Source organism: Vigna umbellata, chromosome 6 (genome assembly GCF_029865625.1).
Source record: "Vigna umbellata cultivar VRB3 chromosome 6, Vumbellata_1.0, whole genome shotgun sequence".
Classification (NCBI taxonomy): domain Eukaryota; kingdom Viridiplantae; phylum Streptophyta; class Magnoliopsida; order Fabales; family Fabaceae; genus Vigna; species Vigna umbellata.
Genome location: NC_142170.1, coordinates 31,234,055 through 31,306,143, shown reverse-complemented (window position 1 = coordinate 31,306,143; position 72,089 = coordinate 31,234,055). Strand labels below are relative to the sequence as shown.

Genomic DNA, 72,089 nt, shown 5'->3' with positions numbered 1-72,089 from the left:
TGTCAAACTATAAGTGTTAATGAAGTGAAGGAAAAATCTACAACTTAGACAAACTCCAGAAATCAAGAGAAAAATGTAAAATTTATTGCAAACAAAACACACTAAAAACAACTTAAAACAGAAAAAATTTAACACTCAAAAACAAAAAATTTAACACGCAAAACACACAGAACAAAGAAAATACAGAATCTCTCCCAATAGACCACACTTAAACTACACATTGTCCTCAATGTGTTCTAGGCATGTCATCAGCAATCAAAACAGTAAACATATCATGGACAAGTGCAATGTGGTTCCAAAGTATTGACATGCAGAGGTATAACACCCAAATTATCATACTGAACATCAGATATATCCTTAGAACATGAATCAATTTCAAAATTACATGCAATACCAATAACAGACTCAGATTCATGTTCAGTGCATGGAGAATAAACATTGAAATGTGATATCAAAAAGTGGTTCTCATCATACACAGAGGGAAAATTAAAAGCATGCTCATCAATATTATGATTATCAACATACCTCTTAACAACATAATTATCAATACAATCAAATTGAGGTATGTTGGTGGAAATTGAAAATGGTCTACCTAGCTCAAAAGTGTTTCTCATATCTGCCTGTCCCTCATGATTTTTATCACTCTCCTCAGGTGCGAGAGTAGGGACATCTGAAGGTGGGAAAGTAGGTTGCACAGTAGTAAGCTCATAACTCTGCTCCTTATCCCCTATATCGATGGCACTGTCATCATCATCTGGAATCTGGACAGTCTGAAATGGTCTCTCTGAATTTTGAGACTGTTCCTCAGTTAGTTGAGTAGCCATCTGCCCTATCTGATTATTCGAACTCTCAATGATAGCTTGTGTCTTTTGTTGCAGCTCCATAATTTCTCGCTTAAACTGAATGCTATGCATGGTTCTCTGCTCCAATAACTCCTTCATTGCAGGTTCAGAAGTAGAAGGCTGAGGAGCTATTTGAGTAGGAGCATCATACTGCTGACTCTCGTATTGCGGGATTGACGGAGGGATAAAAGTATCCTGAGATGGTGCTGCCTGATATTTCTGTGGAGCATCGTACCATCCCAAACTCGTGTCATTCCATCCAGGATTGTTGTTGTAACCATACTGCACAAGGGAGAAGTTGCTCAGAAATTGATGCTCAAGATATCCCCAATCGGTAACGGATCCTAGAGGAAGAGAGTTTTTCCAATCCTTAGCTGCTCCTTGTAATGAATGCGGAAATGCTTTCAAGAAAATGTGATCATCTGGAACATTTGGAGGTTTCATAAAACAGCAAATTTCATAGAAGTTCTCCAAATGCGTATGTGGGCATTCATTCGCAAGTCCACGAAAATGGGGCAGCAAATTTATCAGTTCAGTGGTGAGGACTAAATGATCACCATCCTCAGTAAGTGGAACCGGCTCCCAAAGGGAGCTCTGAGAAGTTTGAGGATGAGACATATTGTTCTCATCATAGAAATCAGCAGAATAATAATCATTGTACCAAGCAGTAGCAGAATCATAATTAGAGACATTGGCAGAATAAGCAGTATTCACATAGCCAGAATAGGTAGACATGGAAAAATAAAAATAAAAAATAAAAATAAAACAAATAAAAAGTAAATACTAAAAATCACAACACATTTATACATGCAACACACACACAAAAGACAGATCAATTTTTTTCTTTTTTTAATTAGCAGACAAAACACATACGACACGCATACAGAGAATAGAACATCACAACACAAGAATAAACACAACACAATTAAACATGCTACACTCACAAACAAGATTGAATTTTTTTTTAATAACAACTAAATACAGAACACAGCACAATTAAACACATATAAACACAACATATATTAACACAGTAAAATTTAAAACAAAAAAAACCTGACAACGCCGCCAAAATTTGCTGAAGGTGTCGTTGCCGCCTACAAAAAATTAAAAGACAAAACACACAAAATACACATATTAGCAGAACAAAAATTTACATAACGAAATCTGAAACCAAACCTCCATTGATCCCCAGCAACGGCGCCAAAATTTGATGCGGGCATCGCGACCCGTCAAATTTGATTGCACGAAAATAATGCAGTATAAGCTAGGAAGTGACTCCTAGGTCGTCTCTCAAGGACCAATTTTGAGTTGGTTCAGTCTCAGATTTTTAATGAAGGGGGGGTGTTTTTGTGATTTTTGGTTGCGGTAAAATTAAAATGGACTAGAAATTAAATAACACAAAATTAAAAACACTGAAGTAAATTTTAAAGACTGTAAAAACTGAACGGTAAAAGATGGTAAAAATGGAACAGTAAATATTCAGAAACGGTAGAATTGAACAGTGTAGAAAACAATAAACGATAAAATAAAAGAGACGGTAAAATTAAAAGCACTGAAAATGAATGAACACTTGAAAATAAAATTCTTGAATAGGTAAAAATTCCACGAGCAAAACAAACTTATACTGCTTGAGAAATAAGAACTACATTTTTGCACTGTTTGAAATGGAAACTGAGAACCCCTGGAAGATTTGATTAGATTTGAGAGTAGTTTAGGAGTAGTGTAAGAAACACTCTCAGTTCCTCTCTTCCAGGGGTTCTCAGTTTCCATTTCAAACAGTGCAAAAATGTAGTTCTTATTTCTCAAGCAGTATAAGTTTGTTTTGCTCGTTGAATTTTTACCTATTCAAGAATTTTATTTTCAAGTGTTCATTCATTTTCAGTGCTTTTAATTTTACTGTCTCTTTTATTTTATCGTTTATTGTTTTCTACACCGTTCAATTCTACCGTTTCTGAATATTTACTTTTCCATTTTTACCATCTTTTACCGTTCAGTTTTTACAGTCTTTAAAATTTACTTCAGTGTTTTTAATTTTGTGTTATTTAATTTCTAGTCCATTTTAATTTTACCGCAACCAAAAATCACAAAAACACCCCCCCTTCATTAAAAATCTGAGACTGAACCAACTCAAAATTGGTCCTTGAGAGACGACCTAGGAGTCACTTCCTAGTTATACTGCATATTTTCGTGCAATCAAATTTGACGGGTCGCGACGCCCGTATCAATGTGAAGTGTGTGAAGAGAGAAACCTAAGACTACTTAAAATCACACATACAAAACAATCAAAAACATCTCAGTCATATATAACATGTCTTCTACCTAGGGTTCAATATTCAACAATTATAAAAAAAATACACTCATGCAAAAAATAAAATACACACATGCAGTTATTTACAATAGCAAGACACATATAGAATTATTCCAAACATTACAAAACACAATAATATACATGCTCAATGAGAAAAGGGGAAAGAAAAACATAAAGAAAACCACATAAATTTTTCATATTTAATTAAATGGATTGACTCTCTTAAAATTGGTCCCTAGTGGAGTCGCCATCTATCGCAACCGGGATCGCGATGGGGGATTGGCAAAACTCTAACAAAAAAATGTCATTTAGTGGAGGTTTTTTTTTCAATTTGCATGGGTTTTTACCCTCCGCAAAGTAATTTCTGGGAGTTTTTCAAATCTCCGCAGTTTGAGTCGCCACAACCTATTTGCGGGGGTTTTACGCACCCCTGGTATCACATTCAATTTACGGAGGTTTTTCTACTAAGGGTAAAAACCTCCTCTATTACTGGATGTATCTTGTGGGAGTTTTTAACCTCCTTTATATTCAACTATTTAATTACAAAAAAATACTTGTATTTTTTACACTATTTTTTAAGATTAATATATGTTATTCAATGAGCTTGCTGAAAAAATAATAATGAAAAACAATAAATATATAAAATTGTAAAATACTGAAAAATAATTCAAAATTAATGTATTGATGATTTAAAATAATATACATTCATTGACAATTACAATGTAAATATAAAAAAATACATAATGTTTAAATAACATTACAAGATTGACCAAAAAATCTAACATGGTAGAAAACTACCAAACCAATTAAAAACATATAGACTAATATTGATGAACTAAACAAAATCCCTAACACATAAAAGTTAAACATGAGACCAATAACTCTGCATTTGCTTCCTACTACTGAAGTAAAACAGCTTCACTTCATCAACTACTTCCCTTCATCAACTATTATTGCATGCCCATTTGCATATCAAGAACACACCATTCATATTGCATAATAATAACAGCCTCTAATAAAAATAATATTTCAGCTACATCATATTTACAAGCACACAACCCTTTTCCCTTCACATAGCCTATATAAATACCTTATTTCCCATAATCCAAAGATTCAACAGGGTAACAAATATTCAAACTCATTTCAAACAAAACACACAAACATGAATAATAGCTTTTACAAACACCTATCATCAATACTAGTATTACTTCACACAGTCACCAATGACACATCAAAACTACACGAACTCAACATGCATATTCAACAAAACCAGTTATTTCCTTACTTCATCACCCGCTCTTGTTGCATCACTAGCTTGCTGAAATAATAAAAAAAATTAATAAAAATAAGCAACAATATATTAATAACCATGAAAATTCAAAATTAAAAGACTGAAGTTTAACGATATAAAATAGGAATGCCCACTAGTGCAGTCAGAGGCAATGGCACCAGTTACTTTTGTCTATAGGCACCGATTCTTGACCCGAGGCATAAGAAGACGAGGTAAAAAGTCTCCACTTTTATGCCTCGACTGTGAACCGAGTCAAAACGATGTAGGATTTAACCTCCGTTTAAAAGTAATCGAGGCATTATGGTCACCACAAGATCGCATATCTCAGCCATAACAATCGAAAGTCATATACAAAACCCATATCTCAACCATCAATCTTAACCAAAATTACCAGATTAAAACTCCATAACAGGAAAAACCCCGAATTAGATCTCAAATCGTAGATTAAAACACAAAAATTACCACATTAAAATACCAAAATTACCATATTGAAACCTAACATCACAAATCCCGAAGAAATCAGATCCTCAATTCATCAAAACAGAAACCCCAAAAATTTAAGAACAACCCAAACCCTAAACGCAGAATCAGCACCACCAAAATCATAGTTCCGTTTTTTACGCTGCCTTAACGGAATACCTAGCCCTTCACCTTTGTCATCGTTGCTGGAGGTCACTCACGACATGTCTTCGTCGACTTCTCTCACTATGCGGTGAAGCAGCAAAGGAAAAGAGAAAGGGAACATCCCCTTTGCGCCGCGAATCAGGACGACCAACGTCCTCACATAGTCACCGCAACCTCGCCGCACCATCGCTCCGTGATCGTCGCACCTCCACGAGCCACCACGAGAATCGTTGCGAGCCACCACGAATGCTGCCTGTCGCGCCTTCTCTCACTGTGTGGCGAAGCAGCAAAGGAAAAGAGAAAGGGAGCCTCCCCTTTGCATCGCGAATCAGGACGACCAACGTCCTCGCACAATCACCGCGACCTCGCCGCACCAGATCGTCGCGCCTCCACGAGCGCCACTACGAGCCACCACGAACGCCTCCTGTCGCCTTCTCTCAGTGTGCGGCGAAGCAGAGGAAAAGAGAAATGGCCTTTTGCGGTGAAGAGAAATGGCAGAAGCTGTGCGGGACGAGGGATAAAGAGAGAAAGAGAAAAGTATTCGAAAATCTTTTTGAAGTATATGCCTCGGGTGCCCATTTAACTGAGGTCATATTGTGCACATGCCTCGGGTCCCCCACTAAACCGAGGCAGTATATCAGAGTTCAAAAAATTGCCAGGCCAAAAGTTAAATATGCTAAGTTTTCAGAATATTAAGCACTGGTTGGTACTTTAACCGAGGTCATATAGTGTATATGTCTCGGTTCCCCTATAACCGAGGCATAAAAGTTTGATTAATCTACGAAAATGCCATCGCGTTTTGATAGGTTTCAGTTGCTCCTAAACCGAAACCTATTGTGCGAGTTTAAATCCTCTTTTTTTACCAGTGGTCGTTGAACACAAAACGCCATTAGAATAAATAAAAGACTGAACTATATATGTGATAGTTGTTAAGGAAAAAACAAACAGATTATAATCTTTTTCCCACTGTTGGAGCTAGCAAAACCTAGTAGCTGCTGATTAAATGCCCTCTCAACTTTTTCTGATCCTTCATCACAGGAAGCCTGTAACCAAGAAATTATCCTAACTTCAACAGTAATATAACACAATAACACAAAATGTAGAGAAAAAAAGTAAAATCTAACTTATTACTTGTATAAAGATGAAATATGATATGATTCCAATTGCTTATCATTAACCTTGCATACTTGTTTCAACTTGGACTTTCACTACAGGTTCCAAATTGGAATTGTCTAAAGAGAAATCTTAACAACATTCAATGTATTTCAACAGGTAAGCTTGGCTATATAAACCAAGTTTTCATCTAATCTAACACTAGTTAGCCATGTTAATATCCAGATTCAATTAACACCATTTTTTAAGGTTTTCCTTTTAATGGTTTATCTTATTGCTCTCTTAGCTCTTCCTCTTAATATTGAAGCAAAATGCTACATTATTGAAATACTTCGACTCCATAAGATCTACAACAAACGTAGCCAGACTAGTGGAATGAACCTGATAGCACCAATCCAAAACCAAAAAAATCATATCGAAACAACAATAACAAAAACATTTATCAACAAAATTGTCATAACGTACAACGCAAAGGAGAAGTTTGTGGTACAAAGCAGAGTGGAAGGCGCAGCCATTGGCCACCTTCACGAACTCCATGAGCGTATCCAACACGAGTTCCTTGAGCGTCTCGTCAGACTGTGCCGAGGCAAGAATGTCGAGGAGTGACTTGAGGAACTCATCGAATTTAGAGCGGAGCCAGGTGAGGTAGATGAACTCGGACTAGTCAGCAGTGGAGGGAGCAACCGCGGAGGTAGCGACAACGGAGGAGAAAGGGAGCTTTGGTAGAAGAGGGAGGAAGAAAGAGTGGAGAGAGAGTAGGGATTCGAGGACGTGGTGAGGAGGAGAAGAAGGGAAAAGGAATGTGAGGAGAAGAGGGAGGTTGTTGATGTGCGAGGCGGAGGAGAGAAGCTGGTTCCCTAGGGTTTTCAACTCTACGACGCTGTATCTTCCTTTCTTCTTCTTCCTTGGAGGATCCACGCACACCATGGTTCGACGCAGAAGAGGAAGTGTGTCAACACTAGGAAAAAGGGAATATGAAATATATTATGAAGTTTGGAAAATTCAAGGAACAGTGGGAAAATTTTGAAAGTAGGAAGGAAGATTTTGGAAATTTGAACGTAAGAGGGAAGGAATAATGCTATAAAAATGTATTTTAATTTATAGAGGCTATATACCTCTTCTAAAAACAATTAAAACTCCCGTTATTATTGACCATCAAACAATTCATCATAATAATTTTAAATAATGTTAATTTGGGGAGAGTTTTTATAACCTCCTCAAACAACTCGTACTAAATGTCTTTTTTTTTAGTGTCTTGTAAATAATGTGGAGTTTGAAAATTAGAGTTTGTAGTCGCCACCATAGTTTATTCTAAAAAACTACGAAAAACCTTAAAATAAAGACATGGCCTACGAAACAAAAAATTATGGATTCGGGAGTTATTTACTTGTAGGGAAGGTATTAGCAACCTACAAGGCATGCCCTAAGGTAGTACATTTAATCAAATATGCAAAGTTTTTTTTTTCCAAAATGGTTATTTTCCCCGAAAATAACATTGCAAGATAATACAAATAAAAGAAATATATTTTTTATTTTTAAGAAGCCCCGACAAGGATTGATCTTGCTTCTACGCATTCTCATGTGAGAAATCAGTGGTACGTAGTTCTTTTGAAAATAAGTCTTGAAAGATATTAAAGAAAATATTTGGAAATTCTTTTGGAATGATTATGGCTAATTTTGGATTTTTAAGGAAGTGAACCTGATAAGGACTAGCCTTGCTCCTACGTATCTCCACTCTTGCTGTAGAATTAAGGATCACATAGTTCTGGTTGTTTATCATTTGAAAAGAGTTTATATTTTTTATTTTTTGAGATTTTATGATATTTTTGGTATTTTTGGATTATCTTGAAGAAAAAGTTGTAATGGTGTAATCAATAAGCTGGATATAAAACAAATAGATGATAAAATTATTTTTCTATTTTTTTTAAAAAAAAGTTTTGTACATTTTATGACTTTTTTTGACATAATTGACATGATTGAGAAAAATTAAGATGAAAACATAATTACACAAAGATTTACACTTACTTGCAAGAAAACAACATTTTTTAATTTTTTTAACTATCAAGAAAATCCGAGACTTTGCATGATAATCAAAATGATTATTAATTTCATCTTATCTACTCTCGTATATTTAAGAATTCATCATTCTTTTCATCAATGTTAATGCTACTCTATAAATTACCTCAAACCCGATGTCTCGGCGAAGAAAGCCTAATCATAATCACTAGTTTACAATGTCTTGTTTCCTCAGCAATTAATCATGCATTATAATGAACAAAAGCTTAAAGGCAACCAACCATCATACTCCTATGTCTAGGTTTATACTACTGTTGGGAGAGTTTCCCCGGATCTACATTTCCCCGTATTTGTCCATATTGACAAAATCAATAATCATGACATCGAATGAGTTAAACAATGCAGGCTTTGAGCAAAGAGGAAAAACCCTAACTATTGATGAAAGAAAGCATGTATCTCAAATAAGATGTTTAAACACTGATGAATCATTATTTTCTACACTTCACTTAGTTTATTGTGCTAGATTGAATTAGGGAATTGTACTTAATTGTCCAGTATTTTCCCGTTTTTACTGATTGTGCTTAATTTGATCAGAAATTCTTATTTTAATTAATTTGAATTATCTGAGCTAATTATTTGCATTAGTAATTGCACGGAAAATTTTGGAAATATAAATTTGGACATTTAAAAAAAAAACATTCACACACTATATTTGAAAGAAGTTGTACTGCATTGATTTATTTTGTGTGTTGATCCTTGTAAATGATGAAATATTTTTCTTGAATTTGTAGAAGCAAAATTTCAATTGGAACTCATACACCACAAGGCTATTGCAATTTGATTTCTTAATAATAGAAAGCATTCACGGATGTTGCAATGGTCCATTGAAGAATTAATTTTGGCAAGGGGAAGTTGAGAAGCTCACGGCCATTCATTAGCATTTGTAGTGGAAACCTAAATTGGAATACAAATGGAGCATCTCACGGCCATTGCTTGGAATATTTTAAGAAGTAAATCAATTGGAATGAAATAAGGGACCACAAGTTGCAAGTGCTCACGGTTTTGGAGAGAATAATGTAAGGTTTCTAGCTTGGAGGGGATCACCACTCATGGTAGTTCACGTACACATATGGGAGGAGTTTTAAAGTGCTGAATTTTATTAAAGGAAGTGGTTTCATGGCCCACATGTGAATAAAAGAAGCAGCACCGTGCACTAAATTGTTTAGGAAGAGAGAGGTTTTATTTTGGAGAAAGAAAATGATTCATTTTGCTGGAAGAAAATACCGTGGCCCACAATTGAGAATAAAGAAAGAATGATAATGCTCAATGGGATGCACGTGAAAGGAAGAACAAATTATTCATTCATTTCTTAAACACAATTGACTTGCAACCAACACCCACAATTGAAGAAGAACACGCTGGCTGGAAGAGGCTTCATTTATCGAATACCAAAAGCAGCTCCACATCCACTTCCACGGCCCCATGCAGCTGCTACCCAAGGAGGAAGCATCTTTCACACATTCCAAATGGTGGCCACGGTTTTCTAATGGTTTGATTGTAAAGAAATGGAGCTAGGAAACAAAAGGGTGCAGCACGGCATTGCTTAATGGAAATCATTCCACATCATATAGAGAAGTGAATGAAGGGATCAACTTGAGCTAACGTCCAAAAGAAAAAAAAAAAAGGGTGGAAGTGGACTTGATAGATTGGCATGCAAAATGCTGAATTTGTAGTGGGAGCCACCACTTAAGCTAAGTCATGGTTTTTTTAGAGAAAGCATATTAAAGGCCCACCTTGTCACTCATTTTACGTAGCATGATTTGAAACACATCCTCCATTATATTTTTGCAGCAAGCACCACATTGAATGAAAAGAGGGGCCACTTTCAAACAGGAGCTGCACGGTATGAGGAACTTGGCTGGAAGAAGAAGTGTTTTATTAAGAGGGGGAGCACGGTGTTGGTTTGGAAACAAGAAGGAGATGTTGAACCATCCAGCAGCAAGAAGTGCAGCCCCACACAAGAACACAGCAGCTGAGGTTGTGTTCATCAATATGAAGAAGCATCCAGCAAGAAGCCAGAGGAGCACACTGTCATGGCTGCTTAGAAGAATGAAGGAGATGGAGCTGGACGTGTGAAAGAAGAGAAACGTATGGAGTGTTGAGGCATGGAGTAAGGTGTCTCGGCAATCAGCAACTGCAGCCACCACTTGTTTCAAGCTTGGCTCTTGAACGTTTTTAAAGGAGGGAAAGGGAGAAGGAGAAGAAAGCTGCAAATGGTATATCAACCTTGGAGATTCACATCTAGCAGCTACAACTTGTGAAGAGAGAAGAGTTGGCTTCACAAGGAAAATGGGCAGCAGCAATAAGCACCATGGTGATTGATGAAGAAGCTCTTGATGCAGCATTGCAACCAGCCACACGCACATCTTGGAGTGTCCAGGGGCAGTTCACGGTCAGTAGGGAGAAGAGGTGGGGATCACGGCCAAAATAGAGAAGGAAAGGACAAATGGTGATTCAGCTGATTGAAATGGAGAAAGGAGGGGACCACGTTGAATCAAAAGAAGGTCACGGTTTTTACATTTGTTCACGGGCTGCCAATCCAAATTGCTGAAGGAGGAGAGTGTTGACACTATAAAATGCAAGCAGCAGCAGAGAATGGAGGAGGAGATTTTAGAGTAGAGTTTTAGGAGTAGTTTAGGACAGCCATGGAAGAGGCTCGCCTCTTCCTCTTTCTCTTCCGTTTTCTGAGTTTCAATGTCAATCAGTGCAAAAATGTAGTTTTATTTCTCAAGCAGTATAAGTTTGTCATGCTCATTTAATTTTTACGTGTTCAAGAATTTTATTTTCAAGTGTTGAAAGTTTGGGTGAATTTCATTTCCAGTTCAGTAATTTTAATTTTATTGTCTCTTTTATTTTTACCGTTTAATATTTTCTAAAACGTTAAAATTCTGTCAATGTATTTTTCTGGTCATCTTATTTTCAGACGTTGTTTTTACCGTTTATTTTTATGGATACTTTTGGTAAATTTTAATTACAATGTTTTTACCGTTTCTGCATAATTACTATTCCATTTTTACTGTCTTTCATTGTTCAGTTTTTATTGTCTTTTAAATTTATTTCAGTGTTTTAAATTCTGTGTTATTTAATTTGCAGTCTAATTTATTTTATTTTCCGCAAAACAAAAATCACAAACAATCCCCCCCTTTCGTGTTAAATCTGAGACTAAACCACCAAAATTGGTCCTTGAGAGACGACCTAGGAGTCACTTCCTAGATATACTGCATTTTTATTTGCACATCAAATTTGTATGACCGCGACAGCCGTATCAAACACAAATTCCATATATGAGAGCTTCAAAATATTACATTGATTCCCTAACAACAATACAAGTTTAGTTCACCATATTCATGGTGAAACTAGATGAAAAATAATGAAAGAGTGAAGGATAGAACCCTAAAAAGTTGAGTAGGTAGCCTTAGCATCCAAAATCTTCCTCCAAGGGGTGGAGAGGTGTGTGTTTGCTTCGTTCTCTGCCAAAGATCCCAACCCTAGGATGTCCTAAAGCTTATATACTATTCTAAAAAAATACAAAAAATTAGGCCCAAGCCCATAAGAATGGCGCTCAGCGGTAAATACCGCTTAGCGGCACCAGCGCGTACTCAATTTTCCCCTCAGCTGCATTTTTACCCCTCAGCGGTGCCAACGAGTCTTCAGAAGTGTCGCTCAGCGATAAATGACGTTGAGCGGTACTCGTGGCTTCTCTTCTTTTGCACTTTTTGAGTTCTTTTCTGATTCCATCTCTGTCCTACTTCACTTCTTTCATCAAAATCATCCTAAAACCTGCATAAAACAAGGAAATCAAGCATAAACCTATCCAACTCTCTTATTTCCAAAATATAAGCAAAAACATGGTTCCAAGCTAGTTTCTAAGTCTTAAAGGTATCTTTTGGTATCACTTTTAAGCATAAAAATAACAGTTTTTTAACTGTTATCACCTACGCACCAATGTAGGACTTTTTGGTTCATCAAAATCGGGCCTACGCACCAACATAGGACTTTTCGGTTCACCAAAACTAGGCCTACGTACCAACGTAGGACTTTCCGATTCACCAAAATCGGGCCTACACAACAACGTAGGACTTTCTCGCGTCATCAACCATTGAGTACGTAAGAAAACAGATGATTCACAGTCACCCACTAACATGACTTCTCAAACAACACTTATGGAAACACAACTCAACATACATATGTTCCCCTCGACACACAATCTAATTAACTTAATTACTACACTCCGCAAGAATAACCATACTAATCATGCATTTGACCACTACAACTCACCATATAATTATCCCTACAACCAACACACATCGTGATACTTAGGCTCACAACATTGCAACCATCATAGATTTCCTAGAATCGCTTCAAAACATACAACAAGTATCTAACACCACCATACATCCGAAAACATCAACAACATATTAGAAAAATACTATAGTTTCTTATAAAGTATCGCGACACCATAAAAATCACTATGACTTCTTATGCAAGTCCAAAATATCAATCAAAATACATAAATCACATAATAAATATCAAACTACTTCAAATGTCATCAATAACTACTTATACAAATACACAATAACTTAATAATTTGAACACCATTCCAAGTGTCAGAGTGGCTCAACAGAATGGTTAACGCGTTCAACAAACCAAGAGGAGGTGAATTGGTTTCTTATCGCAAATCACTCTTTTAATAATTTTCTCAAATAAATATAAATTCCTTAAAATAATTTAAACAAATTAAAATAGTAAGGAAGAGAGAAAATTGCACAAGTAATTTTTATCCTGGTTCGGATCACAGAGATCCTACATCGAGTTGTTAATCTCAACTAAGAATTAACGCTTTACTTGCACAAACCAACAAACCATTACAATCACAAAGAAAGTAAACAAGTTGAAGCTTAATACACCTCTCTTGTTACAAGAGATGAAACTCACTTCCCCTATAACCCACAAGGGATGAACACCACCTCTGAATCTTCACAAAGGATGAACACACTAGTGCAGAAAGGGCTTTAGACGTCCGTTCTTTTGGCCTTTTGACGTCCGACCTACCCCCGACGTCTTTGTGGGTGACGTTACTCAAACGTCGGGGGTAGACATCGGACATCGGACGTGTATATAGACGTCCGATGTGTTAGCCCCGATGCCTATGTAGACGTCCGGCCCCTCCCTCCCCCAACGTCTCCTTAGACGTCCGACACCTCCCTCCCCCCGACGTCTACACAGAAGTCCAGGTGTATCACCCGACGACCATATGCCTGAATGGTTTTTTGCTAGGGTTGGCGTTGGACGTCGGGTTGTGCACTGTCGGACGTTTATAGACGTCGGACAATGCACTAACAGACGTCTACTGGACGTTTTTTTTAGGGTTAAATATGTTTTTAGTCCCTAAACTATTGGCCATTTCTGGTTTTAGTCCCTCTTTCAAAATAAGGTACAATTTGTTCCTCATTCTTTTCGAAACTTTGGTTTTAGTCCTCTAAAACTAACACCGTTAAAAGTTAGCTGACGTGGCTAACGGTAGACTGACACACGGTTTTTTTTCAAATGTTTCTCACCTTTTCTTCCCTTCTCTCTCTTCCTTCCATCTTCCACCCAATTTCATCTTTCACAGCATCCCGGGTTACGCAGCAAGCATGGGGAGCCACGTGGTGGATGGCTGTGGAGAGTTCATGGCAAGTGGCGAAGAAGGTACGCTGGAATCACTAAGATGCGCCGCGTGTGAGTGTCACCGCAACTTCCACAGGAAAGAGGTTGACGGAGAGTTACAGCCACAACAACCACCGCCACTGTTACTGGTACAGCAACAACAACAACAACAACAACATGTTCCCAATTATCACAGCTACTACCCCAACAAGCACAATGGGCACCTTCACTACCCTACACCCTCTCCTTCTTCCCTCCATCATCACAGATTAGTTGGTAGCAGTGGTACACCGAGTCTGGTTCCCCTAGTGATGATGGCCTTTGGAGGCCTAGCTGAGTCCTCAAGCGAAGATCTGAACATGTTTCAGTCCAACACCGGAGGAGCACAGTTATCAGTGCAGGCGCCACTTTCTTCCAAGAAGAGGTTTAGGACTAAATTCTCTCAGCACCAGAAGGATAGGATGATGGAGTTTGCTGAAAAGATTGGTTGGAAGATTCAGAAACATAATGAGCAGGAGGTACAGCAATTTTGTTCTCAAGCAGGCGTAAAGAGACAAGTTTTCAAGGTTTGGATGCACAATAACAAGAAGCACCCAATGTAAGCCTAGCCTACACTCTTCTTCTTTTCTACATCCCTTGTCTTCCATCTTGTTTGGAAAGAAATAATAACAAAAAGAGACACCGAATTAATTTTTAAGTCAATAATATTATAGATTTCGATGTGCATATATATATATATATATATATATATATATATATATATATATATATATATATATATATATATTATTCAAGCAGAGGAAGCTAGAGCTAGCTAGCTATAGCTACATGGACACATTAAATTGACAGTAGCTGTGTAACTTCCCATTATAATTACTCATTTTCCCATTATACGTTGTTGTTTGTGATGGGGTACTTGGTCTAACTAGCTGTAAAAATATTTCATGCATAATAATTTGAAGAACTTTTGTATTTTAATCATGGAAGTGTTGGTTCGTGAACCTGTTCACTTCCTTGCTCATCAATGTAGAAGGCTTTGGAGAGAAAATAGATCCCACACTCACGAGTCATGACCCAACCACAATTTTGTCCTCTCCTACTCATTCCATACATAGACACCGGCCGACACATGAATTAGCAGACAATATCCGTTTTTTTTCTCAAATTGCCCTTTTCATAATAATATGCATAATGTCTGTATTATACTGTCTCTACACGAACAAACCAGGAAGATGTAGTCAAATGATCACCCATTCTGCTTCACCTTCAAATTCCACTTCCAATCAAAATTTGCAACCGCACACCACAATAACAACAATCATCATCACAATTGAAGTAACCGAGATAGATCGAGTTGCGAAATTATCATCATCGTCATCGAGATTCACTGATTCATTACCTTGGCAGTGTTCATCTAGAATACGAAATGGTGAAGAGGCGAATTCAATTAGGCGCTTATCTCTCCAAGATTCACTCTTTCTCTCTCTCCAACAAGAGCAACAACGAGAAGAAAAAAAATCTCTGTTTCTCTCTATGATTTCTCTCGCTACATCCACGACGATGACTACTACACGGATTTCATGACTCCTTCGCGTGAATTTAATTTAATAAGCATTTCATTTCGCCCCAATTTGCATGAGAAAGATGTAACCAGGGATGCTGTGAAAGATGAAATTGGGTGGAAGATAGAAGGAAGAGAGAGAAGGGGAAAAAAGGTGAGAAACATTTGAAAAAAAAACCGTGTGTGTCAGTCTACCGTTAGGCACGTCAGCTAATTTTTAACGGTGTTAGTTTTAGAGGACTAAAACCAAAGTTTCGAAAAGAATGAGGACTAAATTGTACCTTATTTTGAAAGAGGGACTAAAACCAGAAACGGCCAATAGTTTATGGACTAAAAACATATTTAACCCTTTTTTTAAAAAAAGTTAATTTATTTTTGCAATAAAACCACACCTGAAAAGCATAAAATTGTCCCAGAACAATTTTGCAATAATATATATATGCGTTTCATATAAACAAAGTTCTACTTAATGTAAAATATAATCCACTACCAAAACTATCAAGATAAAACTTAAACTAAAACTAAGCAATGTTCAACAACAAATAAAACTATTCCCAACTTCATCTTTGCAGAAGATAAGCGGTCCACTCCTGCCTTATCTGCCTAATTGTGTCCTCTAGTATAGGAGATGTACTCTTGAAGCGTTGCAAAATCTTATCCATAAACTCCAATTGACATGTTATTGCAAATTATGAAAATTAATTTTCTCAAACTGTCCAATCGGACAATTCAAAATTTAACACAAACGATTAAAAGATTAATCGTTTGTGTTAAATTTCAAACAGGAACTAAGTGTCACTCAATGATTTGATACTTATATACTAACATATCACAATCATAATAACACAACTAATATATGCATATTCAAAAGCCAATAACACATGCATACCGTAGCATAAAAAACATGCATACACAAAACCCAATAACATGGATACACAAATTTATCAATGAACAAGCTAACCTGAAAAGTAGATTCCAAATGAAAGGGAGGGAAATCAAGGAGGGAACGGCCTAAAACGTAGCCCAAAAACAGTCAAAGAAGCCGCCCAAGAACACGCAAGAGACTGCACCAAAACGCACCGAAAACGATTTTTAATCGGTTCAAATCAAAGATATTTCATCACAGGGCAATATAATCAGAATGAAAGTAAATTTAAACGGTCCAAAAGAGAGAAAACGCACTTGGAAAAGCAATGCCGCAAAGAGAGTTCGCGGGGAAGGCGATGAATAGTAAGTGCAACTGCTCGCGGGTTCGCGTTTTAGTATTTAATACTACTAGACATCCGGTACTCTAGGGTCCTGTTATAGACGTCGGGGCCATCACTAATATGACGTCTTTGGGGATTTAAAATTGATATTCGCGGGGGGTTTTAGACGTCCGTGGAAGGGGCCCGGACGTGTATAATATTATAGACGTCCGTCCCCCCCAGGACGGACGTCTAAGAGTCTGAACAAATGAACGCTTCAACTCCCCCTATCAGCCCTTAAACGTCCGTGGTGGAGGGGGCCGGACGTCTATAATATTATAGACGTCCGGCCCCCTCCCCAACGGACGTTTAAGGGGATGAAGACAATTAATTCTTCAACCACCCTGTCAGCACCCTAAACGTCCGTTGGTTAGGGGTCCGGACGTCTATAATATTATAGACGTCCGGGCCCCTCCCCAACGGACGTTTAAGGGCTGACAGGGGAGTTGAAGAGTTGCAGCCTCTTAGACGTCCGGGCCCCTCCCACGGACGTCTATAATATTATAGACGTCCGGCCCCCTCCACCACGGACGTTTAAGGAGCTGACTATAACACCCAAATATTTTAAAGGGTATTACTGATAGTAGAGACTAAATTAATTTGATATCTCATATAAACAATCAAACTTTATTTCAATTACTCCAAAGTACAATACCAAACTTACAAACTTTAAACAATATAGTCTTCACCATTGAAATTTCAACTTATAAATTTTACACAACATAATCTTCCCAATACAAATTTATTCTTTTTACAAAAATCCCTGAAAGTTTTTCCCCGCATCTCTCTCATCTCTAAGCTTTTTCAACCGCATCTGCAACATTATCTAATCACATATAACATGAGTTATATGATCATAGTACAAACAAATAAGGGTAAGCAACCATATCATAAAATCATTAAACTTGTAACAAAAATATTAAAATCATGTATTTCTGCAATTGATAAAATATCATTATTCCGATGTCATTAATTCATCATTATCAAAATCATCTTTCTCATTTCCATAAATCTTACAAGTGTACCATGCTTACTCATGAAGCCTTATGGTCAGACCGCTCTCTGGCTGCTTCCTTAAGCCTCACTTATATACTATGTCTTACTTTCTGAAGCCTTATGGTCAGACCCCCTCTCTGCCTGCTTCTATAAAACTTACGAATCATATGTTTATGTCAAAGCCTTATGGTCAGACCACTTTCTGCCTGCTTTCATAAACCTCAGGTGTTACTTTGCTCATACCAAACTCTCATGGTATAACTCGAACATACTACTCCCGGTAGTAAACATCATTTCATAAGTAATGATTTCTCATATCCACTCTAACATTTCATAAAAACCAACAATTCATACCCTCTTATCCACCTAACTCAATCATGTTCATTCTTTAATCATGAATTCATAATAACCCGTTTTGGTATCGATAAATTAAACATATTGCCAGATATTATGCTTCATATTATAAACTCATTTTGCCCAAAACGAGTATAACTCAACAAATTTTCACCAAACAAAGATCATGGATCAACCAAAATACATCAACATATCTTAGGAACTACATATTAAAGTCTGGGCTCAATGTAATGATAAATAAAATATATATGAAATTTTTACCATGATAATATTATGCATCTACAATCAACTTGTTTTATTTTATTTTCATCCTAGTAGAGATTTTTCTTTACCCCAATTGGTCACCGGAGAGGACCCAGATGTCTGAACGGATCAAACTCACCTTCGACGCCAGCACATATGACTAGTCACAACTGACTGGACCAGGCCAGGGCTGCTCTATGATCAGGGATGTGCCAACTCAGGTTTTTAAGGTTCCTCTATCCTACCAACAAAGGGAGGTCTTCAATAATTAACAATTTATTTATTTAATTTATCTACCTTGTTTTCTTATGCCCTAAATCTTAAAATGCCTAATTTTACTTCCTCTCACAACAACCTCAAACACTGTATATATATTTAATACCCATATACAAGCTATTACATAACCCTTATTCCAAACCTTCCAACAAGATTAATTTCAGCCAACAAACTCATTCAATAAAATCATCACAATAAACATCCATAATAGAATTCATACAAGATAATTATAAACAATTAACAATAATAAAACATTACTATAAATGGTCATAGAAGAATACAATATTTGACAATCATAAAAATAATCTTAATATAAAAATTCATGGGGAAACAAGAAGTTGAATCTGGCAGAGCCGGTTAGACAACTTCTAATCCAACCATCAATACAATATAATTAAATAACAAGAACAATACATGTCTGGGGAAATAAGAAGTTGAATCTGGCAGAGCCGGTTAGACAACTTCTAATCCTTCCAAAAATGCAATAAAATAAATAAGTAAAGAAATAAATAGTTTGGGGAAACAAGAAGTTGAATCTGGCAGAGCTGGTTAGACAACTTCTAATCCTTCCAAAAATGTAATAAAATAAATACGGAAGGAAATAAAAAGTTTGGGGAATCAAGAAATTGAATCTGGCAGAGCCGGTTAGACAATTTCTAATCCTTCCAAAATACAATAAAAATAAATAAGGAAAACAATAAAATGTTTGGGGAAACAAGAAATTGAATCTGGCAGAGCCGGTTAGACAATTTCTAATCCTTCCAAAATACAAAAATAAACCACTAATAACATACAATTGGCATAACATAATCAATATCACATTTTACAACTATCACACTTGGATATTAACACAAAAAACATATTCTCATTTAAAATTCAAAATCATACAGAAACAAAATACTCCATATTTAAGATTTAAAATCAGACAAAAGAAAAATATAGCATATTCAAGACTCAAGATAATACAAAAAGAAATACTCAAAGTTAGCTTCCCTTACCTCCATTCCAGACTTAGTTTCCTCTTCTCAAACCGTTCTCCGGAAACTTCCAGAATTTTGGTGCCCCTCTTTAACTAGAATTTCCTCTAACTCTCTTCTCTCACAATTTCTCTAGAATTTTGGTGCAAATCTTCAGCCTCCCCCCCTTGGCTATTTATAGCCAAAAATTTTACTATTCATTTTTACTATTCATTTTTACTATTCACTTTTACTATTCACTTTTACTATTCACTTTTACTATTCATTTTTACTATTCAAAAATTATTTTTTATTCACCATTCTTATCTCTGAATGATTAATTCTACGTGGAGTGTTCTCTTCCACAATTTATTTTAATATTTTTTTTTAACTATTCACTATTCACTATTCACTATTCACTATTTACTATTTACTATTTACTATTCACTATTCACATTTCTAAAAAAATCCTAAATAAGTTATCAAAAATTTGAAGCTCTCCCTCTAGAATTACTATAACTTTATATCCAAAAATTTACATTTTTCTATCCATTAAAATTATTATTACTAATAAAATGTTAAATTTTACTATTATAAATATTTTTTTTTCATGGATCTTACATTTTAACTTACAAATATTTTCAAGGATCTTACAATCTCCCCAAAACAAATTATTTTCGCCCTCGAAAATTATTTATTTAAACAAAGACTATTTAACAAAAAACAAAATTACTTACAAAAGAGATATGGATATTCCTTTATCATAAATTCTTCCAATTCCCAAGTCATTTCCTGTGTGTCTTCATTCCAAAGTACCTTTACCGTGCGAATATCCTTCCCTCTTAACTTTTTCATTTGAACATCTAGTATACGCACTGGGCCAACTTCCATTGTTAAATTTTCCTTGACCTGAATTTCATCAACTTCTAACACATGTTTTGGATTTGGAATATACTTCCTCAGTTGGGATACATGAAAAACGTTATGCAAATATGTCAATCGAGGTGGTAGTGCTATCTCATAAGCCACTGGCCCAATCTTTTTGAGAATTTGATACGGTCCGAGAAATTTTGGTGTCAGTTTCTTCATCTTGATAGCTCTCCCGACTCCTGTAGTTGGCGTTACTCGTAAGAATACATGATCTCCTTCTTCAAATTCTAACGGTCTTCTTCTTTTGTCGGCGTATGACTTTTGTCTACTTTGAGTTGCTTTCATCCGATCTTGGACTAATTTTATTTTTTCTGTGGTTTGTTGTAATAGCTCGGGTCCCACTGTCAGTGCTTCCCCATCTTGAAACCAACACAACGGTGTTCTACATCTTCTTCCATATAAAGCTTCATATGGTGGCATACCAATACTGGAATGATAACTGTTGTTGTAAGTAAATTCTACTAATGGTAGTATCTCATTCCAACTTCCAAGATGATCTAATACACAAGTTCTCAGCAAATCCTCCAAAGATTGAATAGTCCTTTCTGTTTGACCATGAGTCTGAGGGTGATAAGCCGAACTCATCTTCAACTGTGTTCCCAGAGCCTTCTGTAGCGTCTGCCAAAACCTTGAAGTAAACCTTGGATCTCTGTCTGACACAATGCTTGTAGGTATGCCATGCAACCTCACTACTTCCCCGATGTATAACTCCGTCAGCTTTTCTAGTGACATACGTTGATTAATAGGCAAAAAGTTAGCGCTCTTGGTTAGTCTATCAACGATAACCCAGATAGAATCGTGACCTTTTGATGATTTTGGTAAATGTGTTACAAAGTCCATCGAGATACTGTCCCACTTCCATTGAGGAATGTCTAACTGTCGTAACATCCCTCCTGGTTTTTTATGCTCCACTTTTGCCTTTTGACACACCAAGCAGGCTGCTACAAACTCGGCCACATCCCTCTTCATTCCATTCCACCAAAATGACTCTTTCAAGTCCTTATACATCTTAGTCATACCTGGATGTATGCTAAGACGACTTTTATGGCCTTCGTCTAAAATTAAATGTTTTAATTCACTCTTTGCAGGGATACACACTCTGTTTTTAAATCGAAGTATGCCATCTTTACTTAGAACGAACTCCTTAGCTTGATCGGTGTCCAACAACCTGATCTTTTGCTGCAACTCTTGATCCATCGACTGCTCAACCTTCACTTGTTCTAAGAAGTCACTAGTGATTACTAAATGACTACACCATATGTGATCTGGGTTTAACTGCAACCCCAAGTTCATATCACGTAACTTTTCTAACAGTTCTAATTCCTTCACCATCATCGTTGTTATCTGAGCTTGTCTCCTACTCAATGCATCTGCCACCACATTGGCTTTTCCTGGGTGATATAAAAGCTCGAAGTCATAGTCCTTCATATATTCCATCCATCTTCTTTGTCGCATGTTCAATTCCTTTTGATCGAACAAATACTTTAGACTCTTATGGTCACTAAAAACTTGGAAACTTGCCCCATAGAGGTAGTGTCTCCATGTCTTTAATGCAAATACTACTGCTGCAAGTTCGATGTCATGCGTTGGGTAGTTCTTCTCATGCGCTTTTAGCTGCCTAGATGCATAAGCTACAGGTCTCCTTCCTTGCATTAGAACGCACCCCAATCCTTGATATGACGCATCGTAGTACACCTCAAAAGATTTGCTAGAGTCTGGAATGATTAATACTGGTGCTGACGTTAGTCGTTGCTTCATATTTTCAAAACTGGCTTCGCACTTGTCAGTCCACAGAAATGGTTGATCTTACGAGTTAACTGAGTTAGAGGACCTACAATCCTGGAAAACCCTTCGACAAAACGTCGGTAATAACCGGCTAATCCTACAAAACTTCGTACTTCAGTTACAGTTTTCGGCCGCTCCCACTTTAGCACAGCTTCCACTTTTGCTGGATCCACTGAGATTCCTTGAGCAGAAATCACATGACCCAAAAATTGTACTTTCTCTATCCAGAACTCACACTTTGACAGTTTCCCATACAGTTGATGTTTTCTTAAAATTTCCAACGCCACCCTCAAGTGTTCTGCATGTTTTTCCTTATTCTCCGAATAGATAAGAATATCGTCTATAAATACTACCACGAACTTATCTAAACATGACCGAAATATTCTGTTCATGTAGTCCATAAAAATCGCTGGGGCATTCGTCACACCAAACGACATTACCACGTACTCAAAGTGTCCATAGCGAGATCTGAAAGCCGTCTTTTGTACATCTTCCGTCTTGACAAGAATCTGATGGTACCCAGATCTGAGATCAATTTTTGAAAACACCTCTGCTCCTCTCAACTGATCTAATAGATCATCGATTCTTGGCAAAGGATATTTGTTCTTTATTGTAACCTTGTTCAACTGTCGATAATCCACGCACAACCTTGAACTTCCATCCTTCTTCTTCACCAGCAATACAGGAGCTCCCCATGGAGACACACTTGGACGGATAAACTTCTTCTCCAACAGATCTTCGATTTGCTTTTTCAACTCTGCTAGTTCGGCAGGAGCCATTCTGTATGGAGCCATAGAAACCAGGCCAGCTCCGGGCACTAGATCTATTGTGAAATCGATCTCTCGACTAGGTGGTAAACCTGGCACTTCTTCTGGAAAAACATCAACATATTCTTCTACCACAGGTATTCCGATGATTTGTTCTTCAGTATTCTCTCTTTTCTCCTGAGCTAACACTACATAGCAGGTAGCTCCATCTTTGATATCCTTCGCAGCGACTCGAGTTGAGCTTAGTTCTAAATTGTTCAAATTTAGAAGCTCTATCTTTTGTTTCCCACAATCAATAAGAACGTGATTGGCAGTCAACCAATCCATTCCTAAAATAATGTCTAGATTTTGAAGGGGTAAGCAGATCAAGTTCACTTTGAACTTGCGTCCTGCAATTTGGATCGGGCATCCGACACAGACTGAACTGGTCGTAACTGGTCCCGATGCTGGTGTAGAAACTACTAATTCACACCCTAGATCAAGCATCGGTAATCCGAGTCTTTCTAAACATGCTAGGGATATAAAGGAGTGTGTGGCTCCAGAGTCAAACAAAACATATACGCATTCTCCTAACAGCATACAGGTGTTTAAGATTAATGTACCTGGCTTAGTAGCCTCTTCTGCAGACATTGCGAATACTCTTCCTGTTGCCCGGGGCTTTACTTCAGCAGAATCTTGTTGTTGTGGTTCTCCCACCTTCTTTTTCTTTGGACAGACATTAGCAAAGTGTCCCGGATCATTGCAGATGAAACATCTCTTCCCTTCAACTCTTTCCCCAATAAGTTTAGGGCAGTCACGTCTGAAATGTGCCCCTCCACACTCAAAACACTTCACTGTTCCTCGATATGATAATTGTGGTTTTTCATAAGGTTTCTTGTTGAATTTCATTGAAGATTCTTGAAAAACAGGAAAATACCGGACATTTAAGTACGATTCCTCAACTAATTCTAGCACAATAAGCTAAGTATAGTAAGTAAAATATTGACTCATCAAAATAGACCACACTTAGCCTTTTGCACTCCTGGGCAAAATTAAAACACAAATAAGGGAATATTTTCAAAGGACACCAAGAAAGTGAAATTCAGTAGACAGAAAGACTTGTAAGGAAAATAAACAGATTTACACAGTTCTCAAAAATTCTGGACAAACAAAAAGATATAGATAAAATCAAAGTATTGAGATACTTATGAAATTATTCAAGTAATTCTAAGCATGGTAAAATAGATCAATTAGTTTAAAAGATGAATCAAAAGTGACAGACCTCACAGATGCACTTATCAGTGTTTCTCTCAAGTGTATGGAGTAAGCAATGTCAACTTGATGACATCAAGAAAGCAAACACAAATAGATTTGGCAAGCCTCTAAAATTAATTCTTAACAACATGCATGTTTAAATGAAAAGGTCTTTTCAAGGTTGTAATGGGGCCAAGGATAGGGGAAGATAAATATGGATAAGTAGTTCAAAAGAAATAGAGGAGTGGGGAACAAGTGTAAACACAGTCAAATCTCACCCAAAACTCTATTTCAATCCTCTTCTTGGCTCCCTTATTTATAGCCATTTTTTTTTCTTTTGTTTCTCTTTTTTTTTATATATATTGCTGTAAGAGACAATTGTAGAACTAATTAGCCAATTCTTTAGAATTCCCAGGGGAGACCACACTTGTTCGAAAAATATTTCTTTAGCTCCAGAATTCCCTAAGGTTAAAGTAATCATCGTTTTTCACTTAGGGACAGTGTATGGGCTTGAAAAGAATTTTAAGAAATTGTAGGCTCAAAAGTGGGTATCAAAGGATTAACACAAGGTAAGTTTATTTGGCTAAAGAGGTTTAAGAACAAAAATAATGCCTTTATCATTTTCAAATATGCATATTAATCAAGAATTATTAAGAGTCAAGCCAAATCATATGTGCAAACGATCAAGAGTCATATCACACAAGAAAGAACAATAAAGTGGCTCAATTCTCACACAGGGTATTTTTGTCATCATTAATTTAATCTCTCAATCATCAAAATCATTTTACCATGCAAAGAAAAACAAGAATTTCAAATCATAAGTATCAATGAAATGAAAGATATATCTACAATTTTAAAAATGTCCAGAAATTAAGAGAAACATGTAAAATTTATTACACACGAAACAAAAACTACCTAGAAAAAGAAAAATTTTAACACACAAAATACAAACAAACAGAAAAATTTCAGAATTTTCCCCCAGTAGACCACACTTAAACTACACAATGTCCTCATTGTGTTACAGTCATCAGATTAACAATTTATAGTAGTCAAATAATATAGACATGTGCAGTAAAAGTAGAGAAAGGGAAAGAAATTTTTAGTGACATCCATCAGTAGATGTCATCAGTTAACATCCATCCGTAAATGTTTTAATCACATAGCACCCATCAGTAGATGCTCATATTATTATTTTTTTATTTTTTATTTTTATTGTCATTGATATCCTTCAGTAGACATCAATGTTTGTCATCTTCGTTAGCATCCATCAGTAGATGCTATCGTTACTGCCATCAGTAGCAGTATTGAACCTGAAAACTGAAACTTAAACACACAAAGAAAGAGAAAATTAAATCCAAAGCAAACCAAACAAAAAAAATAAAAAATTCAGAAAAAAAATTGTGCTATCATCCATTGTAACACATCCATCAGTAGATGTTGTCATCTGAAGCCTTTTAGCATCCCTCAGTAGATGTTGTCCAGGATTCATCAGCAGATGTTGTAGAAACATCTTTCAGTAGATGCTGCAAAACAACATTAAATCCACACACACAACTAGGTCCAGAATTTTACCTAGTCATGCACTCAGTAATAACATCCGTTAACAATGAAATGATAGTAAAAATTTCAAATCACACAAAATATCAAAATAAACAAAACACAAAAAAAAAATAGAAGACCAAACATATATTTACAAAACAAAAAATCTAAAACCAAACTTACAATACTGGTCCCCGGCAGCGGCGCCATTTTTGACAAGAGGGTCGCGCCTCTCGCAAAAAAGTTGATTGCACAAATTAATGCAGTATAGTTACTAGGAAGTGACTCCTAGGTCGTCTCTCAAGGACCAATTTTTCACGGTTCAGTTTTAGAATTTTAACACGCAGTAGGGGTTTTTGATTGTTTTTGCAGAAAAATAAATTTAAATTAAAATTGATAATTAAAAGCAGCAAACAGAATTTAAAAGTTTAAGAAAATAAAAAAACGAACTGAGAAACTTAAATTGTAGTAGAAAATGTAAATTGAAAGTGAAAATTGATAGAATCAAAGTTCGCATTTGGAAACTGGAGGAAACAATTTTAGCAGAAATTGAACAGAACAATACTTGCAGTGAACCAGAAAATGATAGAAAATTGATTTCAGACAGTAAACATGAAATTGGGTTGTAGATGAGAAATAATGCAGATGAAAATAAAATTCAACACTGAAAATCACAGATTGTAAATTACATTCAAAACTGAAACAAACAACAGCATTAACTGAAAAACGCAAACTGGAAAATGAAGATTCAATACATGAACTGAAAAATAAAAACAAACCCAAAACCATTTTTGACAAGAGGGTCGCGCCTCTCGCAAAAAAGTTGATTGCACAAATTAATGCAGTATAGTTACTAGGAAGTGACTCCTAGGTCGTCTCTCAAGGACCAATTTTTCGCGGTTCTGTTTTAGAATTTTAACACGCAGTAGGGGGTTTTGATTGTTTTTGTTTTTGCAGAAAAATAAATTTAAATTAAAATTGAAAATTAAAAGCAGCAAACAGAATTTAAAAGTTTAAGAAAATAAAAAAACGAACTGAGAAACTTAAATTGTAGTAGAAAATGTAAATTGAAAGTGAAAATTGACAGAATCAAAGTTCGCATTTGGAAACTGGAGGAAACAATTTTAGCAGAAATTGAACAGAACAATACTTGTAGTGAACCGGAAAATGATAGAAAATTGATTTCAGACAGTAAACATGAAATTGGGTTGTAGATGAGAAATAATGCAGATGAAAATAAAATTCAACACTGAAAATCACAGATTGTAAATTACATTCAAAACTGAAACAAACAACAACATTAACTGAAAAACGCAAACTGGAAAATGAAGATTCAATACATGAACTGAAAAATAAAAACAAACCCAAAACCTCCCCAAGGGGGAGGGGGAAAAATGAACTCCAGAAGAAGACGTCCTACACTACTCCTACGCTACTGGAATCTGCCTACTACCTACTGTCTGCTCTTCTGTCCAAAGCTCTCCTTTTATTGTGGTTAGAGCCGTGTCTATGTGCTCTTTGACAGTCCAAAACAAAATGTAAGGCCCCTCCACTTCTTGTTGTGTCCATGTGACGATGTCATGAAGTTTTGTCCACAAGCATATTCTTGGCTTCTTTCAATTAATCACCACAACCATTTCAGCTTCTGGACATGCTAATAAGGGAGCAATGGGTCCTCCATTTCCGTGAGAGATTTTTAAGTGAGGGGCCTCCATGAATGTGTCCATACGTTCTCCTCACTTCCTCCATGTTTGTTGTTGTCCAAGAGCTCCAACATGGTGGACCATCATTCTCCTATGAGTGCCGTGGGGTCTTTATTTCTTGCTGGAAATCCATGCCTTGATGCTCCTCTCTTCTTTGGACTTGTGATGTTTGCTGGAACGGAAGGATGAATACCATGAGCTCTTGGACGTTTCTTCAAATGGAGAATCTGTGTGTTCAAAAGTAGTGGACAGTGTGGGGGAGGCTGCCCACTTTCATGGACTTTCTAGATGGAAATCTTTGCTGTATATTGGATGTTTCTGGACGGTGGGGAGCTGGTGAAGAATGGATCCGTGAGCTGCTTCCAAAGACCCCGTGACTTCCTCCATGCATGTTGTCTCTCATGAATTAGGTGGCGATCCCTCTTGCTAGAAACCGTGTGGAGTGTTCTTTCAAGCCAATAATTCTGAAAGCTTTAGCTCCCCTTTTTTACGTGAAGTGTTTCCTCCCCATACTTTGAGTGCATGCATATCTTTAGAAGAAAGAATATTCTCACATTGTGGGCCGTGACACCACTTCACTTTTTCTCTTTTATTTTATCTTTTTAAATCATGTGTAGAGAAATAAATGGTAGATGCCGTGGCATGCCTACCAAAGAAATAAAACTTCTCCATACCGTGACAGCCCTTCCTATATGTTGTTAATGAATTTCTTCTTCCTTTATCCGTGCACACCACTATCTTTTCCAACAAAATATTCCTCTCAAGCTGCTGCCCATACCTTGTCTGCAAGTGGTTTTCCATGTCATCATAGCACCATTTTATTCTCCATGCTTTTCCACTTTCTCGTGTAGAGGTTTCAGAATTTTGACATTACTTTCTTTTCCTTTCAAATAGAAAAATGTATTTCTCTACCAATTATTCCTGACCAAGAATCCACTTACACCTATGTGCTGCCAATTTCTTTGTGGGTGAGATTCCTTTCTCAACTTTAATGTTGTCCATCACGTGCACATCTAGACATTCACTCACGGGCACCATCCTTTTCTGTAAGCTTTTCTTGTATCAATGCCGTGACCTCCTCCACTTAGTCTCTTTTCATTCATGCAAAGTGATCTTCAAATGCAGAATTCACGTGCATGGCTTTTTGGATGTTGCCATCTTCCTTTCTCCATATGCGTGACATGGCCGTGTTGAACAAGCTGCTGGAGGAGTTGGTGTATGGACTGGACATGTTGACTCCCCTCAAGCATGTTGCAGCTGCTCAAAGTTGTTTCCCTTTGCTGCACCGTGCTCATCCATTCCTCCACCGTGGTGGCTTCTCTTTCAAGGTATGGCAGTTGCTGGACGGACGTGTTGGAGCGCGCCAGCTGTTGGTTGGTTGCGAATGAAGATGGAGGTTGAACGGTGGTTGCTGGATTGGGCGGAGCTTGGAGGCTGCTGGATGTTGGAGCTGGACGATGAACTGCTGGATGGGACCGTGTGGAGTTGCTACTGCTATGTTGGATGCACCCGGACCAGTTGCTTTGTTCAACATTATTTTTGTGCTCTTTTTACCTTGCTGGACGTGTGTGGATGCAACCGTGTGCTTTCTAATGACTCATTTCCAACTCATAATTCATAATGGAACCAGCAACGTGTTCAGCCCAACCACTTGTGAATCTTCAAAAATTAATTTTCATGGACCAAAACACCACTTAGACCGTGTGCTCCTTATTCCAACCAGCAGACTATTATTTTGTGCTCATGGGCTGCACCATCCAAAAGAAATTAATCTAAATTTTATCCAATATTTTCCTAATACAAATAATTAACCTAAAATAATTCAAATTACTTAAAATAAGAATTACCGGTCAAATCAAGCACAATTATGAAAAACAGGAAAATACCGGACATTTAAGTACGATTCCTCAACTAATTCTAGCACAATAAACTAAATGTAGTGAACAAAATATTGACTCATCAATTCTCCCTTTGCAAGTCTGGAAACTCTACTTGGATCAAACTCCAACAATTCTATCATTCTGGCTTTCTCTACCAATGCTGGAAACTCTTGTATTTCCAATGGCATAAGTACCTTCTTCAGTTCATGCCTTAGTCCTCCCTCGAATTTTCGACATCTCCATTCTTCTGTGATATTCTGAGTATAAAACCTCGAGAGATAATTAAATTTTACTACGTACTCTTGTACTGATAACCTTCTTTGTTGTAAGGTCAGAAACTCCGCCTCCCTTGCAAATTTTGCACTGTTTGGAAAATATTTTTCCAAGAACCTTATCTTAAAGTTCTCCCAATTCACAGTCTCACCACGAACCGTCATCAACTGTTGCATACTTTCCCACCAATATTCAGCCTCACCCACCAAAAGAAATGATGCATAAGTTAATTTTTGTTCTTCTGAGCAAGTTATTACCCGAAAAATCTTCTCGTTCTGCCTTAGCCAAGAGTCAGCCTCATCAGGAGTAGCCTCCCCATTAAATTTAGTTGGATCATGCCTTAAGAAGTCATTCAAGCTAGAATGATTTTGAGGTACTTGATCAACTTGTTGTTGCTGCATCTTTGTCGAGTTTAAATGATTTCTTCAAAAAGATAACAATACAATTTAGCATATGATATCAATTTCCTCCAAATAGTCATTTTCATCATAATCATTAATAGTTTTACTAAGAATAATAATTTCACTCCCCATAGTCCCAAAATACTTTCGAAAACCATTGCTCTGATACCATATTGTAACACCCGAATATTTTAAAGGGTATTACTGATAGTAGAGACTAAATTAATTTGATATCTCATATAAACAATCAAACTTTATTTCAATTACTCCAAAGTACAATACCAAACTTACAAACTTTAAACAATATAGTCTTCACCATTGAAATTTCAACTTATAAATTTTACACAACATAATCTTCCCAATACAAATTTATTCTTTTTACAAAAATCCCTGAAAGTTTTTCCCCGCATCTCTCTCATCTCTAAGCTTTTTCAACCGCATCTGCAACATTATCTAATCACATATAACATGAGTTATATGATCATAGTACAAACAAATAAGGGTAAGCAACCATATCATAAAATCATTAAACTTGTAACAAAAATATTAAAATCATGTATTTCTGCAATTGATAAAATATCATTATTCCGATGTCATTAATTCATCATTATCAAAATCATCTTTCTCATTTCCATAAATCTTACAAGTGTACCATGCTTACTCATGAAGCCTTATGGTCAGACCGCTCTCTGCCTGCTTCCTTAAGCCTCACTTATATACTATGTCTTACTTTCTGAAGCCTTATGGTCAGACCCCCTCTCTGCCTGCTTCTATAAAACTTACGAATCATATGTTTATGTCAAAGCCTTATGGTCAGACCACTTTCTGCCTGCTTTCATAAACCTCAGGTGTTACTTTGCTCATACCAAACTCTCATGGTATAACTCGAACATACTACTCCCCGGTAGTAAACATCATTTCATATGTAATGATTTCTCATATCCACTCTAACATTTCATAAAAACCAACAATTCATACCCTCTTATCCACCTAACTCAATCATGTTCATTCTTTAATCATGAATTCATAATAACCCGTTTTGGTATCGATAAATTAAACATATTGCCAGATATCATGCTTCATATTATAAACTCATTTTGCCCAAAACGAGTATAACTCAACATATTTTCACCAAACAAAGATCATGGATCAACCAAAATACATCAACATATCTTAGGAACTACATATTAAAGTCTGGGCTCAATGTAATGATAAATAAAATATATATGAAATTTTTACCATGATAATATTATGCATCTACAATCAACTTGTTTTATTTTATTTTCATCCTAGTAGAGATTTTTCTTTACCCCAATTGGTCACCAGAGAGGACCCAGATGTCTGAACGCATCAAACTCACCTTCGACGCCAGCATATATGACTAGTCACAACTGACTGGACCAGGCCAGGGCTGCTCTATGATCAGGGATGTGCCAACTCAGGTTTTTAAGGTTCCTCTATCCTACCAACAAAGGGAGGTCTTCAATAATTAACAATTTATTTATTTAATTTATCTACCTTGTTTTCTTATGCCCTAAATCTTAAAATGCCTAATTTTACTTCCTCTCACAACAACCTCAAACACTGTATATATATTTAATACCCATATACAAGCTATTACAGAACCCTTATTCCAAACCTTCCAACAAGATTAATTTCAGCCAACAAACTCATTCAATAAAATCATCACAATAAACATCCATAATAGAATTCATACAAGATAATTATAAACAATTAACAATAATAAAACATTACTATAAATGGTCATAGAAGAATACAATATTTGACAATCATAAAAATAATCTTAATATAAAAATTCATGGGGAAACAAGAAGTTGAATCTGGCAGAGCCGGTTAGACAACTTCTAATATATCCATCAATACAATATAATTAAATAACAAGAACAATACATGTCTGGGGAAATAAGAAGTTGAATCTGGCAGAGCCGGTTAGACAACTTCTAATCCTTCCAAAAATGCAATAAAATAAATAAGTAAAGAAATAAATAGTTTGGGGAAACAAGAAGTTGAATCTGGCAGAGCCGGTTAGACAACTTCTAATCCTTCCAAAAATGTAATAAAATAAATACGGAAGGAAATAAAAAGTTTGGGGAATCAAGAAATTGAATCTGGCAGAGCCGGTTAGACAATTTCTAATCCTTCCAAAATACAATAAAAATAAATAAGGAAAACAATAAAATGTTTGGGGAAACAAGAAATTGAATCTGGCAGAGCTGGTTAGACAATTTCTAATCCTTCCAAAATACAAAAATAAACCACTAATAACATACAATTGACATAACATAATCAATATCACATTTTACAACTATCACACTTGGATATTAACACAAAAAACATATTCTCATTTAAAATTCAAAATCATACAAAAACAAAATACTCCATATTTAAGATTTAAAATCAGACAAAAGAAAAATATAGCATATTCAAGACTCAAGATAATACAAAAAGAAATACTCAAAGTTAGCTTCCCTTACCTCCATTCCAGACTTAGTTTCCTCTTCTCAAACCGTTCTCCGGAAACTTCCAGAATTTCCCCTCTTTAACTAGAATTTCCTCTAACTCTCTTCTCTCACAATTTCTCTAGAATTTTGGTGCAAATTTTTAGCCTCCCCCCCTTGGCTATTTATAGCCAAAAAATTTACTATTCATTTTTACTATTCATTTTTACTATTCACTTTTACTATTCATTTTTACTATTCAAAAATTATTTTTTATTCATCATTCTTATCTCTGAATGATTAATTCTACGTGGAGTGTTCTCTTCCACAATTTATTTTAATATTTTTTTTTAATTATTCACTATTCACTATTCACTATTCACTATTTACTATTTACTATTTACTATTCACTATTCACATTTCTAAAAAAATCCTAAATAAGTTATCAAAAATTTGAAGCTCTCCCTCTAGAATTACTATAACTTTATATCCAAAAATTTACATTTTTCTATCCATTAAAATTATTATTACTAATAAAATGTTAAAATTTACTATTATAAATATTTTTTTTTTCATGGATCTTACATTTTAACTTACAAATATTTTCAAGGATCTTACACTGACAGGGGAGTTGAAGAGCTGATTGTTCCAGCCTTTTAAACGTCCGAGACCCTCCCATGGACGTCTATACTGTCCCCCCCACAACGGACGTCTAGAGTTTCACTTATTTACGAATATGCCACCAGTCAATTATTTAGGGCTTTTGTGAACGGACGTCTGTGGGGGGACGTTAAAAGCTAATTCTGCACTAGTGACATCTCCTCCGACTGCTTCACGAAGGATGACAGATTTTCAACTTAGCAACAATAACACTCAATCACACTCCCTATGAAAGTTCTCGCTCTATGCCAATAGCAACAACACTCGATCACACTCCCTGTGAAAGTTCTCGCTCTATGTCAACAACAACAGCACTCAATCACACTCCCTGTGAAAGTTCTCACTCTATGTCAACACACCAAGTTCTCAAAGCCACAACACAAGGGTTTAGCGAACCCTAGAACGCTTATCACCGCACACTACAGATAAGATTTTCCGAAATACACTTATTTCGTCTTTTTGTATTTCATATTTTAGAATGAGAGTCCCAATCTAATTTATAGATATCTCACTCAAGATACCTCCAAAAATCGGTTGTTAACTAATTAACATGTGATAATCAATTATCCACTTATGGTAATTGATTATGCATTTAATGAATGCACAATAGTAAAAAACTTAATTAAAAATTCTCATAATTGTTCATTATAATCAATTATGACAAGTCATAATTAATTATTGATAATTGATTATTTATAATTTGATAATCAATTATCTTGAGTATAAAATGAGGTTTTCTTATTCAAAACGAATTTTAACACAACCTAACCCAAACAACACATAGATTCAAACATAAACCACATTCTATACATAAATCTACTAAATTACAAAAGCTTTAATATAAAAACAAGTCTTCATGAATCTTTCTAGAATAAAACCACAAGACATATCAAAATTTCTAGTTTATGCTAACACCAAGAATGTACAAAACCATTCTTAAATAAAATAAGTCTATTTTATTATATCATTAATCATTAAAACATCACAGTTTACGAAAAGCTATATTGTTTATAATATAGATATATATTTAAAAAATCTTTATAAAGTTCACGAAAAACTTTTATATATATATATATATATATATATGTATATATATATATATATATGTATGTATAATTATACCAAAAGTTTATGTTTGCTTCCTATATGTGTGATAATTAAATATCAAACCTAACTAAAAGTTAGGTATTGCAATTTCAATATCAAACCAAATATCCACTAACAAAAGTGAAACTCCTCTGTTTAAGAAAATATTTTTCTAATAAAAGAATATTAATTATGAGACTAATCGAACTTAATATTCTTGGTTGCTATTTAAAAAATAAATAAAAAGCACCTTAACATGTATAATAGAAAAACCAACGTGATAAAAATATATTTACAAGGCGGCCATTTTAATTCTAAAGAAAAACTAGATTTAGGGATTATGAACAAAAAAAGCCACATTAATCCAAATTTCTTTTTCAGCACGAGACCACTCTCAAACATAATTTTATTGGCTTAACAATACCTAAAAGCACTGCCTACACTACAGGAAAATCAATTAATACCGACGGTTAATTACCGAAGGCCTTTTGGCCTTCGGTAAATGTAATTTACCGAAGGCTTTTCCGAGGGCTTGTGTTACATCACTTTACCGAGGGCTTTTGGCCGTCTGTAATGGGCCTGAGTGATTATCGAAGGCAAACGACCGTCGGTAAGTGGGTAACGTTCATCAAATTAGTAAGTCAGATATTTGGGAAGCATTTCGCGAAAACTCCGTTTTCCCTCCAATCTTCACATTCTCTGCCCTAACTTCATCGACGAACTCAGTGGGTGGCTTGTGCAGACTGCTTCCCACCCTAAGCACAATCTTGTTGGTACGGTTCTTCTCCACTCCGAACTTATAGGTGAAGTGTCCCATTCTCCCATCTCATTTTGTGTTCCTGTTACTGTTTTGGATTACGCGTCAATGGTGTAACCTTTTTCCTTGTAGCGTTTTGCAGTGTTCTGAGCTAAGGAAGGTGGTGGGTGGCTGAGTTGAAGGCTACCATTGTCGACGGAGGATATCGGACGACGCGGCATGGACGAGGCGGCGTAACCAGGGCAGTGTCGCTGGGTGACAAGGTCTTCCACTACTGCTTCAGAGGCTATCGAAGGGGCTACCGTCGAGGTAAGTTGTTATTTGCATTGATGAACTATGAAAGCTAAGAAGCATTTCTTCTGACTTTGTTAAATGTATGGTCTGAATTATTTTGTGCAATATGATTTGGTATAGAAAAATTGTTCATAGTTGGCATTTTGATTGGTAATGCATTTTTTAGAATTAGGCATTTTAAAACTAAAGCAAGCTAATATGAGTAGATTATGAAAACTGAAAAGAGTTACTCACTGAGAGTAAAAAGGTACTGGTACACCTAAAAAGCCAATTTGATATAGCATAAGTACCGAAATACTCAAGATATCTCTATCCCATAACTATAGAAGGTGTTATATTCCTGTCAAGGTTAATGTATAGACCTAAGGAAGGTAAGCATGTCCTACATGGACACTGATATCTCTGTCATGTAGCTAATACCTATAACCTTATAAGTAAGTTGCACTGCATATAGTGCATTAAAACTTGATTTCAGTCACAACCTTTTTTTAGTGTCAGTTAATTAAAATGTAGATCAATCAAAACAAGGATTGATGGTAGACATATTCTCCATCCTTGATGGAGGACTTATTCTCTCTTAAAAATAGTATATTCAGGATATCCTCCATTGAGCAAAGATGGATAATTCTAAGCCTGAACCCAGTCGTATGATTTGAGGTTTAAAGCTCACTACCAAAGGTTTTTAAATCTGTTTTTCAACCTTCTTTATCTAAATCTAATATTGGATCTTTACAATATATTATTACCAAACGAATATTATCCTTTTCAATTAACAATACAGAACAAAATCAAACACTGAGTTCTACTTTCTTTATACCCAAAGACATTAGCTTTAATCACTGCTGGGTATAAAAATAAGATATTTTTCTGAAAGTTGACATTTTCTTTACGTTTAAAACAACCTTTCCTAGAAAAAGACATAACAACAGCAGAAGCATCTTCTCCACTGGAAGATGTGTAGGCTAAGTTTTCCATCCCAAGGGTGTTTTGGGGCTGCATGCTAGTCAGAGACATAACTGCCTCTGATTTTGAAACCATCTAGGAAAAATAGTCTTCTGCCACCATCCCATTCAGATCAAACCAACAACTTTCTTCGTACATATTTGGACCCCCACTGATTTTGATGTTTGCCTCTACAAAGAAAAGGTCTAATTAATATAACATAGGAACTAATGCAGCTTATAGAAAACAAAAGGGTCAATAAATTACTGATTTGTAATCTTCCAAATGTTTGACAAAATTTCATACAATTGATAGAAGTTTTTCTATAAGAGTGGCTGTGTGGGAGAGGTGTAATTCTCTTGGTGGTTTTGAGGTTACACAGACTGTGAAGGCTTTTTCAAGTGTACTGAGCAGATACCATACATGGAATGGTGTGAGTGAGCCAAATGACCATAAGGGGTGTCATTCTGTTACTTGTTCTGCAGATTCCCGTGATGTGGACCCCACCAAGTTATCTCCTCGTTATTGTTTCAGATGGAGACAGCACCAGCGTGCATATGTACTCCTAATGGGAAAGATGCTTCAGCCTTTGTATTATTCTAATATGAAATCAATGTTTACATGGAATGTATGATATTAATATTGCAATCTTAAAAAGAACAATCCCTTTCCTAGGCAATGCCTTATGCATGAGGTACCTACAACAAAGCAAGAATGTGACATTGTTTTGCCAATCTGCATAATGAGGCAGAGTGTTTTACTTGAAAAATTATAGGAGAAAATTGGGATTGCTCTTGAGTTTAATTGTATGGTGTGAGTTGCACTGAAACAATAATAACTGCATAATTTGAATATAGGTAGTTGCATGTGTTGGTCATGAATCTTGTTGTACTAGACTTAGGTTCAACAGTAAGTTGAAAGTAATACTCACATGAACAAGACTGTTATAATGTTTCAGCTGTGTCTGTCAATTTAAACTGGTAATTGTTCCACTGCTTTGATTTGGTTTGGAAAGTGATGCCTAATCTTTGTTTAGGGGAAGTAATTTCTGTAAAATATGATATAGAAATGAAATCATTGTTTGGAGTTGAATGTTGGTGTTGTTCAGTCCAACAAACATGTTATAATTATTTATTATTTGGTGGCCACAGGTGGAACTGTATTAGCAGCAATTAGAGCTGTAGGTGATATCCTCTTGCAGCCTTTTACGATTGAAGGTACTCATTTGTCCTAAATTATCTTTTGTAAGAATAAATGTCTTATTAAGTGAATGTATTTCTGTGGTGAGTAAGTAAAGATGCATTCAGCTTTGATTTGTCATTATTGTAGACCATGGTTCACTTTAAATAAAAGTTTCATACATGTAACTGTCTAAAATGGTTAAGTTTGCTTTCAATTGTAGAAGTTGGTGTTGCTAAAGTACTAGACTGTGCTGCTGTGATTGGTCTCTCTGATCTCAAGGTAATGGCTGAACTCAATCATTGTTTTTGTAAGTTCTGTTTTAGTATGTAGTGTTACAAAATTCCATATTGTTCTTCACATGCTCAAGCAAAGTATGATGCCCAAATTCATTACTGAACTTAGGATTGATTTATCTTTAATCTTACTACTTGATGTAGAAGGATGTATTGATGTAGAAGGATTAAATTCCCCTGAATTGTTAATGCTGAGCTAATCCAGAGTTTGAACATAGTTTTGAACTCTTCTTAAGTTGACACAAAATATTTCACTAACATTAGAACTACAATTGCTCTGTAAAATACATCTCAGTATGTGCCATGACCTGAATTTTCCTCTTTAATTTGACATCCCCTTCAACCATTATACCATCTACTTTGGAAAAGTTTAAAAAACGAAGAAAGAATTAAAAGTAAAGTCTTATGCACCTCATTGGGTCATAGTTAGGTTTATATTAAGATTTTCTTTCTAAACCATCAATTTTTGAGTTAAATTGGAAGCGGAGTAGTGATTTTGAGCTTCAAGCTGTTTATAACTCATTTTAGAGTTTAAACACAAATAAAATCATCAAACAAAGTTGGTTGAACATTGAGCTGTGTGTTTAAATACCTTTTTGGATACTATTAGGTAATGCTTAAACTGTTGCTGTGGTTATTAAATTAATGGAACAATATCTAATGAATAACCTTAAATACACTTCTATTTGATGTCTTAGGTGAGTTTTTAAAGCAATTGTGGTCAGAAGGGGAGGAAGAGAGTCTACAAAGAAGACTTGAGCAGGAAAGGATAACAAAGGCGAAGGTATGGTCACCTAAACTAAAATTGCATGATTATATGTGATATGTTATTTTCATTCTTGTTTCATGAATTTGATGTTGTTATAAAATGTTGTGAATGTCCACTTTGAATGTTAAGTTATGTTGAATGGAGTTTATGATACTGTATACATTGAGTTTTGTCTAACTTTGTTTTGAATTGTTTGAATTTGATTGTCAAATATGTAAGAGTTTTTAGACTTAGAACCTAGAAAAAAGTGTTGGAAATCCCATGTAAGAACAAATTATAGTGTATGAGTGTGAGTGAAATCTTCCACTATGAGCAGCCATTATGGAACGTAAGCCTCGTACTATGCCTTGTTTACTAAAACAAATTAGTTTTATCAACAAAAGAAGAGTAGAGTTTCTACTTTTCCATTCTAATCTCGCCTGTTTCATGCTACCATTCAACCCCCTCTCCACTCCCAAAAATGATACCTTGGTAGGTATGGTTACTGAGGCTTTGAAACTCCAATATGACTTCACAGCACCAATGAATTCAACCAACACAAACACCAAACAAAATTAAATTCACTGCACCAAAGTTCTCAGCATAACAAATTTGGAATGGACATGCTAGAGGTCAAGAAATGGAAAATCAAGTGATGCTAGGAGTTGAACAACACTGGGGACACAAAAGGAACCTAAGAAAAATATTAGAATGGATTAAACAAGCAAAGAAATCAAAATCGCAGATCAAAACACATCCAGAATCAAACTGTTTGATATTTTGCAAAGTGTTTGATAAAATGCCCAAATGAATTTCAGATTTTGAATTTTTGAGTTTTAGGGCCTCTAATCTGGATTGCAAGGTTCTATACGCTTTCTATCACTTGATTATACTTCTTTTTATCATTTAATTTCGATCTAAACACTGAACCAGCTTTTTCCACAATCCAGAAATGAATTTGAAGAAGAAATACCAAAACAGTGGCTGGAATAGCTATTCTGCACCAGAAAAATGTCACTGGTTTGGTGGTTTAACACTCAATTTCGTATGGAAGTGATTCAAAAGCACACCTGACTGTTTAAGCAACTTTATTTAATGATTTTAAATGTGTCTAAACTCTGAAATGAGTTATAAATCGCTTGCAACTCAAAATCACTACTCCACTTCCATTTTTTAACCCAAAAAGTGATGGTTTAGAAAGAAAATTTGCACATGGGCCAGGATATGATTAAATGAACTGTGCTAGCAAGTTTCAAACATCAAATTAAACTTGTTCAAGCTTTCCAACAGCACAGAAACAACATAAACCGAAATCACACCTTGCTATGGCCAATTATGCAGTAAAAAATTCCATCACACCACCAAAATCAGGTTTCCAAGAATCAAAAGGTTTAAGCAACAGTGAAAATGACTCAAAGAAGTATGAATGCACTGAACTAAGCTAGAATTAGAATGCTTAGTATGACCAAACTCAGAATAGACCAAACAAATAATATTAGCACGGTGAATAGCTGGAATTAAAAACTGAACAGTGAGATGCTATTAATTGTGAGCAACCAAGCTATGCAAATTGCATTTCATTGCTTGTAATGGTCTGCTACACTTTTAGCAACCTTCAACAACATCAACCAAGTTTGTATAAAGCACCAGAATCAAAAGAAATCAACTGGAAAACAGATTCATGATTTAAAACAGAATTGAAATTCTGCAGCAGAGATCAACACAGATTTGAAATCAAAATGGATTTCTAGTGCTTTAGCTTGTATCACCAAGGCTAGAACAAATTCTCATTGCCTTTATTGGTTGATATATGGCTTTAAGGATGATAACTCAAAATAAGAGTTTGAAAGATTTATGAAGAGAGACAAGAAAGTTCTTTAATGAATGTGCTAGATACGATTATAATTGTTATCATGTGTTCACATCCATTTGAATCTGTGTTAATGTACAAATTTACAACTACCAATGCAAACCTTTTCTGTCAATTCAACAAAATAATTAATACACAGTCAAAGAATCTAACAACATATTTATGATAAACTTAAAGTTTAATTAAACTTAAAATATACTATTACTAGTTTATTAAGTAATGCTACAGTTACAACAGTAACCTTGTTGGTGGACAAATCGGAAAAAAAAGACAAGACCAGTTAGATCAGCCAAGAGGGTTCAGTGCATGCAGAGTGTGACGAATCAATCAAAAAGACGAAAGCTATACAAAACCGCGTCTTGGTTTGGTACATCAACCCATTTTAAGCTTCCCAAGAAGAACAACAACAATATAACATCAACAATAACAATTTCCATGCATAAAATACACAACTTTTCTTCAATTTACTGCAATATTTTTACTTTCTGTTTTATTTGTTGGTGATGCGCGTTACTTGAAGAACTGCACAACACAAATGTTAACCATTGATTGAACCCCTTACGTGGCTTACGTATAATATGACAAACACTTTGTGGGGACTCCATTGACTTAGTAGAACAGACAAACTACAGATTTCAGCATGACCATTCAAACCACCAATATTTCAGCATTTTTTGTGGTATAGTTGCAGATTTGTGATATAGAAAGCTTATTTTGATTGCTGCATCAAAGGCATTGCATTTTGAAATCTATTCTACCACATATCTTACGTTCCTTTTGACTCCCTATGTGTTTCATAACTGTTATTTCTTACTTGTATCAATTATTGACATTCTAAGTTCCCAAGCTAATGATATCATTGTTTTAGAGTTAGAATATTTTTCAAATTGATCATGCTTGATTGCTCAGGTTGACTTTTTTTACCCTAAATGTGATCAAACCAAATAAGACAAAACCCACAACCCTCACTCATTCCACCTTCTCTTCCACTTCGAAGAAGAGAAACCCAAAACCCTCACACCCATCACACTCTTTGTAAGAGGTGTAGGAATGTGCCCACATAGGGACCATTTTATAGCTGAAAGGAAAATCACTTTAACCAATCAACTTCCACCAAAGTGAACTAAAGAAAATCACTTCACACCATTTGAATTAAACTAAAATAGCATAAACAAACTTTGAAGAATGAGTTAGGCTAAACTCCACTAACTACACTAAACTACACTAAGTAGAATTAGTCTTAAACTATTCTAAAGTAAAACCTAAAAAAGTGTACTAATAGGTGAGAAATTGGGAATTCACCTAAAGTAACCGAAGTGTTCAAATTGCCTTCCATGTTCGACTTGAATAGTAATAGGTTTATTACTTATGTCGCATGGAGTGTTGCTGTTTTGACAATGATTTTTTTTTTTGGCTTGTCACAGAACATGGCCTATTTTCTCAACCATCGTGCATGGATGTACGACCGTTGTTATAGCGGAAGGAGAGGTTTGAAGGAATCTTTTGTCATCGGAGTTCAAGAGTTTGTGGAGACGGCTCGACGCAGTCATTATTATGCCATTGATGGAGGGATTTGATGCCCATGCATGAAGTGCGAATGTACAAGGATTTTGAAAGATGAAGAGATTAAAGTTCACCTATACCAAAAAGGGTTCATGCCTAATTATACGGTTTGGACATTTCATGGTGAAGAAAATCCTTCGACCTCCAATAGAGTTCAAAATCGGCTTGCATCAGGTTCGAATACTGTTGTACATACATCTGAGATAGATCAATTTGCCTATATGCAAGAGATGGTCAACAATGCTCTTCATCGACATGACGAACAAGAAGCAAACGGTAGTCATGATGAAGAGTCTCCAAATGAAGCCACTCAGAGGTTTTACAAATTACTGACAGAGGCAAATCTACCTGTATTTGAAGGTTCATCTGAGTCAAAGTTGTCAGTGTCCATCAGACTGTTGGCTGGTAAATCTAATTGGAACGTTCCCAATCAAGCAGTGGATCACTATACAAAATTGATTTTAGATCTGACACCACCAAACAATTCCATTCCGAAGAATTGTTATCAAGCCAAAAGATGTGTTTCAATGTTGGGATTGGAAGCCAAGAAGATTGATTGTTGTGTTAATGGATGTATGTTATTCTATGACAATGATAGTGGCAAAAATGATGCTTTGTTGGTTGAATGCAAGTTTTGTGGCTCTCCTCGATATCATACGATGCATGCAGGACGGAGGCAGAAAAAAGCAATTCCCTTAAAGACAATGTTCTACTTGCCCATTATTCCAAGATTACAAAGAATGTTCACTTCAATGCAAACATCACAACACATGACATGGCATGATGGTAAGAAAACTGAAGGAGTTTTGCGTCATCCTTCTGACGGTGAAGCTTGGAAGCACTTCAATCGTAAACATCCGTCCTTTTCTAGTGAACCGCGTAACGTCAGACTTGGTCTATGCTCTGATGGATTTACGCCGTACATTCAGGCGTCTGCATCACCTTATTCATGTTGGCCCGTCATAGTTACCCCATACAATCTGCCACCTGAGATGTGTATGACAAAGCCTTATATGTTTTTAACGTGTATAATACCAGGTCCATCTAATCCCAAATCAGGGATTGATGTTTATTTGGAGCCTTTGATTGATGATCTGAAAAAGCTATGGAATGGTGTTTGGACGTATGATGTTTCAAGGAAGCAAAATTTCCTTATGAGGGCAGCTTTGATGTGGACTATTAATGACTTTCCAGCCTATGGCATGTTATCTGGTTGGAGCACCCATGGTCGATTAGCTTGTCCACAATGCATGGAACATACAAAGTCATTCCAATTGACTAATGGTCGAAAAAGTTGTTGGTTTGATTGTCATCGGCGGTTCTTGCCCATTGATCACCCCTTTAGAAGAAACAAAAAGGCATTTCGCAAAGGGCAAGTTGAAACGGATATGCCCCCGCCAAAGTTGAGTGGATCACATGTTTGGAGAAGAGTGAAAGACTATCCAAAAGTCACTGAATCTGGACACAATAGGATAGAAGGGTTTGGAGAATGGCATAATTGGACTAAAAGAAGCATATTTTGGGATCTTCCTTATTGGAAAGACAACTTGCTAAGACATAACCTGGATGTCATGCACATAGAAAAAAATTTCTTTGACAACATCTTCAACACAATTATGAATGTTATTGGTAAGACAAAAGATAATGACAGCCAGAAAAGATTTACCTCTGTATTGTGCACGAAAAGACTTAGAGTTGAAGGCGCAAGGTAACGGTCGATTCTTGAAACCAAAGGCAAGCTACGTCATGTCAAAAGATGAGGCAAGAATAGTGTGTGGATGGGTCAAAGAGCTTAGAATGCCAGATGGATATTCTTCTAACTTGTCCAGATGTGCCAATGTTCAAAATGGTACTATTCAAGGGTTGAAGAGTCATGATTGTCATGTATTCATGGAGACTTTAATCCCTCTTGCCTTTAGTTGTTTGCCACAGCACGTGATACATCCACTGATAGAAATCAGTAACTTCTTTAAAAATCTGTGCTGCACGACACTACAGGAAAACTGCTTAAGAAAGATGGACGAAAATATTCCAATTATCCTCTGCAAATTAGAAAGAGTATTCCCTCCTGCATTCTTTGATTCAATGGAGCATCTTCCAATCCATCTTTCATATGAAGCTTGGCTTGGGGGACCTGTGCAATACAGGTGGATGTATCCCTTTGAAAGGTTTATGGGAGAATCCAAACGTTCGGTTAAAAATAAAGCTAGAGTAGAAGGCTCAATTTGTGCAGCTTACTTGCACAGAGAGACAACTTATTTTTGTTCACATTATTTCAAAAACTTCTTGTTGTCCCCCACTAATGTCAGAAACGAAATGCAATGGCAAGCTGAACAACGTCAAGGTTCATTATCAGTTTTTCGACAATTAGGCCGTCATGCCGGGAAAGAATTCACTCATTGGTTAAGTGATGCTGAATTCAACTCTGCTCATGTCCATGTCTTAATCAATTGCAGTGAAGTTAAACCGTACCTTGAGTATGTTATCATTCAACTCTTACCTTTGCAATGCTTACATTGTTATACACTAATTCATTTCATTTGTACCAGCTCATTTCTTGTGGCTGAGGAAGTCGTAGAAGGAAATGCTTCTGCTAGAATACACTCAGAGTTTCCCCAATGGTTTAGAAATCAGGTCCATACTTTTTCCTATGTTTTGAGCAAGGTTAATTTGACGCTTGCTTTAAAAATGACTTTGGTATCTTTGTAGGTTTTTAATCAGGCATTGACTCCAACGGTTCAAGAGTTAAGACATCTCTCCAATTGGCCATTGAGATGTGTGAAAGAATGGCACACTTACTTCATCAATGGTTACAAATTCCATACACATGAATGGTCTAAAGGAAAGAAAACAATAAATTGTGGTGTGTACGTCAAGGGCCTTACAGAGGGTTGTTATGATGATTTCTATGGCATCATTCAAAAAATATATGAGCTAGAGTACAACAGCACTACTTCTCCAAACAGAGTTGTACTTTTTTATTGTGAATGGTTTGATCCTTCTAGAGCTGGTACTAGAGTGGATCCTAGGTTTAACATTGTCGAACTCCACTTGAGAAACAAATATAGACCGTTTGATCCTTTCGTTCTTCCAACTAATGTCAGACAAGCTTATTATGTGCCATATCCACCATTCCGCAGTATAGACAAGCGTGGTTGGGCTGTAGCAGTACAAACCAAGCCTAGAGGTCGCGTTGACTCAGATGAGGTTGAGGAGGATGTTGCCTACCAACTTGACCAAATGTCACAACCACAACAAATTATTGAAGTTGAACCTATAACCGCATTGCGCGACCCTGATGGTGATGGAGATGAATTAGAAGCACCTGCACAAGGTGGTGGTGATGATGATGATGATGATGAAGGAGAACAAGAAGAAGATGACGATGATGATGATGAAGCAGAAGAAGAAGAAGAAGAAGATGATGATGATGATGAAGATGATGAAGAAGATGAAGATGATGATGAAGAAGATGAAGATGAAGATGATGATCATGATGACGATGATTGAATTTCGACTATCTTAAATATTGTAGCAAATTGAACTATCATTTCAATTGAGTTATGTAAAATACAATATTTCATTTGTAGTCATCCTTCGTTATTGTCATGCATGTAGTAATTTTAAATTCACTTTAATTTATAGTGATCCTTTCTTATTCTTTTCTATTGTTTCACTTTATGTGTAAACATTTCAAATGCAGCAATGACAAGACAAGGTTCAGATAAACCTGATAAAGGAAAAGGGGTAGCCAGGCCTAAAAAAAGGCAACGGAAGGCCCCAAAGTATGTACTTAGGGTGCCTAGTACACTACCTACCCCTACAGTACAACCTCCCTCTACTCCTGCAGTACACCCTCCTTCTCCTACCCCTGCAGTACATCCTCCTCCTCCTACCCCTGTTGTACACCCTCCTGCTCCTACCCATGCAGAAGAGCCTCTGCCTCCCCCTGTGATTATTATTCCCACTCCTCCCCCTGTCATTATTACCCCCACTCCTCCCCCTGAGGTTATTACCCCCACTCCTCCCCCTGACCCTACTTCTATAGCTTCCTCATCTTCTACACCGCCTTCAGCTGGTGATGCTGAAGATGTTGACCCGCCTTTCCATGATCGACCATGGATTGAGCCATATGGAAAAGGATAAATACTTTAATCCCAGTTTTAACTTTGATTGATGTTTTAAACTTTCTTTACTGAAATAACTTTTATTTATTTATATGAAGGTTTATTCCCTCCAGAGTTGCTTCCCAGGCCATAACACGTTCAATTAAGCAACAGTATTTGACTCCATGGCCTACTTGGGGAGCCATACCTATAGACGACAGAAAGCCATTCTGGGAGCGTTTTAAGGTCAAGAACACTTTAAATTAATTATCATTCATATCTTACCATGTCTTAATCAATGTTTGTTTTGTTCATCATTACAGAAGAAGGTGCAGTGGAAAGCTGAGCATGAAAGTCAAATTCATAGAAATTTTCACATGAAAGCATCTCATCGGCTCTCAGAGATGTTTAGGGATGCCAGGATTGCAGGGGAGCGCCCTGACTGGATGGGCGAAATTATTTGGAACTCTTTGCTTGCACATTGGAACACAGTAGAGTTTCGTAAGAAGTCTGCTACAGCCCAGAAGAATAGATCGTCTGAAAGGGGTGGTGCCTTGCATACTGGTGGGTCGATCACGATTCACGAGCATGCCATTCGTATGGTAATCTCTTCAAGTTGTTTCTGTCCAGATTTTCTTGTCTCTTAAGCATTGTGCAAGTATGTTTGATGTTGATAAGCATTGCTAAAGGTGTAGTAACTCATATTAATCACTTAATTGCAAAATGAGTGGTTGAGTTCATCATAAACTTATTTAAAAATCTGCATAAAAATACTTCTCTGGTTTGACATGTGCAATCTGTTTTGTTTAGATTTTTTTTGCATCTACAACTTTGAACAAATTTATTTGATGATGATAAACATGATTGAAGTGTTTCCTTGAATTCTAGTGCAATTTTTTTAGTAAAAAGTGCTGCATAATTGGCTACAGCAGGGGTGTTTTGTTGAATCTGTCCATTTCAGTGCATTTTACACATTTGTGCAACTGTATTTTACCATTTGAAACATGTATGCACTGTTCATTTGGTCAAATTTGAGCTCATATGCAAAATCACTTCCTAAACCATCAATTTTGCCTTATTTTGGAAGTGAAGTAGTGATTTTCTAGTGCAGTGTGATTCTTTGCTGTCTTAGTGTCTAAACATGTTCAAATTGATGATAAAAGTTGCCCCAACCATCAAATAATGTTTCCAAACGTGTTTATGCAGAATGACCCATTAAACCACCAAATTTTGCCTAAATGTGGAAGTGAACCTGTGATTTTCTGCTGCATTGTGTCCCTTGACTGTCTTAGTGCTTAAACATTTTCAATTTGATGGTTTAAAGTTGTTAGCACTGTTCGTTTGGTCTTTCTCCAGCCACTGTACCAAATCACCTTTTGAACCATCACTTTTGCCTTAAATTTGCAAGTGCACACCTCGTATTGAGAGCTTGACTGTTTTGGTTGTGTTTCATTGCTTATGGAGTCATTTTTGGTGAATTGAAAGTTGTTTTCTATTGTTCATATGGTCAATTTTGAGCCAAACCGAAATATACTTGCTACATGACCAAATTTTGGTCACTTTTACCAAGTGCACAACTGAAATTCTGCAGTAGATTTTTTCTTGCTTCTTTCACTGCTTCTACATGTTCAATATGATGATATAAACTTCCTTTAGGTGTCATTTGATCCCTAAAACCACTGCCACTCATTTTTACCACTGAAACCATCATTTTTCTACTCAATTTGCTGCTGCAGTGTACATTTTAGTTGCTGTTTGGTTTTTAGTCACAGTTAAATTTCGAATTTGGATTGGAAAAAGCTGGGTTTATCTCCTTTGGTTTCCACATTATTGGATTCCATGTTAAGTCTAAATTATGTTACAGGCACAAGCTCTTGGACGAGCGGTCCATGTTGACGAGGTCTTTGCACAGACCCATGTTCGGAAGGGCACTAATGAATTCGTTGATGAAAGGTCTCGCAAGACTCATGTAAGCAAATAGCACTCCTAGTATTAGTAATCCACATGATTATGTTATCTTCATCATTCTTCTGACATTGCTTTTATTGTTTGAACAGGAAGATTTTTCTATGAGACTTTCACAGGTTAGATCCGAACATGGGTCAGCTCCTACACCGGATGATACGAGTAATACAGATGACGACATCCGTAGGACACAGTGCTGGGTCGATGTCGTTGGTGGGAAGAAAAAGGGACGAGTCTACGGTGCAGGACAACTTGCTGCAAACTATACAGCATCGAAAGGAGGTACACTGAAGCATCAACCTTCTTCTTCCACCTCTTCTGCTGACGAGGCCATCCAGCGCTTGACACAGCTATTGGACCAACGTGACCAGGAAAACCGTGCATTGAGAGAAGAATATAGTGACTTGAGAGATGAGTTCTCAAGCTTCAAGACCCTGGTCATGAGAGCGCTGCCTCAAACTTCAGACACTCCTTCCATTACCCCTCCGACCCAGCCACGACCCTCCCTGTCACCCGCCGTCCCTCATCAGCCCACACCAGTCCAGCCCACACCAGTCCAGCCATCTACAGATGACCAGGAGGATGAACATCTTTCTGAAGACTATGTAGATTTTTAGTTTCATTTTGTTATTGATCATAGTACATTTAAATGTTATTATGATATTGTTAGAATATAATTGATGTTAGTACATTATGATAACAATGTTATAGTACTTTATGCTTTTCCATCAATGAATATCAAATTTTGGGATGGACAATATATATATGCAGGTCTGTTTGTTTGTAAATTGAAACTGTTATACAGGTCTGTGTGTTGTGAATATGATATGCAGGTATGTGTGGTAGAACAGCAAAACAATTAAAACAGATATTTCTCTGCACCGTACCGAAGGCTTTACCGAGGGCTTTCGCCCTTCGGTAATTACCGAAGGCTTACGCCCTTCGGTAATTACCGAAGGCTTACGGCCTTCGGTAATTACCGAAGGCTTTCGGCCTTCGGTAATGGTTACCGACAGGGGGTTTACCGAGGGCTTTTTGGCCGTCGGCAGGCCGTCGATAATGGGCCGTTACCGAAGGCTTTTGGCGTTTTCCGAAGGATTGTGGCCTTCGGTAATGCCCTTCATTACTGTAGTGCTACCTTCACGATGGCAAGGCAACAGTTAAAATTAATTTAACCATAAAGCATTTTCATAACATGCATTGTCTTCATAGTATGTCGTTTAACTACTTGGATTGTATCGCTACGAAAACATACAAAACAACTCGTATACGAAAATTTCAATCATATAATTAGATATTATAACCCAATCACATCCCGAGCAATTAACAACTTATTAAAATACATACAACACAACAATAATTGATTGGTAACGAAAGTTCATGCATTACCATATTCTACAACACTCACCCAAAAAATATAAAATATAATGAACAAGAATCTACACATCATTAAACAATCATACACACGCAGATATTGAAGGTTAGCTCCTCTTACTTCTAATTCAACAAATAATTGTAGATATTTTAAATCCTCCTAATAGCTTGGTTCATAGCCTTCTTCCTTGACATAAAAATAATGCTCTCCTCTCAAACCTTTTCACGACTACAAAGGATTTTCTGTCTCTTTTTCTAATGACTAGGGTTTCTATTTTAATATTGATTCTTTTGAATTTATTTTTCTAAAATCTTTATAAAAGCCCATTATTTTCATAATAAAATTTAAACATTACAAAGTCACGAAATATAATTATTCATTTATATATTTTAACTACACAAGCAAAATTATATTATACAAATAATATATATAATATTACTATAACCAACACAATCCATATTAAAACTTTAATTCCACAAAAGAAATATTATTTATATAATTATAAATAATATAACAAAAGAAAGCTACCCATAAAATATTATTTATATAAATACAAAAATATATAACTAATTATCACAAGAAATAAGTTACCTCTTTTTTTTCTTCTCTCTAAATATATATATATATATATATATATATATATATATATATATATATATATATATATATATATATATATAATACCAATGCATCTTAATTAAAATATATAATTAATTACTCTTGAACTCTAATTTTGTTTCAAACAAAATAACACTATTCTATTTTAAACATCACACTTACACATAAAACCAATTGGAAATAGATAATAAATATATATTATCCATAGAACAAGAATAAAAAAATGACCTCTAACCCATATCAAATAACTCTAACCAATTGTGTTAGACTTCACTTCTATTCAACATGTTATTTCTTATTTTAATAAACATAATTGACTTTTAAACCACCTTTTTAGATGTCATATTTTTCCCAGATCTTACACAGATCGTGCCATCACCGTCTTTGAAGTAGCCACCGCCAGCGTCCACACAAATCATGATAGCCTTCTTTCATCATGTGCAGAGAACTCGGGGCAGAGCACCATCTTTCCTTCGTTGCAGGAGCAAACAATTTCCCCCAATCTTCACCCTACCGTCATCAAACCCTAATTCGCACCACCACCATCAACATGAGACAAACCCCAATCGTAAGTCGTTGCACTCATCTTCTTCACCAGAAACCTCCATTAATGCACCATCATGAAGCTTCGTTCATCACCACCTAGCGTTGCTGTCAACCTCCATGTTCGTCTTCATGGGACAACCCCCGTTTAACCACCATGGCCACCGCAATGCAAACAGTGTTGGTCCAACCTCACTTCGCGCATCCACCACCTCGTCGTGCTTCAATGTCGTTGTTGCTTCAACGCAGAAATCATTCAACCTCATCAACAACGTCAACCTGCAACGAGAATCAAAACCTACAAGGGATGGTCTGAAACCTAGAATCGTAGTGAAGAGGGAGAACCTTGACTTTTTTGGTGTCGACCTTGCGGATGGAGCCTCTGCTACGGAAGGGTCCCAAGCTTTGACAAGCCACCTAGAGTAGTTGAGCCTCCTTGTAGAAAGAATCTGCAGGTCCACCCACACCCATCTCCCCCAATGCTTCTAAATATTAACGTGCTTCGGGTCCTAGGAGGCAGAAGGTCAGGATTCAAAAAGCAATTTTTCTGGGTGTTAGGCCTCGGTTGGAATGTTAACCGAGGTCATATTGTGTATATACCTCGGGTCCCCAGTGAACCAAGGCAATAAATCAAGATTCAAAAGCTTTCAGACCAAAAGTCAAATCTTAAGTTCAAGAGTCTAAGATTACTACTGGACCAAGTTCTATTCCTAGATACAAACGTCCAGACATTCAATTTCAAGTCTAGATTCTAAAGATATTCTCCAACACCTTAAGAATCACAATTCAAGTCATGAGTGATCAAGCCAAGACAAGCATTAAGCATATAAATCAAATACTAACTTGAATTGAAAAATCATGTATATATTAACAGCATAATTTTACACAAGAGTTTAGTATTTTACATCTAATCTCAAAATATAGGATAACCCTCCATAATGGAGAACTTAGGGTTCTACGGAATGATATAAATAGGGAAGAAATTGGAAATCATAGAGAAGATGTAGCCCTCTCCCAAAGTTCTTAGCAGTTGTTCCATACTCCAATTGTGTCTCTCATTCGCATTAGGACCTCCATATTTCATAGCTCCTTCCTCCTTATCTACCCAAAAGGGGAAAAACACCATGAATGAAAATGGAGAACAAAGGAGGAGGAGGAGAGCTTCCCAACACCCCAAACAATCTCCAAGGGCCTCTCCCAAGCATCCTAGGCAACCTTCATCACAAAAATTGAGGAGTGGCTGGTTTAGGACAAACCAAGACCCGTTTCTCTACGTCAAAACACCCATAAATAACAAATTTCATACGTCAGTGCTCGCCCAGCGAAGGAGTCTTCTGGCCCAACTACTCACTAGGCTCTCTGAGCGAGTCTCCTTGCTCACCCAGTGAATGGGCATGCTCGCCCAACGACCTTTCTTTCTCGCATAGCGAGTGGGCTATCGCTTAGGTGACATGTTACTCGATCGAGCGAGATTATCCTTCATTTCCAGTTTGTTTTCCTCCACCAAAGGCTCTTCCTATTACTCATTTATAAACTCAAAATAAATATTAGAGGTAAATAAGCTTAAAAAGCTTAAACACAAGCAAACATAAAAATACACTAAACTTTGGAGAAAAACAAAGTAAAAGTGGTGATGGAGTTCATTTATTCACCAAAACATACACATAACAACGTGTAAAATCAACTGTTATCATTAGCATGGGCTCAACGCTAAATTCATTTATTTTTAATAGTCATATTTATTTAAGCTAGATTTAGCTAAACTAATGTTCATATTAAATATGGACCGCAAATTACTTTTAATATTTAATGAGCTATATTTAAAAATGACAAATCTCCTTGCTCAAAATTTTCTTCTCTCACTTTCTATAGAAATCTTATCACACTTTTCTTCTTCCTTCATGTTCTTAAATCTCCTTACACACGTATCTTTCATCCATACGAATCTCCTTCACCCACTTTCATGTCCTTCATCCACACTTATCATTTTCATCCACATACATTTATCTAAATTTTTTCTCTCATTTGATTCATCCATGTTCTTCTCCTCTCTTTCATCTACATTCTTCTCCTCATCTTCTTTCTTCATATTCATTTATTCTATCCACACCTCTCCCTTGTACACATTCATCTCTTTTCAAATAAAACTAGTAAAAAACGGGGGTACTAATGCCATGGAGTCTTGGAGTGCTGCATGTATTACTAAGTTGGCTTATAACCCAATATCATGTGTTGCATCTGTTTTAACAGGTTGGATAAATCTATGAATTGTGATTATGAAGTAATAATGTTATTATGGGGTTAGGGTTTTGTATATGAGGTAATATATATATATATATATATATATATATATATATATATATATATATATATATATATATATATATATATATATATATATATATATATATATATATATATATATATATATATATGTATATATTGGTATGGGCATTTTCCCTTCTAAAACGGGGCTATTATGAGTTCGTGGATGACACCAGGTATGTTGCATGTGGCTTTTTATGTGTTTTAGGGTATATCGATCATGCATCGAGTTATTATTATCATAATTTCCATGTGTCGGGTTGTTTTATGCATTTTCATAGCCATGAAAAAATGCATCGAAAAGTAAAAGAAACAAAACCAAAATTCCAAGGGCTTTCTCTCTCCAAAATAAAGTCATGCACCAAAAAGGTAAGGGTAGGGTGTTGCTCCCTCCACCACCACACCTTTCTCCCTCCACCCAACTTTACTATTTTGCCCCTCAGTAAAATTTTATTTTTAGGATTATTATTTTTTAATTTTATTCATTCACAACCTATTTCACTAATAACCTATTCTAGTCCCGTACATGAGTAAAATACTTTTCTTTCATTTTAACATTATATTTCTTCCTCTCTTTCTTTCGTCGTTATGAGATACTACAAGTTGCAAAGGTTGGTGGTGATGGAAAGAATTATCAAGCAGTGTCGCTCTCGTGGTGTAGTGCGTGGAGTGGTGTAGTGCGTGTTGTGCTTCCTCTAGGTGCGTATTCAAATAAACCTTGAAATAAAACCCTAAAATAAAAAAACGTAACCTTTAAACGGAGGTGACATCCTTCAACGGATGTCAACATCCGTTTAAGGAAAAACGGATGTCGACATCCGTTTTACCTTAAACAGATGTTGACATCCGTTGAAGATGTCACCTCCCTTTAAAGGTTACGTTTTTTTATTTTAGGGTTTGTTTTATTAGGGGACATCCGTTAAAGGATGTCACCTCCGTTGATGTATACTTCCTCACGCTGGTTGATGCTTTGGACGCTCCTCGATGTTCCTCCACACCACGGCGACAACGCTCCTGTTGGATAAGCTGACAAAAATAGTATTTCCTGAGGCGTGTAGAGTCACTGTCCTTAAGGACTTATCCGCGGAGTGTTGCGCAAGTCCCCCAGGATACAACAGGAACTTCTCAGAATGTCTGAGGATCTCAGAACTAGCAAGTAACTCTTTAACAGAGTACAAGAATAACCCAGAATAATTTTAGAAGAGAGAAAGAGCTGAAGAAAGAAATTCAGAAAAGAGAAAATGAGAGAGAGTGAATTTTGGTGTGTCTTGGAATGGAGGAGGGGCTCCCTATTTATAGAGCTGGAAAGAATCAAGAAAATAAAAGGAAATTAAAACCCATAAATGATTTAATTAAAACAATTTTTAACATTTGAAAGAAAATGAACGTTGGGTGGCAACGTTCCAAACAATAAAGCTCACCATTTAATGGTTTTAAACCACACATTAACTTTTGCAATAATATAATATTAATATATTATAACAATCCCCCACATATTGCAAAAGAAGTTGAAAGAAAATAGTCTTTGACTCAAATAGTTTAAACACTAAAAGAAAAATAAGAAACTTTTATTCTGGGTCTCATAGGATGTAATGCATCAGAGCTGGTATAGCAAGCTATATGAACCAGTCTTAGATCTAGAAACTTAACACACAATGTAGTTGGTATAGCAAGCTATATGAACCAAAGATATTTGACGTGTGTTAGAGGTTTATCAATCACAATACACCCCCACAATCCTTGCTGTTATCGCTGTGTTGCGCTTACTAGGCCATGCGCTTGCCCGGTATTCATGAGTGCTCTAGAGATCATGCCAAGATCTCATGCAAGCGGCCCCACTTGACACTCATATAGGTGATTTCATCAAGTGTATGCTGCAAATCATACACCACCCATAAGGGATATGAAAATCATTAAAACTTTGGTTAAGACAAAATTCTATCACCGTATAGAATTTTAATGACAAAGTTTAACCTCTCAATAATGCAGTCTCTAGCACTTTCACACACACCATAGGAATGGACATGATTGATTAAAATCAATTTAGTGCTATCAGAACTAACAAGTGACTTGTTTTTACCCATATGAACCTTATTCATGGGATCTCCAATCACAAAGGTTGGGTTACCATCACTTGTTTGTTTGCAAGCGGCTTAAGTCCCATTCCCCTCGATGTTTCTAATATCATTTGTCTTCCCATGGGTTTTGTCAGAGGATCTGCTAGATTCCGTTCTGACTTCACATAATCAATGGAAATAGTTCCACTCTTTAGTAGCTGCTTCACTAAATTGTGTCTCAATTGAATATGTCTATTCTTTCCATTGTAATTTTTGTTTTTAGCTATAGCTATTGCCGATTGGCAATCACAGTGTATTGACACAGATGGGGTTGGTTTCATTCCTAGTGGAATGTTTGCTAAAAATTTTTTCAACCACTCAGCCTCACTACCAGCCATCTCAAGAGCGACAAACTCAGATTCCATTGTTGATCTTGCAATAATTGTTTGTCTGGCTGATCTCCATGTAATCGTACCACCCCCAAGTGTGAATACATAACCACTAGTGGATTTTGTCTCATCTGAATCAGAGATCCAGTTAGCATCAGTGTACCCTTCTAGTACAGCGGGAAATCCACTATATTCAATGGCATAATCCATTGAACCTCTTAAGTATCTCATAAGCCTAGCAAGTGCATCCCAATGTTCCTGGTTTGGACATTGAGTGTACCTACTCAATCTACCTACTGCATAAGCAATATCAGGTCTTGAAAAACTCATTAAATGCAGTAAACTCCCAATTATTTGGGCATACTGAGGCTGAGATAATGATTCTCCTCTATTTTTCATTAACTTAGAGTTAGCATCATAAGGGGTACTCACTGTTTTTAAGTCATAAAATCCAAACTTCTTAAGAAGTTTCTCAATATATTGTTCTTGAGATAGTAATATACTATCTCCCTTCCTTATGATTCGAATACCTAAAATCACATTGGCTTCACCCATGTCTTTCATTTCAAATTTTGATCCTAGAAACAATTTAGTTCTAGCAACAATCTCATCGCATGTACCAAAGATTAACATGTCATCCACATACAAGCATATAATGACACAATCACCATTTTCAAACTTAGAGTATACACATTTATCAGCATCATTAGGTGAAAATCCATCACAAAGCAACACATCATCAAGTTTTTCATGCCATTGTTTTGGTGCTTGTTTCAACCCATATAAGGATTTTAAGAGTTTGCATACTTTATCCTCTTGACCAGGTACAACACACCCTTCAGGTTGAGTCATATAAATTTCCTCCTCTAAATCACCATTCAAAAAGGCTGTTTTAACATCCATCTGATGTATCACTAGTTTATGAATAGCTGCTAAGGCTAACAACACTCGAATAGAGGAAATCCTAGTCACTGGAGCAAAAGTATCAAAGTAATCTATGTTGGGTTTTTGAGTAAAACCTTTTGCTACTAATCTTGCCTTATATTTTTCTATGGATCCATCAGGGTGATACTTTTTCTTAAAGATCCACTTACAACCAATGGGTTTTGCTCCTTTAGGAAAATCTACTAAAGTCCAAGTATTGTTTTTCTGAATTGATTCAATTTCAGTCCTAATGGCCTTATCCCAATGTTTTGCATCAGGAGCACTAGTTGCTTCTATAAAGCTTATTGGATCATTATCAACAAGATAAGTATAAAAGTCGTCTCCAAAGGAAGTTTCCTTTCTCTGCCTTTTGCTTCTCCTCAAATCCTCATTTATGGTATTACTATTATCATTATCATCAACAGGTTGAGACATCTCACTAACCTTTAAGGGAAACACGTGTTCAAAAAATTCAGCATTTTTCGTCTCCATTATAGAATTTCTCTCAAGTATGTTACTTTTAACAACTAGAAACCTATAGGCAGCACTATGTTCAGCATAACCTAAGAACATACAATCAGAGGTTTTAGATCCTATTTTCCTTTTCTTAGGATCAGGTAACATCACCTTAGCTAAGCACCCCCACACCCTTAAATATTTAAGGTTGGGCTGGTAACCTTTCCACAACTCATAAGGAGTTTTACCAGTTTTCTTATGGGGTATTCTATTTTGTAAAAAACATGCAGTAAGCAGGGCTTCTCCCCAAAGGTTATCAGGTGCACCAGAACTAATAAGCATAGCATTCATCATTTCCTTAAGGGTTCTATTTTTCCTCTCAGCTACTCCATTAGACTCAGGTGAATATGGTGGGGTCACTTCATGGATAATTCCTTCTTTAACACAATAGTCATTAAAAAGCACATACTCACCACCTCTATCTGATCTAATCCTTTTAATTTTCTTATTCAACTGATTTTCTACTTCTGCCTTATAGGTTAAAAATACATCAAAGGCTTCATCTTTATGTTTGATTAAGTAAACTTTGGTATATCTAGAATAATCATCTATAAAGGTCACAAAATAATTTTTACCTCCTCTAGACATGGTTTGTTTCATATCAGCTAGATCAGTATGAATTAACCCTAATAGTTTAGTTTGGCGTTCTATAGAAAAACAGGTTTTCTTTGTTAATTTAGATTCTACACATATATCACATTTTCTACTCTGTTTATCATGCATATTAATCAATCCTAGTAGTTGTAATTTCAAAACATACGAGGAATTCACATGTCCTAATCTAGCATGCCATATATCATACGAGTCAACAATATAAGCAGAAGAACTTGATTCATTAATATTTTCAGAAACATTTAGAATGAAGAGTCCTTGATCACAATATCCCTTCCCCACGAACACATTATTTTTTGTCATGATGATCTTGTCAGACTCAAATGACACTTTAACCCCCACCTTTCCCAATAGTGCTACAGAGATTAAATTAACTCTGATTGATGGCACATGTAGCACATCGCTCAAGGCCAGAGTCTTTCCAGATGTGAGTTTGAGAAGAACTTTTCCTTTTCCCAAAACAGGAGTGGTCCTGGAATCACCGAGGTAGACGTGTTCTTCTCCATTGGTCATCGCACAGATATGCCTAGTAGCACCAGAGTCTACTACCCACTTGCTCACATTGGTCATCAGATTCACTTGAGAAACGACTGCAACAATAATGTCATCTCCTTCGACTATATTTGCCCTAGGAGGATTGTCGTTTCTTACTTTACGCCTGCACTGTGGTGCATGATGGCCTGGCTTCCCACATACGAAGCAATTTCCTTTCTTTTTAAAGGTGGGTTTAGATTCATGGGGACGAGATTTAAGAAAATTATTTTTCTTTTTGTGATCAGGTTTGTATTCGTACCTTTTTGGAGCAGGTTTTACTTCTACCATATTTGCTTTCGCAGATAAAGCTTTGGCCCTTGTAGTAGCAGACTCCTTTCTGTTGGTATCTTCAATTATTATGTGTGTAATGAGTTCTGGTAGAGACATTTGCTTGTGCCTGTGTTTCAACTGTTGTTTGTAATCTGTCCAGGATGGCGGCAATTTCTCGATCAGAAGTTCTGAAACAAATTCGTCCGGTAGTAGAATGTTTTCTGCTTTGATGTCTTCGAGCAACTTGTGGTATTCATTGATTTGAGTTTTTATGTCCTTGTCTTCAATCATTTCCCAACGGTAGTAATTTCCTATGACGAATCTTTGTCTGACGACATCTTCGGCAGTGTATTTGAGAATCAACGAGTCCCAAATATCCTTTGCTTCCTTGTAGGAACAGTACACGTCGAACAAATCATTAGAAAGTGCACTAAGCAAAGTGTGTCCGCATACCTTGTTCGCGTAAGTCCACTCTTCAATTAGTTTTGAGTTTGAAGGAACAGTGGAGTCGGGCTTCGGAGATGAAATAGCAGCAACAACTCCATACATGTCTAAAAGGGTGGAAACGCGTTCTTGCCAGCGTCGGAAGTTCTGTCCAGAGAAAATCTCGATTTTTGACACGTCCGGAAGAGATTTTGCGAAGACCGTCTAGGTTCCGGAAGCAATGGTTTGGCTCTCTGAAGGCATGTTGTTGATGTCAGCCATAAGTCCTTAAGATTGTTGGAAAAGCTGACAAAAATAGTATTTCCTGAGGCGTGTAGAGTCACTGTCCTTAAGGACTTATCCGCGGAGTGTTGCGCAAGTCCCCCAGGATACAACAGGAACTTCTCAGAATGTCTGAGGATCTCAGAACTAGCAAGTAACTCTTTAACAGAGTACAAGAATAACCTAGAATAATTTTAGAAGAGAGAAAGAGCTGAAGAAAGAAATTCAGAAAAGAGAAAATGAGAGAGAGTGAATTTTGGTGTGTCTTGGAATGGAGGAGGGGCTCCCTATTTATAGAGCTGGAAAGAATCAAGAAAATAAAAGGAAATTAAAACCCATAAATGATTTAATTAAAACAATTTTTAACATTTGAAAGAAAATGAACGTTGGGTGGCAACGTTCCAAACAATAAAGCTCACCATTTAATGGTTTTAAACCACACATTAACTTTTGCAATAATATAATATTAATATATTATAACAGCTCCTTCACACCACGGCAACAATGGAAGCTTTCAAACCAAAAAAAAAAAACTGGGATGAAAAAGGAATGGAAGTGCGGGAGCTGGGGAGGTGAAACGGAAATGGGGAAAGGGGAAGATAGTTCCGTGGGTGTGTGCTGGGAAAGTAAAATTAGGGTTTCAAATTATTTAAAATAGGGTAAAAGTAAAAATCTTTTTAACTTAAGGATATAATTGTATTTAAAATAACGTGGGGAGGTGGAGGAAGTATAGGGTGGTGGTGGAGGGAGCAACACCCAAAAGGTAAAGGGAAGAAAAAAATAAAAAGGAAGCCAAACTTTTCCTCTTATTCACTTGCAGAAAACAAAGCTTTTTCATGTTTTTATTTTTCTCTCTCCAAAGACAAGTCATGATAGCCCCACACACACATTAATCCCTAGGCCAAGGTTCCATTGATAATATATTGCAAACAACACTACTTAAGCCTTTTTTTCAAGCATTTTCGAAAATTAAAATAAAAACCAATATTAATTAATTTTTATTCACTTTCTTAACACTTTTTTCACACAAATACACACTATATTTAATTATTTAATCACACAAAATATAATAATAAAATAAAAAGATATTTTTATTTTCTACGGGTTTTACATATCACGAATTGTATACATGAGGTTATGTCCTTAATGGTTTATGTTGAGCTCGTTAGGGGTTGTTACATAGAGTTTTTAATGTGAAGCCAAGGTGTGTGTGTGTGATATCACGTTGTGGAGGGTTGAAAGGTAATATATATCATGTTTTAGGGGTTACTATGTTGTGTTTAATGGGACGTTAGGTTGTTTTTATGTTAGGTTGAGTGCTCCTATCACTAGTGCAAAGAAGGGATATTATCTCAGTTGTTTTGGGTATATGATAGTAGTTTTACAACCGATGTATATTTAGACGAGGTAAAAATTTAAGACTTACATTTTTGCCTCGGTTCAAAAAATTCGAAGGAGTAAAGCGATTAAAATAAATAAAAATTTGGGCCTATCACCTCAGTTCTAGTTTGAGCCGAGGCTGTAGACCCTTAAAATTAATTAATTAAAGGGTCTATTGCCTCAATTGGATCCAAAAATGAGGCAATAAACTATTTTTTGCCTAAATTTTTTACCAAAATCGCAGTCTAAACTATATTTTTTAAAAAATAAAATTATCATTTCTGTATCACATAAACCATATGACAGAATCCCAAAAATTCAAATAGACACAGAAAACATTGTTTTCTATTTATCGGGAACTTTTTTTGTTTTCTTTTCAAACTTTGAAAAAATATTTAAAATATTTACATTTCGAATTTTGAGTTAAAAATTTTTGTGAGAGACTTTCATGATTTTTTGGTTCTTCATACAAATTTTCATTTCATTTAGAGTTCGTTTGAACATACTCTCAATTTTACCTATACCTATGTTTTGATGTGTATGATGTATGAAGAACAATCAACCAAACGAAAACATGAAAAACCTAAAATGAAACTAACCTTGAAGGTGAGTTTGGGGCTGAAACGAACTGAAATGAACATCCCAAAAGCGTCTATCCGAAGAGCTTAAGAGCACCTCTACACAAAATCAATTAGTCAAAACAAAAGAAAATCATACCTAAGCACTTAATCAACGTAAACTGAAAGAAAAAATGCAAGAAAAGTTGACGATGATGGCTACGAAAATGGAAGAACAGAGAGAAGCGGCGCAACACCACGTACAAAAAAGCTTCTGCCTAAAAATGCCTCTGTTCGCGAAATTTAACCTAAAATACGTGTTATTACCTCGATTATTTTTTTAACCAAGGCAATAAGGTTCTATGACCTTGGTTCTATAAAGAACCGTTGCCTAAACCCCCTAAACAAAATTCAGTTATTTTATGCCTCGGTTCTCTAACCAACAGAAGTAATAGACGTTTGTGATAATTACAAAAATGTCACCGGGCCAGTTTTAGGCATTGGTTCTTTTTGAACCGAGGCAGATACATTTGCGATAATTACAAAAATGTCACCACACCATTTTTTGCTTCGGTTACTACTAAACTGATGTCAAATGCTCAAGTTAAAATCCTTTGTTTTAGTAGAGTATGAAGTAAAATGGTGTTTTTTACATGTTCCAAGTCATTTAGTGTGCTTAATTTGATTGATATAATGTTTTTCATGCATTACCGGGGTTGTCTAGGTGAATTTGGGTATGTTCTGGTATTGTTGAGTTATGTGCTTTGTTGTGGTGCTGCTCAAACTTATGGTTTGATGTTTGAAGTGTTGTGATTTACGTCCATGATGATTATGTGGAATGCCATGTTGTTGTATTGAATGCAATATGACAATATTATTGGGGAGCCTATGTCTTCTTACGTACTATTGGTGGATGGCTCGAGAAAAGTCCTACTGTAGTGAGTGAGTCTTGTTTTGGTGAATAGGAAAGTCCTATTTTAGTGAACAGGAAAAACCTTGTTTTGGTGAACAAGTTGTGTGTGCTAGAGTATGAAAGATGACATAGGTTTATAATGATTAATGGTGTTAGCATGGGTTGCTTGAGTTGAAGTATGGATTGGAAATAATAGTTTGGATAGTTTTATTTAATCTTGTTTAGAATGGTAGGAGCATAAAATTTACTTGATAAATTATGTTATTATGATATGGAGTTGTTATAATGTTTATTCTGTTAACTCAACCTTATTTTTTGTGTTTGTGTGATGATTGTATAACTCCTATTGTTATACGAGAGCAAATGATTCTTCATATGTTCTAATTGATGAACAATTTTGTTATGTCAAAATATAATGTTTTTTTTCGTAATTTTACTTGGAAGGAGACTTTGATTTATTTTTATTCAATAAATATGATTTTATTTCTTTTATTGATATAACTACTTTGAAAAGGTGTAGTTAATTAATTCATATTTTCCACATGTTAGAAGGTTTACACTTTATTAATGGTATCTTAAATTGGGATGTTACGTTAAACTCACTCACTCTAACTATCATGTAATTAATTTTAAATCACTAATTAAATTTCTTGTTTAATAGGTATCATTGACAAATGATGATTATTTGTCCAATAAATAATATTGTCATTTGGTTATTGGTATCATTGACATTGTTTTATTTTGAATGTAACATGTTTGAGTTTATTGTAATTGAAGACAAAACTTTTCAGCAAATAGTAGATTGATTATGTTATTAACCAATCTAATGCATGACATATTAGATCGGTTACCATCATAACCAACCTAATATGTTCGATTTTTTTGTTAAAATAAATACAAATATTAGATCCGTTATGGTATTAACCGATCTAATATAATCCTTTAAAAATGTTGTTTTGTCCTTTTCAATTAAAAATATAAGATCAAATAAATATATTAAATCAATTCTACAATTATCTAAGATATAAGACATTACATCGTACATATATTGAATTGATTTCATAATTGATTTAATATGCATTCTAAAACCGATTTAATATATATATATTTTTTTGCGTCTAACATATAAAATTACTCTAAAAAAGTCGTAAAAAACAATATTTATGAGAAAAAATATGTACAACAGAATAACTCAATATATTATGAAACCGGAACACTTTTATATTACAAATTTTACTTTAGAAATTGTAGTTCTACAATATCATTCCTTCTATTATTTATTTACCAAAAATGACTACGTAATTCAAAGAAAAAAAACATATGATACCGCAAACACAGAAAATAAACAAGCGCTCTACATCTTCTAGTCTTGAACAAGAAAAAAGAAGCAACAAGTTATACTGAAGTTATTTTTAGCTACTTTTGCCCTCATTTTGTTTCTCCTCATATTCTTCACTTACTATCAATTTTGCCCTTGAATGGCCTTCCTTGATTTGAAACTGCTTGGCTAGGCCTAAATGAGTCATCAATAGCCAAACAATGGAAAGGAATTCTCCACCTTTACTAAGTTGTTGGACATGAGTGATTGGTATGCAATTTGCTGCTGCATATGATAATAATTCCACCCATACTTGTGCCATCAGTCTCCATTTGTTCGTCCCATCTAAACGTCTTATAACACTCGCCAATTTACACGCATCAAATAACAAAGATTTGCTCCTATCTCCCTTCACAGCAGAGGGTTCATATTCCACAGACACACTATGTAGTGCCTCGCATGCCTTCTTCATTTTACTTTCTTCTTCATCCTCTTCTTTTTCTTTGAAAATAATTTGACCACAGCGAGTGCCACTTAACCCCTAGGCAGAAAGAGTTATAAATATAATGAATGATTTAACATGATTGATATTTTAAAACATAATTAGTGCTGATAAAATTTTTAACTATATATGTGTGTGTTTATTATGAAATCTAGGAAGAGTGAAAGCCTAGCTTTTAGTTTTAACAATGGTGTTAAATTTAGAGCATTTGAAGTAATTGGGGTGTGTATGTATAATTTAAGAGGGGATTATGTATTACCCTTTTGATGAACTTAATGAATTGTCCAAGCTTGTCCCACTTGTCCCTTGCCTGATAGAGAAGCCAACTCTATTAGAATCAAGGGCAGATTTGTAAAACCACACACTCAGATATTTACTTTCACTTATTAAAAGTAATATGTGCACGTGTTGGTGAGAGACAAACAAAATACAGAGAGAGAGAAGTCGAGATTCAGAGAGAATGAAGACACTCGAGCTGTGCTAGGGTTTCGACCCTCTTCCTCAAAGCACCACCACCACAGACGACGGAGCACCACCACACACAGATTCTACCATTCAAAGAAAACTCACAAAGGCACTCAGGTAAACTGTATAATACCTCAAAATTTTATTATTAATTGTGAAATGAATGTTACACAGTATATTTAAACACAACCGCACACACAGTAACAGACTAGCATCTGTTTTTGTTTATTTCCAACACTCCTCCTAAACAAAACTGTAAAGATAACATGATTCTGAATAAAACTCCAAATTTTCAACCCTTTTTACCGATTGATCGGTGAAATCTTCACTTTTTCCACTCCGAGCTGCTTTCTAAGTTTTAGAAAGCGTTCCCCTTTCAGTGCTTTGGTGAGAATGTCTGCAATCTGGTCTTCAGATCTGCAGAACACCTAGCTTCTTCTTGCTAACTTGCTCTCTGATAAAATGAAATCGTGTCTCAATGTGCTTGGTCCTACCATGTGATGTAGGATGCTTAGTCAGGTCAATGGCTGACTTGTTGTCAACAAGCAGTCTGACCTTCCCTCTCCCTTCTATCTTTAACTCCTTCATCAGTGAGTCAAGCCAGGCTGCCTGACAAGTGGCTTCACATGCTGCAATGTACTCTGCTTCACATGAAGACAGAGCTACTACAGGTTCCTTAGTAGAGCTCCAAGAGATAGGTGCCCCATCAAAATAGAACACATATCCTGTTGTGCTCTTACTGTCACCCTTGTCCCCACACCACTCAGAGTCAGAGTAAGCAATTACTCTTCCCTCTCCTCCTGATCCATACTTAGGCAGAGGAATTCCAAATTCAGTGGTACCTTTTAGATACCTTAGGATCCTCTTTACAGCATTCAGATGAGACACTCTGGGGTTTTGCATAAATCTGCTGACCAAGCCCACACTGTAGCTAATATCAGGTCTTGTATTGCACAAGTACCTTAGGCTCCCAACCATTCTTCTATACTCAGTCGGGTCAACAGCTTCTTCCTCAGGATCTTTCTCTAGTTTTATGCCAACCTCTGCTGGAGTAATAGCAGAGTTGCATTGCTCCATGTTAAACTTAGTTAACATGTCTATTATATATCTAGACTGATGCATCATCATACCTGTGTCAGTTGTAGTGAATTCAATCCCAAGAAAGTAACTTAGTTTACCCAGGTCACTCATCTCAAACTCCTGTAGCATCTGGGCCTTGAACTTGTTAATTCTCTCATCACTGCTGCCTGTAACCAACATATCATCTACATACAGGCATACAATTACCATGTCCTTCTTGTCCTTCTTCTCATAACACTGAACATAAACTCCATGTTCAGACACGCATTTTTCAAAGCCAATGCTTCCCATGAATCCATCTATTTTCTGATTCCAAGCCCTTGGAGCTTGCTTAAGCCCATATAATGCTTTCTTTAACTTGTATACCTTGTCCATGTGCTTCTTGACTTCAAAACCTTGAGGTTGAACCACATAGACTTCCTCTTCCAGATCTCCATTTAAGAAGGCAGACTTTACATCTAATTGATGTAAAGTCCAGTTGTTTTGTACAGCCACTGAAACTACCAGTCTCACTGTTTCCAATCTGGCCACAGGTGCAAACACCTCTCCATAATCAATTCCAGCTTGCTGTAAAAATCCTTTAGCCACCAACCTGACTTTGTATCTAGTCACTACCCCTTGAGGATTTATCTTAGACTTATAAACCCATTTTAGAGCTATGGGTATCTTGTTAGGAGGTAATTCAGTCAGTTCCCACGTCTGGCTTTTCACAATTGACCCAATTTCCTCCTGCATGGCCCTGTTCCATCTCTCATCCTTTACTGCCTCATCAAAATTCACAGGTTCAGCTTCTGCTATTAATGCAAAGTGAACGAAGTTGCCTTCTGAAGAGATTGTAGCTTCATATGCTAGATCATAATCTCTCAAACGGGTTGGCAATTGAGTAACCCGAGAGGACCTCCTAACACTCTCCTCCCTCCTGCATGCTTCTGACTCTGCTGCAGGTTCACTCTCCAACACAATGGTTGGGTTCTCTCTTCCTTTATCCTCCCACTGCCATTCTCTAGTTTCATCAATTTTCACATCCCTGCTGACTGAAGCAGCACCTGTTACAGGATCATACAATTTGTATCCTCCTATAACATGATACCCAACCATCACTAGTGGAATTCCTCTATCATCCAGCTTTTTCCTCAACTGTTCTGGAACATGCTTGTAGCATAGGGACCCAAACACTTTCAGATGCTTCACATCTGGCTTCACTCCTGACCAAGCTTCCTCTGGTGTGATATCAATAAGTCTCTTTGTTGGAGACAAATTTAGTACATAGGTGGCTGTCAACACAGCCTCACCCCATAAGAAACTAGGTAGCCCCTTGCTTTTCAGCATGCACCTTACCATGTTTAGAATTGTTCTATTTTTCCTCTCTGCTACCCCATTGTGTTGAGGCGTGTAGGGAGGAGTAACCTCATGAACAATCCCTTCTTTTCCACAATAGTCTCTGAAATCAGTGGAGATATACTCTCCTCCTCCATCTGTTCTTAGAGTCTTCAGTTTGTTCCCACTCTGCCTTTCAACCATATTTTTGAACTGCTGAAAATGTTGCAGTACTTCCCCTTTTCTCTTTAAGAGATACACCCAACATTTTCTGGTCCAGTCATCTAAAAATAGTAGAAAATACCTACTGCCACCAGGTGTCTCTACTTGCATAGGGCCACAAACATCCGAGTACACCACTCCTATTTTCTCTGCAGATTTCTGGGGTAAAAACCTTTGAAAACTGCCACGGGTCTGCTTGCATTGGACACATTCCCTGCAAACAGTTCTTGGAATGTCCACCTTTGATAAGCCAGTCACCAAATTCTTCTGACTTAGCATTGATAGATCTTTAAAATTCAAATGTCTAAATCTGAGGTGCCACAGCCACTCATTTTCCTCTTCTGCTGTAGTAAAACAGTGATGGTTTACTGCCTCCATCACCAATTTAAACGTTCTGTTCTGGGAAAGTTCAGCCTGTATCACCTCTTTTCCCTCCTGGTTGAAGATGCTCAGGCCATTGTTTTCCATCTTCATCATATAGCCCTTTTGAAGCAGTTGTCCAAGACTAAGTAAATTAGTCTTTAACCTAGGTACATACAGTACCTCTTCAATAACCACTTCTCTACCATGTTCACCCCTCAAAGCTACTCTGCTAGAGCATTCTGCCTCCAAACTGCTGTTATCAGCAAATTTGATCCTTCTATTTTTCACTCTCTGCACTCTCACAAACCAGTCTTTTCTCCCAGTCATGTGAGTTGAGCAGCCAGAGTCAAGATACCACACAGTGCTTTCTGGTTGCTTCTCATCATCATAGGCCATCAAAATTACTGCCTCTGAATCAGATTCTTCTTGTACCAGATTAGCCCTTTTAGGTTTATTCTTGGCCCCTTCACCTTTCCAACACTCCTTTGCATAGTGACCCAGCTTCTGACAGTTATAGCACTTCACCTTTTTCTTATCAAATTTCCATTCTCCATCAGCATTCTTTACTTTCTTCTCTTTTCCAGATTCAGTGAACTCCTCTCCTTGCTGATCCAGAGAATCTTTTCCTTTCTTTCCTCCTTTTTCACCTTTCTTGAACCCCTTTTTACCTCTCCATTGTGATCTGGCCTGCAGGGCCTGCTCCTGACATTGCCTGCGTTCATTGAGACGTAACTCATGAGCCTCCAGTGAATGCAGTAACTCCTCACTGTCAATATCCTCTCTTCTCCGGGTTTCTTCAATAGCAGTCACCACATAGTCAAATCTGGGAGTAAGGGTTCTTAGAACTTTATCTACTATGTACTCATTAGTTACCTTTTCACCACAAGCTCTCATTTTATTCACCAACTCCTGGACTTTATCAAAATACTCAGCCACGGTTTCTCTTTCTTCCATGATCAGAGTTTCAAATTTCCTCCTTAAAGCTTGCAGTTTAACCTTTGCATTTCTATCTCCATCACCGTAGGCTTTCATCAGCATTCCCCAAATCTCCTTTGCAGTGGCTGCATTAGAGATTTTATTGAAAATTTTCTGACTTACACATTGATACATCAAGAACCTGGCCTTGCTGTCCAGTTTCTCCAGTATCTTGTGTTCTTTCTTCTGTTCTTGGGTTGCCTTTTCACTCAACACAGGCACTCCTTCTTCAATGATTTCCAGCACATCTTGAAAACCAAACACAGCCCACATCTTGATCCGCCAATCTGCAAAATGCTTGCCATCAAACACAGGTAGTGACCCCTGAATCCCTCCAATTCCAGCCATCCTTTCTTGCTACAATCTTTCTGAATCTTTGATCTTAACCCAGTCAACGAACCCTCCTTTTCTGCAATTTTGGATACACACACCTCCAGAATACAATGCTTACACACCTCAGGACAATAACCTATGCTCTTGATACCATATTAGAATAAAGGGCAGATTTGTAAAACCACACACTCAGATATTTACTTTCACTTATTAAAAGTAATATGTGCACGTGTTGGTGAGAGACAAACAAAATACAGAGAGAGAGAAGTCGAGATTCAGAGAGAATGAAGACACTCGAGCTGTGCTAGGGTTTCGACCCTCTTCCTCAGAGCACCACCACCACAGACGACGGAGCACCACCACACACAGATTCTACCAGTCAAAGAAAACTCACAAAGGCACTCAGGTAAACTGTATAATACCTCAAAATTTTATTATTAATTGTGAAATGAATGTTACACAGTATATTTAAACACAACCGCACACACAGTAACAGACTAGCATCTGTTTTTGTTTATTTCCAACAAACTCGATGTGTTCATCATAGTGTTCTTTTTTTGATTCTGCTTGTTTCTTTTATCTTCTCCCTCTCTCATTTTCTTTTCTTCAGCAGCAATACTTTCCCTCTCGTTAAAGAAGTTAGTGGCCTCTTCACACGTGTCTAGGAATCTTTTCTGCCCAATTCCCCTAACAGCAGACATCATGGTAGGTTGCATGATCAAGAGGTACAACATGTAATCCGACAAAAGCTTACTAAAATGTCGCAGTTCAATATCACCATATTCACAATCACCATGATTTTCTTGCTGTGCTAGGGTTTCGACCCTCTTCCTCAGAGCACCACCACCACAGACGACGGAGCACCACCACACACAGATTCTACCAGTCAAAGAAAACTCACAAAGGCACTCAGGTAAACTGTATAATACCTCAAAATTTTATTATTAATTGTGAAATGCATGTTACACAGTATATTTAAACACAACCGCACACACAGTAACAGACTAGCATCTGTTTTTGTTTATTTCCAACAAACTCGATGTGTTCATCATAGTGTTCATTTTTTGAAGCTGCTTGTTTCTTTTATCTTCTCCCTCTCTCATTTTCTTTTCTCCAGCAGCAATACTTTTCCTCTTGTTAAAGAAGTTAGTGGCCTCTTCACACGTGTCTAGGAATCTTTTCTGCCCAATTCCGCTAACAGCAGACATCATGGTAGGTTGCACGATCAAGAGGTACAACATGTAATCCGACAAAAGCTTACTAAAATGCCGCAGTTCAATATCACCATATTCACAATCACCATGATTTTCTTGCTTGAGAACATGAGCATTATTTTCTTTCTTTTTCTTCTCATCCGTGTTGTTTTTCCCCTCTTTATCACCATCTTCACCATCATCATGATTTCCTTTCTCCAGCTCAGGAGCATCAATTTTTTTCTTTACCTTCTCATCCGTTTCGTTTGGCTGACCTTCTACATAGAACAAGAGGTCAGTGGCAATGTGCCACAGAATTAGGCACTCATCAAAAGTGACATCGTTGATTTCCACATAACGCATCAACTTGTTCAGATCATCTCGTGATAGATCACCTTCCTGGATAACCCACTCACCTCTAGAGAAACATATTCTTTGAATAGTTTCAACATCTTCTGCATCCCCAGATTTTCTTTTCAACTCGTTAAATATAAAAATCCAAAGTTTATTAAGCAATGGCCTCTTCTTCTCATATATCCATTTTTCCACAAACTCTTTGTTGGTATCAAAGTAATTTTATTATTTGAAAACTTCACAAATTTCTGAAATATTACAACACTCTGTAACACAAGGAAAGAGAAAAAATTTCTCACTACAAAAACACTCAGAACCTTAAACTCACAATACACAACCTTTCTTTTCTTTTATCTCTCGGTGCACACTACACACAAACACTTATTTTATTTCTTTCACACACTCAGTTTTTTTCTCTCTGCACCGTGCCATTTCCTTGCTTGTGCTTGCCTATTTATAGTTGAAGAATCAAAGAAGAAAACGATGCAAGGATCCAATTATTAATTTCTTTCGGTGGTGTCATCATTACTTCTTCTTATTATTATACTTCTTTCGGTGCATGTCTTTTCTCCCTCCAACTATTTGCTTACTTTCGGTAGATTTTATTTCATAAGAGACAAGGTTTTTGGTGCAGTGGAAGACATGTGGGCACCATTTGAGTTTATTCTACAAAACTCCCCCATAAACTCAAATGCTTCTATCCTTCATCCCAATAAGCTTTCTGTATTCATGAAATATTACTGCAGGGAGCGGTTTTGTGAATATATCTGCAATTTGTTGTTTAGTTCCCACATGTTCTAACTCAACACTTCCTTCTTTTATCTTTTCCCGGATAAAGTGAAAACGAACATCAATATGCTTGCTTCTTTCATGATAGACCGGATTTTTTGCTAGCTCGATTGCTGATCTATTATCTACTCGAATCACTACCCTCTCTTCTTGCATCATCTCCAAACTTTTTAGTAGGTTTCTTAGCCAAATTGCGTGTCGGACACTCCAGGATGCTGCCACATACTCAGCCTCACATGACGATAGCATCACAATGGGTTGTTTCTTGGAAAGCCAAGTAAATGCTGTATCTCCCATAAAGAAAACATAGCCAGTCGTGCTTTTTCGATCATCAATATCTCCACACCAATCACTATCTAAATATCCACTAAGCTGGTAGTTGTCTGACATAGTATACATTAATCCAAAAGATATTGTACCCTTTACATACCTTAATATCCGCTTTACTGCTTTCCAATGAGAATATCTTGGTTCCTCCATAAAACGACTTGTAATCCCCACGCTTAGCATTAAGTTTGGCCTCGTGTTGGTCAAGTATCTTAGGCTTCCGATTAGGCTACGATACTTGCTTGGGTCGACTCGATATCCATCTCCGTATTTGGTTAGCTTCGTTCCGGGTTCCATAGAAATAGAAACTGGATTGCACTTCATCATCTTCGCCTTCTTCAGTATCTCCTCAGCATATCTCTTTTGGGATACAAAAATCCTTTTCGAGCTTTGATCCACCTCCAAACCTAGAAAGTATTTCATCACACCTAGATCAGTCATTTCAAACTCCTTTTTCATTACCTCCTTAAACTCATTGATTAGCTCAGTTTTTGCTTCCCATAAATATCAAGTCATCTACATACAAGGCAACAAACAACATACCTCCTTTGTACTTCTTTAGGGATAGAGCATGTTCATACGGACACTGCTCATAACCATTATTCTTGAAGTAGGTGTCAATCCTTTCATTCGAGGTTCGAGGAGCCTGTTTCAAGCCGTACAACGCCTTCTTTAACTTCAACACCTTCTTTTCTTCTCCTGTTCGCATGTAACCGAGAGGTTGCTCCACATAGACTTTTTCTTTTAAAACTCCATTCAAAAATGCAGATTTCACATCCATTTGTTGTATCGTCCAACCATGTTGTGCTGCCAAAGAAAATAGCAGTCGGATTGTCTCCATCCTTGTTACAGGGGCAAACACTTCATTATAATCAATACCTTTCTGTTGTTTATAACCCTTCACCACAAGTCGAGCTTTGTAACGTTCCACATCTCCGTCTGCGTTGATTTTCTTCTTATATACCCATTTCAAGCCAATTGGTTGAGCTCCTTTGGGTATATCTGTCAGCTCCCATGTTTCATTCTTTTCAATTGAATCGATCTCCTCATCCATTGCTTTCTTCCATCTATCATCAAGCACGGCCTCTTCAAATTTAAGATCTTCTGCTCCTGCTAACAAACATACATGTACTTCATCAGTGGAGTTATAAATGTCCTGTA

General features: G+C 36.5%; 3 protein-coding genes across 3 annotated transcripts; all 3 read left to right on the top strand.

Moving 5' to 3' along the window:
* The first annotated feature begins 10,099 nt into the window (after positions 1-10,099).
* LOC148197230 (zinc-finger homeodomain protein 1-like) lies at positions 10,100-14,581 on the top strand. The gene is made up of 3 exons (XM_088093636.1): positions 10,100-10,324; positions 10,503-10,663; positions 13,869-14,581. The coding sequence occupies exons 1-3, from the start codon at positions 10,100-10,102 to the stop codon at positions 14,503-14,505; spliced, it is 1,023 nt and encodes a 340-aa protein (XP_087949762.1). The 3' UTR covers positions 14,506-14,581.
* Positions 14,582-42,761: 28,180 nt separating this feature from the next.
* LOC148197229 (uncharacterized) lies at positions 42,762-46,654 on the top strand. Its single transcript, XM_088093635.1, has 4 exons — positions 42,762-44,606; positions 44,907-45,143; positions 46,127-46,253; positions 46,331-46,654. The coding sequence occupies exons 1-4, from the start codon at positions 43,522-43,524 to the stop codon at positions 46,652-46,654; spliced, it is 1,773 nt and encodes a 590-aa protein (XP_087949761.1). The 5' UTR covers positions 42,762-43,521.
* A 1,208-nt stretch (positions 46,655-47,862) lies between these two features.
* Positions 47,863-48,738, top strand: LOC148197228 (uncharacterized). Its single transcript, XM_088092268.1, has 2 exons — positions 47,863-47,976; positions 48,065-48,738. The coding sequence occupies exons 1-2, from the start codon at positions 47,863-47,865 to the stop codon at positions 48,587-48,589; spliced, it is 639 nt and encodes a 212-aa protein (XP_087948394.1). The 3' UTR covers positions 48,590-48,738.
* Positions 48,739-72,089: the final 23,351 nt, after the last annotated feature.

What these genes read in the sequence shown, in the direction of transcription:
- LOC148197230 (XM_088093636.1), top strand. Translation starts at nt 10,100, where the DNA reads ATGAGGAACTTGGCTGGAAGAAGAAGTGTTTTATTAAGAGGGGGAGCA. An exon ending in TGAAGGAGATGGAGCTGGAC is followed by an intron (nt 10,325 to 10,502) that starts GTGTGAAAGAAG and finishes CACATCTAGCAG; the next exon opens with CTACAACTTGTGAAGAGAGA. An exon ending in ACGGTCAGTAGGGAGAAGAG is followed by an intron (nt 10,664 to 13,868) that starts GTGGGGATCACG and finishes CATCTTTCACAG; the next exon opens with CATCCCGGGTTACGCAGCAA.
- LOC148197229 (XM_088093635.1), top strand. Translation starts at nt 43,522, where the DNA reads ATGTTATTGGTAAGACAAAAGATAATGACAGCCAGAAAAGATTTACCT. An exon ending in AAAATGACTTTGGTATCTTT is followed by an intron (nt 44,607 to 44,906) that starts GTAGGTTTTTAA and finishes TGATCCTTCTAG; the next exon opens with AGCTGGTACTAGAGTGGATC. An exon ending in GCCTACCAACTTGACCAAAT is followed by an intron (nt 45,144 to 46,126) that starts GTCACAACCACA and finishes ATTTATATGAAG; the next exon opens with GTTTATTCCCTCCAGAGTTG.
- LOC148197228 (XM_088092268.1), top strand. Translation starts at nt 47,863, where the DNA reads ATGTTACAGGCACAAGCTCTTGGACGAGCGGTCCATGTTGACGAGGTC. An exon ending in AAAGGTCTCGCAAGACTCAT is followed by an intron (nt 47,977 to 48,064) that starts GTAAGCAAATAG and finishes TTGTTTGAACAG; the next exon opens with GAAGATTTTTCTATGAGACT.